The 72089-nt window shown below is 37.2% G+C and overlaps 1 protein-coding gene across 1 annotated transcript; it reads right to left on the reverse strand.

The window, feature by feature from the left end:
* Window positions 1-1251: 1251 nt before the first annotated feature.
* On the reverse strand, window positions 1252-37518 carry LOC142176002 (intermembrane lipid transfer protein VPS13-like). Its single transcript, XM_075243026.1, has 10 exons — window positions 37395-37518; window positions 20847-20924; window positions 19610-19722; window positions 18912-19025; window positions 15886-15979; window positions 9541-9584; window positions 9324-9392; window positions 2466-2524; window positions 1448-1640; window positions 1252-1296 (listed from the first exon to the last, which is right to left on the reverse strand). The coding sequence occupies exons 1-10, from the start codon at window positions 37516-37518 to the stop codon at window positions 1252-1254; spliced, it is 933 nt and encodes a 310-aa protein (XP_075099127.1).
* Window positions 37519-72089: the final 34571 nt, after the last annotated feature.

A 72089-nucleotide genomic window follows, 5' to 3' on the forward strand; every position in this document is an offset into this window, starting at 1 on the left:
GGCCAGGATGTATAGTCGCGTCCATGTCGTCAACTGTAAATTCATATTTTTTAATAACTTAATTGTGCAAATTATATATATATATATATATATATATAATAATAATACATACCTTTGGGTTCTGGGCTCGATATTTTGAGGCCTAGTGACACCAAACTATCATTAATAATTATGTGTTTGTTTTTATAATTTAAATTCATATTTTTAATAACTTAATTGTATAAATTATATATATATATATATACCTATAGGTCCGGAGGTTCCGGGCTCGATATTTTGAGGCCCAATGGCACCAAACTATCATTAATAATTATGTGTCTTTTTATAGTTTAAATTCATATTTTTAATAACTTAATTGTACAAATTACTAATTATGTGTGTTGATACAATTATTAACTTAATTGTACAAAGTTTGCATTTTCAACAACCAGTATAAGATACATAAACAAAAGGAATTCTAAGCTAAAATACTACACATTACTACGCTACAAGGCTCTAAATTTTACTACTCTAAAAGGGTCTATGTTTAACTACGCTAAAAAGGTCTAGATTTTACTACGCTAAAAAATAATCTAAACTAAACATAAACAACAAATAAATTAATTGCAAATAAAACACAAAACGGCATGAAAACACACATATATAAATCAGGATATTAACAGACAAATTTATTTTACAAATTTATTTTTTTTAGAAAACACTAATATTAAATCCGGATAAATTTAACATGCTAGTTTCGAAAAAAAAAACACAAATCGAAATAGAACACATACAAATCAAATAATATGCATTATTATAAATGTTTCAACTTAAAATAAATCGAAATACCTCGATTTAGAATTTTCGAAAAGCAAAAAAATTAAAATTTTGACCCCGGAAGTGTGAATCAACAATAACACGAAGCTTTACTCGAATGTGGGACCTACGTTCTTCAAGTTTTATGTGCCGGGGGACCCAGAATTTTTTTTTTTTAAATGGAGGGCAGCAACGGGTAGGGGGCAAGAAGAGAAGAGAAGGGTTAAATAATGGAGGAAGAAACGATGAAGAAGACGGATGGAATTTTAAAAAAGGGGTATAACGCCAGTTATTATGGCGCTATACCTGCGCCATGTCAGCTTTTACAGTATAGCACCACAATATCTGGCGCTATACATTAGTGGTGCCGTTACCGTTAATATATAGCGTCAGGTATTGTGGCACTATACATAAAAATGTAATTTTTTTTTTACCACCTATTTGTGTACTTTGAATTCAAAAGAACCACATTTTGATTCCGGACTCCCGTTTACTTTTAACCTATATAACAAAGAAAGCAATAAAGTAACTCATTTTAGAAAGTGGTGATTATTAAAGACAAGTATGACCTCTCTTTTTTTGTTTTAATTTAAAACACAAAAGCAATAGACAACTAACAACAGAACAAAGGTTGAGTATCAGGTTCACATACCGAAAGAGACAAAGATACATCTAGTGGGACCAACATATATTTGTCATCATTTGCTTCCAATTCTCTGCCCTTACTGTTAGAATCCACTGCATAGTCTCTCATCACCTCATCAGTACTTTGGTAGGTACTACAGTAGAGTTCCAATCCTTTTATTTCAACAAGTTTGTTGACACGCCCATCTCTCATTTTCCCACTAAATGGGCAAAGGACAAGTAAGGTAAACGACACAAATGGTGCAGGTGTTGATTCTTAAAAACCAAAGAATGCTTTGCAGAAGTATTTGCAGCCTATATTTGCGGAAATAACTCTTGCACAAATGAAGCACATATTGTAAAAGGGCAGCCCGGTGCACAAAGCAGCCCACGTTCACACAGGATCCGGGGAAGGATTGCACCCTTAGGGGTGTGATGTAAGCCTATTAGGGTAGACAAATGAAGCACATATTGTGATTTTTATTGATTGAGAAACACCCGTAACTGCCATTTGTTAGACAGACAAAAAATGTTTTTGGAAAAGGAAAAAAAAAATTATCTCCGCGACTTCAAAGTATACCATCATAAAAATAATTTGTTTAGCTTCTAATAAGATTGACTAGTATATTAGATAATGACAAATTCTCCTTTTAGTACATGTCAAATACAGAACCGTACAGAATTTCCCAACCCATTGCAATCTGGAAGCAAATTTATAAAACTACTCTAGCACACTGAAGCCTGACTCTAGATATGCGCAGACTGATAGAAACATTGACCAAATAATTGTTGGCATTGTATGAAGGGCCTAATACAGTAATACTCCTATAATATCATACCCGCCTTTTAAGCATTATTAAAGAATTCCAGTTCCAAGGAGGAACACAAAATTCTCCTTCCATTAAATAGACTATCTCATGCATGAGAAATATGAGTTTACACTGTTAAAGAAAGAACAATATATTTTTCAAGCATAGCAAATTCATCAATGTAAGTGACTGCATGAAGAGAACATGGAAAAGATACAACACCAATAAGAGTCATACCTAACTAGCTGCCTCATAATTGTTAAACTTGACAGCTTCATACCAAACACAGTTACTGCCTGACAAAAAAGGAAACAAGTAATTGCTTGGAACATTAAGGTTAATATACATAACAACGACAACAACTGTGTCTCAATCCCAATCCCAAACAGGTTGGAATCGGCTATATGAATCCTCACTAACTATGTTACTCCATTTAAACTCATCTCAGGCCAATATAATCCAGAAAAAAAAATCATAGAAAAAAAAAAGAAATGTACTAGAAATTCATTATATTTTCTACCGACACATAAAGGCTAATATACATTTTCTTAAGGATCTTAGGAGGTTAATTTTGCTAAAATTTGCAACTTCTGACTGATCTGGTTATTTTGATTGCCATAGTATCCTTTTTTCCCCCCTTTTCTGACCTCCCGTTTCCTTTGACTTGTATGGGTTCTTATGCAATGACGAATCGGCTTTACTCTTGTACATGTCGGTTAGACTAACCTAAAAAGCATGAAAGGTTACTTGATTTGAATCTCCATTTGTATTTTCCACACATTATTAGACATGATCTTAGATTTAGATGAAACGAGCACTTCTTGCTTCATTTAATTCTTCCATGAATCATTAAGCATTCAAATGTTCCAAGATATAGAAAAGATTTCAGTATATATAAATGGAGAAAAAAGGAATTGAAGCTAATCTTGCAATGCATATATATATATATATATATATATATATATATATATATATATATATATATATGAATGAGCCATCACTATGATGAGAATCTAGTAGTAAGAGATACAAAGAGTTCCTATAATCGTGTGTTTATACCAGAGATCGATTTTGAGCCCCTACTTGTTTATCCAACTTATAGATGAGCTAACTGAAGATCTCAAGAAGAAGAAAAGACTTGTTTTTCTGTGTGTATATTTACATCCCAAGAACATGCTACTTATACAAGGTTCTTATGACTAATTAAGGAAAGAGAATAAAGTCTAATTAAATCAAATCAAAATTGTTACGTTGATTCGGGAAACAATATTCATATTATCAAGCCTAAAATTCCTCCTACAATCAATGCTCTCCCTCAAGTTTGTGCAAAGATGTCACACATCCCCAACTTAAAAACTAGTGTGTGAAAGGATCGTTTGTTGAGACCTTTAGTAAGCACAACTAGTTGTTTCTCTTATGACACATGAAGCAAAGTCAAGAAACCGTTGTAATCTTTTCTTTGATGAAGTGTCGATCAATTTCAATATGTTTCATTTTGTCATGATCAATATTTTAAAAGGCTTTCTTGGGACTCAAGATTAGCAAAACGCCCTGAGGCTCACATGTGGAGCTTAGTTTTGTGATGCTTACGCCTCAAGCGCCCGACTGTGCTTACACACACCAAACACCCAACGCCTAAGGCTCGCCTAATAGTTCCTATGCAAATCATGTGTCGAATTATGTAATTAGTTTTGTTGACCATCAAAATTCTTCAACAAATAAGTGATAAATGTTCTATTTTCATCTATAGAAGCATGAAGATTGAGAGTAATTTAAATAACGAGTCATGGTATTGCAGATTTACTAATTGAGAGTATCGTCAAGGTGAATATCATTGAACCTATTTTAAGAATAGATAGTTGGTTTATATTTTCACTTGCTATTAATTTTCATGTCTCAGTCTTATATCTCTCAAGATTATCATTCTTTTATTGTTTTGCTATTTGAAAGCAATTTTGTATTTATTCATGAAAGAGTGATGTTTTAAATTATAATATTGATTCAGTTTATTGATTATTTACTTTTAGGGAGGTATAATGTATAGTTTGATAAAAAAATTAGGAAATTGTAGTTTTTAAAATGTTCAACAATTAAGACATTATAGTTGATTTGTATCTCATAATAACTTAAACACTATTGCATTGTTTATACTTGTAAAAACATGCTAGATATTTTATTTTTTATGAGTTTCTTTAATCTTTTTTAATTTTCTTAAAAATTTAATGATTTCTATAGTTCTCGTGTTATTAAGTTATTTTGTTGATTTATAAATTAAAAAATTTAAAGATCCATGGGGCTTATGCCCCATGTCCCGAGGCTTACGCCCCATGTCTAGGACCTTACGCGTGGCCTCGTACTAAGTAAGAAACTGTGTCTCGCGCCTCCACCTTTTAGAACACTGGTCATGCTGAGCAGGATTATGAACTATACTGATTGCAGCCTTGCTATCACAATACAAGGAAAGTTTTCCTTTTCCAGACAATCTCAATTCCTATAATAGCTTTAGAAGCCACAGAAGTTTACTAACACACCGGGACATAGCTCTATATTCTACCTCGGAACTTAGTCTAGCAAATACACTTTGTTTTTTATTTCTCCAAATAACTAATTTTGCCCTCTTATAAGTGTACAGTAACCAAACGTAAATCTTCTGTCATTTGTACATCCAGCCCAAACCGCATCTGTATAGGCTTCTACCTGGAAGTGACCATGTTTGGTGAAAAGGAGAATTTTTCCTAGCAAAGACTTCAGATATGGAAAATGTGAAAGACAACTTGCATATGAGAATTTCGGGGATCATGGACTTACCAAACTGATTGAACAAGCTATATCTGGTCTAGTGTGGGAGAGATAAATGAAAAGAAAGTGAAAAAGTCTGATCAGGAGTGGCTGGAGCTAGGGTTTTGTTTTTCTAGGCCATGGGCGGTATGTGGATATTCAATTCAATTAGATTCCCATTGAAAAAGAAAAACTGCAACAGAACTAACAGGTCAATGACTGAGTTCTCAGACTTTGTTGGGGACATGAAATTGGTGGATCATAATCTTTCAGGAGGAACATTCACTTAGAGAAAAGGTGATAGGCATGGTATTGCAACTAGATTGACAAGTTTTTGGTTTCAGTGGATTGGAATGAAGTTTCAGAAACATCAAACAATCAAAACTTCACAGATTCACAATATGATCATACTCCTCTGATGATCTAATATGGAAATAGGGAACCTGTTAAGTCTTATTTTAAATTTTAAAATTCATAGCTATATACTAGTGGTTTCGAAGATAGAATAAGAGGATGATGGTATTCTTTTATCAGTGAATGAAGACCCGACTTTATTCTAGCCTTTAAACTGAAAGCTTTGAAGGAGAAGCTTAAGGAATTGAGTAAATCTACTCAAGGAAACTTGAAATTAGAGAAAGCGAGTATCCTTAATCCACTTGTAGAATTGGAGGAAATACAAGATTAAAGCAGTCTGAATGAAGAAGAATATGTACAAGAGTTGTCTTGTCTATGGAATTTTAGGAAATTGCAAAACATGAAAAGGTGGTTTGGAAACAAAGATCTAGGGTTCTTTGGTTGAAACAAGATGACAGGAAAACAAAATTCTTTCATAAAATGGCCAATGCTCGCAGAAGAGACAACAACTTTGACTAGCTAATAGTTGAAGGACCAACTTTGGTCAACACTATAGACATCACGAGAGAAATACTCACTTTCTACCAGTAACTATATATAGAAGTAGAGGGGTGGAGGCTACATGTTAATGTTAGGACCTGTCCTATTATTACTCCAAAGGAAAATCAAATATTGCAAAGTCCATTTGAAGAACAGAGATATGGAATAGTGTTAAGGCATGTGCAAGGATGGACCTGATGGATATTCTATGGCTTTCTTTAGCCATTGTTGGGATGTGGTACGCACTGATGTAGTAGCTGTTGTGCAGAATTTCCATGCACAAGGAGTCTTTGAAAAAAAGGTTGCAATGCTACCTTTGTGGCATTGATACCTAAGAAGGTGGGAGCAGAGGAGTTTGAGAGATTTTATGCCTATCAGTCTAATTGGTAGTGTATACAAAATCTTCTCAAAACTTTTAACAAAAAGACTCGAGAAAGTGGTGAATAAACTAGTGGATTCACAGTAGATGGCCTTCATAAGAGGTAGATGCCTTTGGGGGTCAAGAATAAATCAAAGGGGATATGAAATGAGGTGCTAGAAAAATAAGATAAGAAGCTATCTAACTGGTAAAATCAGTATCTATCCATGGGGATAGATTAATTCGGTTCTAGATGCTATGCCTACTTTATGATGTCTTTATTTTCCATTCCTGTTAATGCAATGAAAAGGACGGATGCTTTAAAAGAAAACTTTTTTTGGCTAGGTAATAGTGATATAAAGAAAATTCATCTGGTTAAATGAGAATCTAACTTAGCTTGCAAGAAGGAAGGGGGTCTTGAAATCAAGAATTTGAAAGCTCAGAATCAGAGCTTGATAATGATATGCTTATTGACATTTGTAGCAAAAGGCTAGTCACTATGGAGAGATGTTATAAGGAAAAATATGGGATTGAAGGAGAATGGACAACCAAAGCAGTTAATAATCTTTATAGGGTCAGCTTATGGAAATCTATCAGGAATTTGTAGCCCAAACTAGTGCACAAGTGCAAATTTAGAGTTGGAGATGGAATGAAGATATCTTTCTGGCAAGACAATTGGCTAGGTCAAGGATCTTTGGATTAACTTTTTTTAGACATACATTCTCTAAATAAGTCGCAAGGAGCAAAGGTTGGGGAGGCTTGGGCAAATCAAAGTTGGAATACTATTTAATGACTGAGAGATTGACAGAGTAATAGAATTCTATAATGCGCTGGAATAGTTCAAAGGGACCTCAACTAGTAAAGACTGTATAATGTGGCAATGGCATAGGCAAGGAAGAGTTCTCAGTTAAATTATCCTGGTTGCCTACAAGGAGTTCAACCTTTTAAACAACTAAATTGGGTGCTGGCGATGGAAACTGACATTGCAACTGGACTACTCAGTGATGAAGGATATTCATCAACTTGAGGGGTATCAGGTGGGCTATGCTGAGGAGAACACTTGAGGTTCTAGCTTGTTGGAATAGAGGGGGTATCTCTTCTAGTTATAAAGATAGATGAAGGATTGTCCCTGCTTGCATTTGGTACAATCTGGGATGTAAGAAATCAAACATGCTTTGAATATAAGTCCACTAACATTCAGAAACTGAAAATGAAATGTTTGGTGTTTTATTTTTTGTGTAAGCAAGAATATGGAGAAGATCCTGAATCTATTTTTGATGTGCTAGAATCCTTATGAGAAGACAAAGGATAAAGAGTTCCTTTCCCTCTCTTCTTCCTTGTAAACAAGGAGGACTACACACCCTTTGTGTTGTTAGTATTAATACACAACTATGTTACCTTCTCAAAAAAACAAAAAACAAAAATCTAACCTCTTATATCTCTCCTTTTCAACATACTCTTCAACTCTTGTTTGTAACTTGTAATTGCTTTTAATATTTGATTCTACTGGTTTGCAACCTGTCATATCAATTTCTTTCAGTTGATCTACAATATACTTTCTTTAAGAAATAAAGATTCATTTTTTTATCTGACAACCTCAATTCCCAAAAAGTACTGCAATTTTCAAAGATATTTGATCTTTAACTTCTGTGCATACAACTTCTTCAAGCAAATAATCTCATCTTTGTCATCTCCCATAATTACAATGTCATCAATATAAAATATGAGAAGAGTGACTTTACCGCTTTGATTGTCTTATGAAGAGAGTACGATTACCATTGCTTTGTGGGTGTCCAAAGGATATCATTTCTTTGCAAAGTCTGTCAAGCCAAGTTTTAGGGTTTTGCTTCAATTCGTATAAGGCTTTCTTCGGTCTATATACTTTCCATAATTCTGTTCAGTATCAAATCCAGAAAGAATTTCCATACACACCTCTTCTTCTAAGTCTGTATGAAAAAATGCATTCTTCACATCAAACTATTGTAAGTCCTAATCAATATTAGCTGCACAAGACAAAAGAATTCTAATTGTGTTCATTTTAGCAATAAGGAAATGTTTCTTGATAGTCCACTTTATAATTCCGAATGGATCTTTAGCCACAATTCTTGCTTTGAATCTTTGAATCTAGCCACTAGCTTTGTGTTTCACAGTGAAGACTCATTTGCAGCAAACCAACTTCTCATCTGGTGGTGAAGTGACAAGTTCCCAAGTCTCATTTTTGGCGCGGCCTTCATTTCTTTAATTATAGCTTCCTTCCGTTTAGGATCGAGAAAAGCTTCCCTCGAATTTTGGGTCATATACTGAGAAGAAATTGACAAAGCAAAAGCTCTATAGCAAGGAGAGAAGAAACTATAGGATCTGACTCTTTTTTATTGAGCAGTAATCAACTTAACTCATCAAGAAATGACTTCTTTTAAATAACTTATTTAAAACCCACCATTTATTGATTATGACTCAGTTCCTTCAATGACTTACTTAAAAGCCTCGAAAGACCACATTTGTTCAGGGCAAGAGTTGTAGAGATAAGAGAACTAGTAGGCAGAATGACATGCAAAAAAGAGATCTATAACTCTGAACTGGAATTTTGCAATGTTAAAAACAGACAAAAGGGATCAATAAACATTATAACATGCAAAAAGAATTCCCTAAGAAAATATAAGGTTGGAATTCATATCGCACATCTGCCTACAAAATCTAGCTAGTTCTTTGACATAAGCTGTAAACCATCTCCCTTAATTAAAGTCGACCTCACATTGAAAGCATATAAAAGGCTTCTTTCCTTGAGAAACTCATAGATGTGTCTTCCCAACTCTTTTATTTCTAGTAACTCCTTTTGTGGCCAAATTTATGTTCTTCATCCCAGATATTAGGTGCATTTGACAAACAAGGGACATGAAGGACAATAAGATAAGGGAGGAGCCCGGAGAAAAAACTAGTACTAAAGGATTGCAAAATTCTGAAAGTTAAAGACCAAAAGAATAGCCCAGCTCACGACTTCGAACAGAAAGCAAAATGAGTACACAAGGAAAATAAACAATCTCAAATACAATTGGGTAGAACTATACCGAAGAGGTCAACATGTCACGATAAAGAATATGAACATTTCTGATGGACAACTGGATGTTGTCAAGGACCTGAAGAAGGAAATCAAGAAAAAGTATTAGAGGAAGAATAAAAGCCAATGGGTACACAACTAAATATCACAATGAAGCCAAAGAAATTTGGAAAAAAGAAAGATCCCAGCTGGTCCAGTCAGCGCATTCAACAAATATATAATACAACCTTTGCAGTAATGTATGACGTAAATGAGTTTCCAGCCCGACTATCTGCAAAAACCAAAAGATTCTTTAAGAAGTCCACAAAAGAAGATAGAAATTAAACGTACAGACAATCAAAGTGTTAACCTTTACTATGAGAAAACAAACTAAGGTCAGTGTAGGAAATACAAGCTTAACATGAAACATTAAACCAAAAACAATTGCACTAAATATGAACATAATAGACATTCTGCAGTGAGATAAAATTAGGAAAAAGAAAGTAGCCTAAGTTTTGTCCTCAATCATCTAACCGTAAAGTTAAAAAAAATCTAAGTGGCCCCTAGTCCTAAGAGGACTCACCAAGCTTATGGTTATTTTGCTGCAGCAAACTGAATACTACACTCAGATGCCACCATCTTTCCTTTTGATCAGTAAATTAAGCTTTTAATAATAGAAATAGCCACATACTAAGCTAGTCCTGGACATTAGGGCTGGGCATATATCGGGTAAAACCAATAACCCAAACCGTTAATTATTTATTGGGTTATCGGTATCAAGTTATTGGGTTAACGGTTCGATAACGGTTTAGAATTTTTCACTATTAGGTTATCGGTCGGACCTCGATTTGCCAATTTTGTTAATGGGTTAACCGATAACCCAATAAGAATTAATAAAATTACTACTTTACCATTAAGTATATACATATGCTAGGGCTTCACTTCATTCTTTCCAATTCTTTCTCAGCCGCATTCTCCCGTCTTCAATTGCTTCATCTTCATTCTTCATAAACATTACTAGTTACTTCTAGTGTAAATCTTTAGTCTTATATATTAGGCTTTTAATTTCTATAACAAAATTCATCTTCATATAGGGATTTTTGATTGTTAAAGATTTTTATTTTTTATTTTCGTTTCTTAATATTGTGAGCTCACGTTGTGAAACTTATACCTACTACCAGTTTCTTTTTCCAGGTTAGGCATTTGACAAACAACATCCAGTTTATCTTAGATTGTTTGAGGGCTTCAACGCTTGTGGAAGTGCAGGTATTATGTGAAATAAAAATTATAAAAACTCTTGTTTGTTATCATATCGGAGGAGGCAACTAATGCCTTAGAATATTTTGTGGGAATTGCTACAATTTGATAAGTATTTATCCATTGATTTTTTGGGTCACTGTTTTGGGTTTAATTCTTTTTATATACGAGCATTTGGGTGTTTATTGAAATCTTTTAGAATTATATGTGAATTCCTCTCTTTTTTGCTTAACTCTAGTGAATTGTCTTCTCTTTTTTGCTTAACTATAGATTGAGTTATCTTATTGGGTAAATCGATAACTGAACCGATAATGATCAATAACCGATTAGTCGATACACGATAACCTATATCTTATGGGGTAGCTGAAAGAAAGAATGGACATCTTATTGAAACTGCTCGTACCCTACTCATACAATCTCATGCTCTGTTGCATTTTTGGGGGATGCAGTTCTTACATCTTGCTATCTTATTAATCATATAACATCTTCAGCAATCCAGAACCAAGTTCCATTCTCTGTCATGTTTCCCCACTTACCTTTTGTTCTCTCTTTAGCTATCCAGAACCAAGTGTATCTTTGGAAGCACTTGTTTTGTTCACAACCATACTCCAGGAACAGATAAGTTAGCTCATCGTGCTCTTAAGTGCGTATTTCTGGGTTACTTGAGAACACAAAAGGGGTATCGATACTATTCTCCTGACCTACAGCGGTACCTTATGTCTGCTGATGTTACCTTCTTTGAAACCCAATCTTACTTCACAGGTCCAGGTAATCACTTAGATATTTTTGAAATACTACCAGTTTCATCTTTTGGAGATTCAGTCACTATCTCCCATTCATATTCCTCCACCACCTACAGCTCTTTCCTCCACAAAATCCGGTTCAACCTTCTGCAGCTTCGTCACTCTTGACTTACCATCGTCGTCCACATCCAACATCAGGCCTAGGTGATTCACGTCCTACATCAGATTCTACACCTACTGCAGACTTGTCTCCTCTTAGTCAACAAATTGCACTCCGCAAGGTGTACGATCCACACTTAATCCTAATCCCCACTATGTCGATTTAAGTTATCATCATCTGTTGTCACCTCATTATACTTTTATATCTTCTTTGTCCACTATTTCTATCCCTAAGTCTACAGGTGAGGCACTATCTAATCCAGGATGGCGATAGGCTATGATTGACGAGATGTCTGCTTTACATGCGAGTGGCACTTGGGAGCTTGTTCCTCTTCCTGCAGGTAAGTCTATTGTTGGTTGTCGTTGGGTTTATGCGGTCAAAGTCAGCCCGGATGGCCAGGTTGATTGGCTTAAGGCTCGTCTTGTTGCAAAAGGATATACTCAGATTTTTGGGCTTGATTATAGTGATACTTTCTCTTTTGTGTCTAAAATAGCATATGTTCGTCTCTTTTTGTCCATGGTTATTGTAAGTCATTGGCCTCTTTATCAATTAGACGTTAAGAATGCTTTTCTCCACGGTGATCTTGAGGAGGAAATTTATATGGAGCAACCACCTAATTTTGTTGCTTAAGGGGAGTTTAGTGGTTGTGTATGCAGATTGTGCAGGTTTTGAAACAGTCCCCTCGAGCTTGGTTTGGTAAGTTCAACATAATTATTCAGGAGTTTAGCATGACTCGTAGTGAGGCTGATCAATCTGTGTTTTATTGACATTTTGCTCCTAATCTGTGTATTTATCTAGTAGTTTATGTTGATGATATTGTTATTAATGGCAATGATCAGGATGGTATTACTAATCTGAAGCAGCATCTCTTTCAGCACTTCCAAACTAAAGATTTGGGCAGATTGAAGTATTTTCTAGGTATTGAGGTCACTCTGTCTAGCTCAGGTATTGTTATTTCACAGCGGAAGTATGCTTTAGACATTCTTGAGGAGACTGGAATGATGGGTTGCAGACCTATTGACTCTCCTATGGATTCGAATGCTAACCTTCTGCCTGGACAGGGGAAGCCTCTTAGAGATCCTACGAGATATAGGAGGTTGGTTGGCAAATTGAATTACCTCACCGTGATTAGACCGAACATTTCTTTTTCTAGTGAGTGTTGTAAGTCAATTTATGGATTCTCCCTATGATAGTCACTGTAGACGCAGTTGTTCGCATTCTTCGGTATATAAAGTCAGCTCCAGGCAAAGGATTACTATTCGAGGATCGATGCCACAAGCAGATTGTTGGGTACACAGATGCTGATTGGGCAAGATTACCTTCGAATAGACGTTCTACGTCCGGATATTATGTTCTAGTAGGAGGTAATTTGGTCTCGTGGAAGAGAAAAAAACAGAATGTAGTTGCTCGATCTAGCGCCGAAACCGAATATCGGGCCATGGCTATGGCAACGTGTGAGTTAGTTTGGGTCAAGTAGTTGCTCAAGGAGTTAAAGTTTGGAGAAATCAGCAAGATAGAACTGATGTGTGATAACCAAGTTGCTCTTCATATTGCGTCAAATCTGGTGTTCCATGAGAGGCCTAAACACATTGAGATCGACTGTCACTTTGTCAAAGAAAAAATATTTTCAGGAGATATTGTTACAAAGTTTGTAAAGTCGAATGATCAACTAGCAAATATTTTTACTAAGTCTCTTACTGGTTCTGGTATTAGTTACATGTGTAACAAGCTCTATCCATATGATGTGCATGCACCGGCTTGAGGGGGAGTGTTAGTTTTGTGTAGTCCCACATTGGAATGGGAGTAATATATACTTTGTAGACTATAGCTATAAATAGGACCTCTTGTGTTATATTGAGTAACTACAACAACAACATAACCGGTAATATCCCACACTGTAGAGTCTGGGGAGGGTAGTGTGTACGCAGACCTTACCCCTACCTTGTTAGGATAGAGAGGTTGTTTCCAATAGACCCTCGGCTCAGTAAAGCATAAGCACCATATTAATGAAAATATAGACAAGAAGGGACAGTACCAAAAAGCCATATAATATGTTATATTAAGTAACTAATATTAATAATATATTTTTTCTCCTGTGCTTTCTCATAATTATGAAAAAACCAGAAGGAGCCTTGGAGCAACGGTGAAGTTCTCTTCGTATGACCTATAGGTCATAGGTTCAAGATATGGAAGCAACCACTAAGCATTAAGACTGTCTATATCACACCCTTTGTCTTTTTTTCTTTATTATGAAAAACCAAGATCAATGTAGGGCCCAAACAACCATGAATTTCATTCATATGTTGGTCGTTGAAATATGGTGGTGGTAAACCTAGTTTTTAAATGGAAGTAATCAAAATCAAATTTGGGGTTGAAGAATAATGCAGAAAATATTTTGAGGAAAAGTTTTTTCTGCAAATTTTATATTAAATGTGACTGAATCTATGTATGATGCAAAAGCATATTTATCCTAAGTCCTCAAATTTCAAAAGTCTACTTGGGGTATGAATGCATCACTAATAAATGCAAATGTATTTTTCTTTTACCCTGCAACCGCAAGTTGATTTTGTGTGTGTTTTTGAGTTAGAATTAGTTTGGGATTGTTTCTGAATGTTATAGCTTTTTTAATCAATTCCAAACAATGGATCTTATACTTCTTGCTAGATACAATAAGTATTCGTTCATACTTATTTAAGTCTATTCCTTGTGCGCCTTTTACCTTCTCTTTTTATTGACTAATTGTATGTTACCTACCTACCCAGATTACATGCTCCATCTGAATTTATGTGGCGGTGTTTGAACGGGCAAGGGTTTAAAAAAAATGACTTTTGAAATTTGTGGCCTAAAAAAAGGCATAGACATTTGAGTGGCTATAATTCTTATCATCAAGGATAAAATGAAAAGTTTAAAGTTAATTTATTTCAAAAAAAGGAAGCATGACATCCTTTTGGGGAAAATGTAAGAAGGAAGGTTAAGGGCAATCCAGTGCACTAAGCTCCCGCTATGCGCGGGGTCCGGAAAAGGGCCTGACCACAACATCTATTTTACACAGCCTTACCCTACATTTGTGCAAGAGGCTGTTTCCATGGCTCGAACCCCTGACCTCCCGGTGACAATACAACAACTTTACCAACTGCGCCAAGGTTCCGCTTCACATGGCAGAAGGAAAGTATGCCACTAAAATTGCGACAGAGGCAATAGTTTTATTGTCCTTTTTGTTCTTTTAACCTAAACTCCATTCTGGACCCAATACTTCGAACGTGCTTTGAGCATTTGAGTTGTTGGTTCCTGGAAAAGACTAAGGACCATCCCTTGATTCGTAGAAGGCATGAGTGTGTGACATGTAAAAATCCTTGATACAAAGTATACACGAGGGTTGAGTACTACAATTTTAGTGATACAAGTAAAGAGAGTGCTTGTGAGGTCCTTTTATCCACTGATCTACTTTTTTTTGTTCCAAATTGCTTTTTGCAGGTTCAAGAAAAGTAATGAGTGGAATTGTAAAATATGTCATACATAGTAGTAGATCTTTGTGGAGGAGAAAAAAATATCAACTTATGACTTGTTTGCTCATCCTAATGAATCATACTTGAGGAGGAAAACTAGTAGAAAGTTGAGAAATGGATCACACCATGGAAAGGTGCAAGAAAGTAATACTCCACAATCTCATTCATACTGCTCTTAGTGATGCCTACGATGATTGATGAAATTGGTGATTGTGATAATCTTGATGGCTATTATGATAGTTATGAAGTTGTTGAGCCTAAGAGAGGACATGAGATTAATGATCATGGAGATAAAATGGCCAGTAGCTCCTGCTAATGCTACGGACCCGAGAAGCAAGGACTTGATCACTTGAATGTGGAGTCAATGAGAGCTCAACTCTTTTTAATTGTTCTCCTCTCATTCTTTTACGTGAAAAAAAACTTATTTCAGTTAGTTGTTCGGAGATAATGAAAAGAAAGATCAATTCTTTTAGATCCTCCATTTAAAAAAGTGAAAAGAAATTGATTCAAATGCCTTTCTCGTCAATGTAGAGAATTTCAATTCTTAAATCTAGATAATAAGTAGTCATGCTGACCATTTTCATCACTTCGTACATATCATACCATGAGCAATGTGGTCGAACGGTTTTAGTTATTGTATGATTGTGGAGTTTTTCCTTGTGAATAACTTACCAACAGTTGATCGAGACCTCTTCTCTTTTATGTTTATACATTCTAGTCGAACGGTTTTAGTTATTGCATTATTGTGGAGTTTTTCCTTGTGAACTTACCAACAGTTAATCAAGACCTCTTCTCTTTTATGTTTATACATTCCAGTAGAATGGCACTGTCAGAATATTCTAGTCTCAAAAGTCTCTTTGCTTCGATATACATTTCAACTAAAGTAATCAGTCAAAGTCTTTCAAATATAAGATGTAAAGAACTCACCACATACTCGTCTTGATAATTTTGCAAGTTCTGCAGCAGCAAGTTTGGCCTTTTTCCCAGCAAATTCTCTTCTTTCTACTTCATCCATCCTCCACTGTCATAAGCATGAGCAAAAAATTGCATCAATACTTTCAGAAAAAAAAAAGAGAAGAGAGATAGGGAACTAAAGTTGTAACTTTTCATGTACATGCATATTTATGTATATGTCAGGCTATTTTAGCAAGATGGTTAAACAAAAGAAAGTGCACCTCCAAGAAATTATCTCAACTACTTTCGTGTTGGCTGATTAAGATAGAGTGAATAATTATCAATTTATTCAAGCAATCAAAATTAATAAAATACTCCTTCCATTTTCATTTATGTGACACACTTTCCTTATTAATCCATTTAAAAAAAAGACATCTTTCTATATCTGCAAACAATTTAACTTTAAATTTTCCTCTTTGCACATTTTACCCTTAATGAGAAGTTTTTATAGACACAAATTGAAAGCCATACAAAGCTTTTACCCTTTAAGGTTTTACCTCCACAAACTTCAAATGTCTTCCTTATTTCATAAACTCCATATCGAGCCAAACTAGTTCACATAAATTGAAGTGGAAAGAGTATCAAGTTTATCGGCCTTCCATAAAGCATGTTCTCAGTCAAATGAGAAAAATAACATATCTGTAAAAGCGTGTAAATCTAACAACAATATATGAATATTAGCACACTAATACACATATCATCTCACTTATAAAGCTAGCCTTGTCAGAATTTTCTGAAATCTCTAGACAATTCCATGGAAATAGTTTAATATACGCCGGCTTAGGGATAAAGGGGCCTAAGATGAAAGCACGCCATCTTTCATTAATAGCTAACAAAAACCGTATCAAGAGGCTCCAACATCGTACAATGATATCTTCTCCTGATCTGGTCTAGATTTCTACCCCACCAGAACAAAGCATGCAAAATATGGACTGCAAATGAGAGTTAAATTCCTTTAAAAGGCTGTGAGATTCATTTTCATCAAAAGCACCAAAATAAGTAGGTGGAAATCAGATGCCATTGTTCTTCAAGCAATTTTTGCACAAATGTGAGCTGAACTATGTATGATATTAACCAATTGGTGTCGGTCAATGCAACAAATCCCCTATCTAATCACAATGCAATGAGGTGATTCCTCAACAATCAGCCTTCAAGCACAACAAAAACTCTCAAAAACATTAGCTAAAAAATATATATTTCACCAATATAGCTAATGAGTAACTAAAGATGGTCAATGTCAGAACTGCAACAAATCATGTGTTAGATCACAACGCAATAAGAGGTTATTCTCAACAATCAGCCTCCAATCACGACAAACCAATTGACATAGACTTCTTTCCTGTATGAAAGTTATTCCCAATCAGAATAACGCCAAAAGCAGCCCCCTGAACAAATAGCCTTTGATAAATGGACATTGGGCCTAACTTAACCCCTAAAGCTAGCTTATGAGGTGAGGATTGCCCAAGACCATATAAGGAGACCAAGAACCGATGTGGGACAACTCAACACCCCCCCCCCCCACGCCCAAGCATGCAAATTGGAGCGTGGATAACATAAATGGGGACCCAACATCGGTAACAATAATTGGGATAGGTCTGGCTCTGATACCATGTGAGAATCTGGCAGCACGTGGAGGCGCGCGACTTTCTATCATAGCAATTCACTAGGGTTTTGTCGTCGTACTTTTCTAAACAAGATGGTAGAGTTGGTTTTTGCACAACACTTACCACTGAGAAGATAACACAAATCAATCTTGAGTCATCAACGATAATTTTCTCACTGAAGACCTTGGACCTAACAACCCCAAAAGCTAGCTAATGAGGTGAGGATTGCCCAAGACCATATAAGGAGAGCAAGGACCGATGTGGGACAACTCAACAGCCTCCATAGGAGCTTACCAATAGAATAAGTGTTATGCACTTGGAGCTCCAAGATTTCACTTTCACAAATACTCAGCAATAATCAGCACTATCAGAACACTACAACAAGATATATGCAGAAGGTATTGTTACAGTTTCTTTCTTTACCAACTTATCTCTTCCATTAGTTATTAACTTTGAGATACAGAAGTTGGTACATTCTATTAACTAATTCAACTCACAATTTTATGGACATTCTATATAAATTGATCTGTAGATCCTAATTCAAGCAGATTTGAAGAGATCTAATTATTGTAGGTCATCTTCGATGCTATTGTTGGAGTGATGGGCACATGCTTCTCAGTATGGAATTAGCATGACCCGACGATTAAATGTTAGATGCCCCAGACAAAGTTACTATTATTTCTTTTTCGGCTTTTGCGTCAAGCTTATCAATTTATGTTAATAAATGATTGTCTATATGAATCCTATCCCTTTTAATGCATCGGAGGGAAGGATGCAGATTTAGGGGCTTTAAATTCTTTCAAGATGAGAATGAAGTACTAAGGCTTTCAAGGGTTGTGTTAAGGTTTGTAGTAAATGGGATAGGCATAGAAGCTAACTAAGGTGAAGGTTATAATAAATTGGTCAACCCCTAAGAATGTTTAAGAGGTTAGGAGCTTTCTGAGTTTAGCAAGTTTTGACAGGAGATTTGTGAAGGGATTTAACACAACGACTGATCATTTGATTGAGGTGATTAAAAAAGATAAGGGTTTTATATGGGAGAAAGAACAAGAAGGGGCCTTTAAGACTTTGAACAATCCAGTAAGCCACTCCAAGCCTACCCATTCCACGGCCTTCCAAAATTCTACCGGGATCTCGTCTGGCCCAGTCGCCTTGCCTCTACTCATCTTTCGCATTACCTTCTCAACCTTAAATGCCTACAAAACCTAAAATCTCGTTGTTTCTCTGATTTTTCCAACTCGCCAAGCACAATGTTCCTATCTTTATCCTCGTTCAAGAGTTTGTTGAAGTATGACTGCCACATAGACCTAATGCATGCCTCTTCCACCAGTACAATGCCATCCTCGTCTTTGATGCAACTCACTTGGTCTAGGTCCCGAGCCTTCTCTCTCGAACCTTGGCTAACTTGAACAATCTTTTGTCACTGCCTTTGCCCCCAAGTTCTGCATACAGGCATTCAAATGTTCTGGTCTTTGCCGTCGTAACAGCTAGCTTCGCCTTTTTCGTAGCCTTTTTATATAATTATATTAATCATTATTCTACTTTCATATTAGACCATGCCTTTAGGTTGTTTATGTAGATTCAGTCTAAGGTTGTCGCACTTCTACAACCTCATAATAAAGTATGTCGATGAGCAAGCCCCATCCTGTCAGAATGGTATGAGGCATCAGAGGTTGTTACCCCGTGGGCAATCGGAGGGGCTAATCTTTAGGGGAACTTTTTGGTTGTTATCCTGAGTAAAGATTATGAATACATCTAGACAGCTTTTTAAGAAAAAATTACATAAATTTTTAATATATATATATATATATATACACACACACACACACTATTGTCATGTTGGTTTGGTTCGTTCTATAGTTCATACTAAACCAAATCGAACCAATTACATGTCGATCTTCCGAGCCAGCTTGATTCTATCTTCTGGTTCAATTTTATTTTTTGATAATTATTGAATACTCGATGTTCCCCGCACATAGCAGAAGCTTAGTGCACCGGGCTGCCCTTTTTTTCTTTTTTACTCATCATTACTGATGTTGAATTTTCTTAAGATAAACAAAAAGATTTGGTAACAATGAATTATGGCATAATACCTCTTTCTCGTCCCACTGAGATGCACACACTAATATATCCTCTAAACTGATTATGACAGGATCCCATCCAAGCTTTTTCCACGGAATTTTAATACTCAACTTACCAACATGACCTACAAAAGCAAACAAATAGGATCTTCTCAAGAAAAGAAAACTTAGATATACAATGTCTGAGAAACAAGCTTATAGATTGTTTATAAGTACAAAATGGCCATAATGTTACAAAGTCATCAAGAAGCATCAAACTCGAAGGAAGCAAACGGGAAAAGTAGAAAGAAACCAAAGTCAAAGGAACAATAAACTTCGAATTCTGTGAACAATAAACTTCGATTTCTGTTAAAATCTAGCTGACATCCCATTAATTCAACAAAAGCTATCCGGCATGCATTTAGTGGAATCAGAATAATGACAAGAATTCCTGAATCCGACTCTTTTTGGTGTCAGGGCCTTCTCGCGTGCACCTCAATTAATTTTACCGGTTACCTGCTATCTCCCACCAGCACAAGCATCGGGTAACTCTTCCTAGATGGGAAGAAACAACCTAGTATTTTTTGTCTCTATTGGGTTTTGAACCTGAGACCTCATGGTTATTCCCCGTTTTATTGACCACTTGGTCACACCCTCGGGTGCCCTGAATCCGAAATTTAACTCAATCTAGTTTCTTTTCATTACCAGAAAAAATTAAGATTATATGTAAGCACACTAACCATATCAGCCAAAGTTAAACTTTTCTAATGTTTGCTATATTACTTCACAAGACTTAAATATAACTAAGTAATACCAACTAATATCAAAAATTGGTGAGGGCGGACAAGTGAACACCTTACAAAGAGCTACATTGAATAACTGTAAAAAGTTACTAAGAAGAAGTGGATAGTACTTGATGGGGGAATATATCAGATGAGCAGGCTACAACAGTGAATAAAGTTTAAACATTTGACATTAATAAAAAGTCAAGAATGAAGGTAATAGGATGAATATAGGACAAGGTATTCAGAAAAAGCACAAGTAACACTAATTTGTTGCCTTTGTGCGAAGAGATGGAAGGATGTCAATCACTTTATTCAACGCAAAGTGGGAATAAAAGTTTGGAATCTCATGTTGAATGTACGAACATAGACATAAAGCTACAAATAGATTAAGCCGGTTTTTTTATCATTGATTATCATAACCCCAATAGAGGGAAAATATGTTGGACCCTTTGAAGTAGCAGGACTACAAGGTTCAGAACTTTTACCTTGCTTCAAATCAAGTGGCAACTGGAGATAATTGGAAGCCTCGAGAATAAGTTCCACATCTTCTAATAATATTTCTTCTGCATTACACACATTAAAACTCACTTTCTACCACTTATAACCAAATCTACTAGAGACATGATAATGGCAAAAATAAAAGAGAAAAAAAAAAGAAATTAGTAAAAGATGCATATACTGGAAGAATGACAGTCCTTCAACTAAATTTTATCACTTGACGCATTACCACTACTATATTGGTCTTTTCACTAGATTCCATTATCATCTACATAATAATTTCTTTGAATTTTCTCAATTTTTTTCTCCAAGACAGGTTAGCACTTTGTATTAATATAAACAATATAAAAGGAAAAAAATTGCGGTGAATAACAATAAGCAGACGGTAGAGTGGAATGTTCAGTTGAGTACTTACCATTCCATAAGGTGATTTTCAGCTGCTCCTTTTGGATGTCCTTAATATATAACCCAATATCAGTTGCCTAATGAGCCCTTCAAACATCCTACAAACTCACAAATCAAAAACCGTATACTATAAAAAGAATGATGTTCTAAGCTGTGGGAGCATACCCGCGCACTGCAAACCAATTCACTATAACTGAATAGGATTTCTATGGCATGGGAAAGAAAAGCTATTATTGCACAGTAGACAGAGAAAGGAATCAAAGATACTTTTGCCGGAGAAAGAATTCTGATGTCGAGACGGTATTTTGTTTGGGACTTTGAATTGGAAACGTTTTCGTCAAATATAAAAAAAATTATGGGAGAAAGACACAAATGGAGTTTTTGACCTTTTCCATCCCTATTGTTTCACCTCAACTTTCACTACATCCTCATAATAACCCACTTAATTGAAAACATCCCTTAAGTTTTTCGAACTTAACCGAGAACATCCTTCCGTTAACTTTTCCATCACTTTCTAACGGAGCTTTCTTTTTCTCATGTGCATTGCTTCTTCTTCATTTTTTTAATTTCGATAATTTCCAGCAAGCTCTTCAAAAAATAGAAACAATTGACTAATTAGTCGTCCAACATCAAACCAGCAACACACCTTCTCCAAAAATTTCTCTTTCTTTTTTGTGTTCAAAACCTCACAGATTCAACCCATATCACTAGATTCCTCATATGCAAGGCCAGCCCATGTTAGAGAGAGAGAAAGGTTTTTTTTTCTTTTTTGAGAGGACGGGAAAAGGGGGGGAATCAGAGGGAGTGAATGAAGGAGAACAGCAAAAACCTGCAGGAAAGATGAAATTTGATATCTAGTTTCAATAATCAAGTTAGAAGGTGTTTTGGCTAACTGCTTATAAACACTTTTTGGCTTATCTACGCGTTTGGTAAAATTAAAAGTGCTTATAAGCCAAAAGCAATAAGTTGGTCTCCCCCAACTTATCAAATTTCAGCTTATAAGCACTTTAAATTTGATCATTACTATTCTATCCCTAAAATACTTTCTTTTTAAAACAAAATTCTTCGTATATCCGGTTCTTCAGCTGCTTATTATTAATTTAAGCACTTTTATCCAAACGCATAACTACTTATTTTTTAAATCAGCTTAGCACTTAAAAGTGCTTTTCAGCACCTAATGCTTATCAGCTACTCTAAATCAGCCAAGCCAAACGGGCTCTTAATATCTTTTTTGTTGTTTTATTAATGGGTTAGTTTCTTCAATTAGAATATAATGGGTCATTTGGTAGGGTGCATAAGAATAATGCTGGTAAGGGTGTATTAATAATGATGGTATTAGTTATGCTTGCATTAGTTATGCTGGTATTAGTTATGCTGACATATTTCTTATCTATTGTTTGGTTTGATGTATTAAAGCATTGCACAATTTCTAAAAGAATTATTTGTTTACAAAAATGCCCTCAAAACCACTCCATCACTCTAACTTTTTAAAAGAAACATATGTTGAGAAATATTTTTATATGAAAAAGTTTAAAAAATTATTTGATTTGTCTACCTATATTGTAATATAGAACTAAATATTTATTTATAAAAAAGAAATATGCTAAGTATTTATTTATTTACTAGGGAATAATTTTATTTTTCACAATTTGGATTATTTAAACTTGCATTAATATAATAACAAGCATATTTTAATAAATCATAAATTTTGAAGGACAATTTTATCTTTAACTAAGCTGATGCATGCATTAAAATCCATTGCATTGCTAATACCATGATTTTCTATGCATTAGTTATGCATAAGATAATACCAAATAAAATATATAACTAATGCTTGCATAACTAATGCATAGATTCAAAATATCTACCAAATAAGGTATTATTAATACGCAAAGCTAATGCATGCATTATTTTATCTAATGCATCCTACCAAACGACCCCTAAATCTCTTAGCGAAGTAAATTAGTTTTGGGTAACGGTAGAATGTAAAGCATTTCACGAACCACTAAGTTGGCAATTAAAATAAGAGTTGTTCTCTATAACGAGCGCAAATCTTGACAAATTAAATCTATGGCGCATTTGTGATGCAAGAATGCTTCAGATATGTTTACCTCTAAATTTGATTTATGGTTTTAAAGAACTGTGATTTACTTCAATACTAATTAATTAGTAGTCGTACCCGCGTGATGCACAGTCAATATGAAAATAATATTAATTAAATTAAATTATGATCAGGCTTGTTTGATTCTATTAGATCGTATTGCTTTCATAAATTTAAATTTTTATCTTATTTGTCGATACGATATACCCAATAATAAAATCTCTATTAAATTAAAGATACTTATATACCCAGTAAATAACTTTTTTGTTCTATATTTTCTTTATTACATTATCCATTGTTTATTATTATTACATTGTTAATAGAAAATTTTATTAGTGTATTACTTTGTTTACTATTTTTGTGTACTCGCTTTCTTTTTGTAATATAAGTAATTTATTACTGTTGAAATATTTTTTTTATTTTGAATTTTATTCTGTTATTCTTAATGATATTATCTAAATTTTTATGAATAAAATCTCTATTAAACTAAAGGGACTTATACAGACAACGAATAACATTTTTTGTTATGTATTTTTCTTTATTATATCATCCAATATTTAGTATTATTACATTGTTAATAGAAATTTTTATTAGCATATTACTTTATTTAATATTTTTCGCTGCTACTTTATTTTTATAATATAATAGAAGATATATATTTCATTACTCTTAAAATAATTTTATTTTAAATTTTACTTTATTGTTCTCAATAATATTGTTTGAACTTTAATGAACAAATTCCCGATTAAATTAAAGGGACTTATGTAGTCACCGAATAATTTTTTTAATGTACTTATTTTTATTATATCACTCATGTTTGAATATTTAATTTTAGATAGTTAATTTCGTTGTGTTTTTTTTTATCATTTTTTTAATAATTTTTGAATCTCCAGATTTGTTAGAGCTTTGCCCTAAAATTTGTCACTTTGTTAATTTTTTTATGTTATATTTGGAATTATCATAATAATTTGCTTCTCTTATTCTATATAAATAGAATAGTTATTGTCTGAATTTTAATGAATAAAATCTCTATTAAATTAAAGGGACTTATATAGTCATCAAATAACTTTTTTGTTATGTATTTCTGTTTATTATATTATCCAATGTTTAGTATAATTATATTGCTAATAGAAATTATTAGCATATTACTTGTTTAACATTTTTGTCTGCTAATTTTTTTTTGTAATATAGTAGAAGATATATATTTTATTACTCTAGAAAATATTTTTTTATTTTAAACTTTATTATATTATTCTCAATAATATTTATTTTTTGAATTTTAATGAATTAATACACTTTTATTGTGAAAAAGAAAAAACGAAAAAAAATTTAAAAAATAAAATAAAGAAATTAACTAACTTAAACCAACCCTCACCCTTGTTTGAGTAGTTAATTTAGATAGTTAATTTTTTTTGTTAATTTTCAATAAATAACTTTTTTATTATTAACTAATTATGCCATGTGGCTTTTTTTAGGCTACCACTTGGATTAATGTGGTGCCTTTTTCTTTGGTTTTTAATAATATACAGATAGATTATTTGCATATTACTTGTTTAATATTTTTGTCTGCTAATTTTTTTGTAATATAATAGAAGATATATATTTTATTACTCTTGAAAATATTTATTTATTTTAAATTTTATTATATTTTTCTCAATAATATTGTTTGAATTTTAATGAATAAATACACTTTTTATTTTAAAAAAACGAAAATGATTTTAAAAAGGGAAATAAAGAAATTAACTAACCTAAACCACCCCTCACCCATGTTTGAGTAGTTAATATAGGTAGTTAATTTTTTTTATTATATTTTAATAGATAAATTCTTTGTTATTAACTAATTATGCCATGTGGCTTTTTTCTAGGCCACCACTTGGATTAATGTGGTGCCTTTTTTTTAGGCTTTTACTAATATATAGATAACCAAGAAAACTAACGTATATGTGAAGGAAATAAGTAAAATCAAACCAGTGTGCAAGACAGTCTCGACCTCGAGCTAAGGTGGCCTCGAGGTTGATTAAGAACAGTAAAGCAAGAACAATTAAGTAAAGAGACTAATTCTGATGAAGTATGTGCCAAAAAGTAAGAGAGTATATTCTTTGTCAATGATTGATGATGGTTACAAATGATTGAGGTCCCCTTTATATAATAGGGCAACCCTAAATAAGGTACATTTCTATTTACAGTAAAGAATCTTATTGGGACAGCTGTCTAACCGCCTACTACGGATTCGTACAAATCTATTCCGGGATTTACGCCACGATTTTGGGGACATGACAGGAATCTTGCTCATTCTGTTACAAATCCATAACGGTATTATCTCGAGACCGGTCATGTTCGGCCTCGGCATCCGTCGGTCATTTTGATCTTCTAACTTCGAGCTCTACCATCGACCTCGAACCCAGTGTACTTCGGACTTACTCTTGAAGTAGTTCCTCCATCCTTCTTGTAGCTCTTGCGCCACTCCCATCCATCCTCATCGAGCAATTCTCGTTTATGAATGGCAGAAATCTAAAGGGAGTTTTATAGTTATATCCATAAAAACCAAACTAATTACCTTTGTCTATCCATTTATTTTTTTTACCCATTAAATTAATTACTTTTTCGACCCATTGTAGCTTTTGTGGGTAATTGGCTATTTTTTATCCTTATCTTTTTTCTTCTTTTTCTTATTTTCCATTTTTCTCTTTTTTGTTCTTTTTCTAAATCACATTATTCTTTATTTTATTATTTTCAAATAATCTGATTCCATATTCAATTTTGGTTCCTTTCTTTTATTTTATTTTTTCTCTTTTTCTTTCCTTATGTTCATTTTATTTATTTCTTCTTTCTTTTCTAAATTAATTTAGCTCTTTTTTCTTTTACTTTTTTTTCTACATAACCCAATTACATTTACTTTTTTTTGCTCCTTTTCTTTATTGTTTTTTTGATAAAATAATGAAAGATAACTGGTATAATAAATATTTATTCACCTTATTTAATATAACTGATAGTATAATATACTATTTGTCTTTCTTTTTCTTCTTTTTTTCTTCTTCTTTAAATTAATTATTAGAACAACTTATACATTATACATGTTTCCTCTTCTCTTTTTTTCATTATATTTTCTTTTCTTTCTTTATTTTTTAAAAATATGTGTATTGCTATAAATATTTCTAACGCATAGGATCCAAAATTATATATCATTATAATAAAATGACATATTAGTATAATAAAATGACATATTAGTATTTACAGTTACACATATTTTAAAAAATAAAAAAGAAAAGAAAATACAGAGAAAAAAGAGAAATATATATAGTATACCAAAACTGCATAGAAATATACCAAATAGGTATACTACTATTTTATATCTTCCGACATCTACTTCTTATACAATGAATATAATTTTCATGGAACTCCATCAATAAATTTATTTAAGAAAATATTTGCAAGGAACTAGTTGGAAAAATTTTAAAAATATAAAAAATTACTTATTTATTACGGTATACTGTTATGTTGTATACTATAACAGTATAATCTTACTATAACCATGACTTTCGCTTTGAACAATAGCACCTAGTTGATTCAACAAATAGGAGTCGAAGAATACTATTATGTTACATTGTATACTATTGTCGCATATTGCTGCAGTATATTGCATATTATTATGGTATACCATTATAATATATTGTATACTATAAGAGTATACTGTTATTGTATTGCTATATACTCTTACAATATATTGTATACCATAGCGGTATACTATTAGATAAATGTGTTCTTCTTCGATTACAGTATATTGTTGTAGTATATTGTATAATATAACAGTACACTGTTACAGTATAGCTACATAATTCACATCATATTATATATTGTAGCGGTATATTGTTGGGTGACTATGTTCTTCTTCGATCTTCAGCTGAAAAATTCAATCTCAATCACCTCAAATCAGCTCCAAATGCGATCAAATTTCCGTATGAACTTCCAGAAGGTACTATAAGCAATATTTAATAGCACCTACTATGAATCAAACAAGAAATCTTCAAAATAAAAATTTTAAATTCAAGAACTTCAAGCCTAACAATGGTGGATATTCAAATACACATAAAAATTCATATCCGGGAAGCTTACTTGAAGGTACTGCAAGTAATATTTTATAGCACCCATATCGAATCAAATAATAAATCTTCAAAATAAAAGTTCAAATTCAGGAGCTTCAAACTCAACAATGGTGGGTCTTCATACACACATAAAAAACGGATCTGGGAAACTTAATATATAACCACAGTAACACATGGGTTTAGAAATACAAATAAATACACACACAAAAAAAACTAATATAGAAAGAGGATTTTGGAGTGAAACTCATGTACAATAATATGAAAACTTATCTTTTAAAATTTATATAGAAAATTATATTTAAAAAAAATTGGGTAAATGCATGGGTTTGTACTAGATTTTTATCATCCACTATAAAGACTAAGCTATGGATATTTTTTTGAAAGGAGAAAGGAAGGTTTGGGGTGTGGGACTCTGCTTGTTTAGAGAAATTGAAAAAGGAAAGGGGATTGGGTAGGCGGGTAAATAGTTTAGACCGTATAAGTAGGAAAAGTAAATTCTTTGGGGTTGAGTATTACAGGGTAAATAGTTTGGGCTTAATGGGTATAAAATAAAATATTCCCAAATCTAAAATGAAATAAAAGCTCGATGAAGCTAAATATTGGTATAAAGTCTAATTCTCACAATAACGAGGATGTTAGCGTTGTTGGAATATTTAATTCTCGTTCTGAGTTCCAAGAATCGGATAAGGATCAAAGATAATAGAAGAGTGAGAATTTTGAAGAACTACTAAAGACTCCATTATTTTTCTAAACATATACTCAAAACGGTTTACCAAAATTTCGAATATAAGGATTGATCCTCTTGAAGCAAATTGCAGCAGTTATAACGGAAATCCATAATTAAATGCTATTGTGTTGCAAGTTTTGAATTTACTCCTACTGATTCTAAATTTATAGACCAAGCAAAAGCTAAATAAAATTTCTAGCTTTTCCATAATGAGATTTTAGGAAATGTTCGTCAAGCTTCTTTACTCGCTCCTCGAATCAATTGTTACGGTCCAAATCCCAACCTGTCATGATGGTGCATATGATATTACTAGACAAACCGACAATCACATAATAATTACACATTTGAATTAAAAACATGATTTAACAAGTTCAATATTAGAAATATCTCATAGATAACTGATAAAACAACTAAAACTCAATAACAACAAACCCCAAAATCCTGGTGTTACCGAGTACATGAGCTACTAAGTGCCAACACAGTCTAAATCTCTAATACAACTGTCTGAAAAATAGAACAGTACAAAATAAAACTGAAAGGAAGGAGAGTCGAGGTTTGCGGACGTCATAGCAGCTACCTCAATAGTCTCCAAGCAAATACTGCACCAAGTCTAGCAACCACCGTGTCCAGATTTACCCGAGTCTGCTCACGAAATGCAGAGTATAGTATGAGTACAACCGACCCAATGTACTCAATAAGTAATAAAACTAACCTTGGGCTTAAAGCAGTGATGAGCTCAGAAAGGTACAATCCAAATCTAGATAATGACAGTACAAATGAAACAGGGAAATCACAGTAATAACTCAGAGAAATTCCATAATCAATTCGTACAAAAATGTAGACATGCTTTCAAGTTTAATAATTTAAGCTCAATACTGATCAAATATGCCAAGTATAACTAGCATGAGGAATGTTACATCTCTATATCTGCATGTCAATATGCATGTCACATGTAATGCATCACAATGGTAAACTCATGTATCTCTATGTCTACATGTCAATATGCATGTCACACGTAATGTATCACCAAGCACACACAATCATTCAGCACACTCAATCGCTCAACACACTCAATCACTCAACACTGTATGGTACCATCGCTCACTGTTGGTATGTCAAAATGCGGAGGGATGGATCCTGCCCAAGTGCTATTATAAGCCAATAGGCATACTGCGGTACGAAGCCCGATCCCATAAATGTGTCAATAAAACCTGTTGCGGCGTGCAACCCAATCTCATAAATGTCACTCACAATTCGACTCTTAGTCCCCACTCAGTCATCAATCTCTCCAATCTCTCGGGCTCACAAATCTCATACCAATCAGCCCAAATAATGATAACATGATGTAACAACAAATGATAATAGAGACTGAGATATGATATGCAAATGAATGATTGTGACTGAGTACATAATTACAATTTAAGCAACTAACTCAACAACAGAAATGACTCAATGGATCCCAACAGAATAAGAATATAGCCTAAACAGAATTTCTAAGATGGATCACAGCTCAATTACTCTAACACGTAGGAATTATATGAATAACTACAAGATTGATAACTATATAGTGCCACAAAATCAACTAATTCGTAATTACCACGGTGCACGCCCACATGCCCGTGATCTAGCATGTGTTTCACCTCAATGCCAACCACATAACACGTATTTAGGAGATTTTGTCATGACCTAAAAATCTACCGCAAGTGTCGTGATGACACCTAGTCTCTAAGATTAGGTAAACCGATTACTAATCACGATCGAGTAGTTTTAACAATGACAAATTGAAACATAGTTCAAAATAAATACTCGAAATAAAAGCGGGATAAGCCTACGCGACAATAATCATAACAACCTCCCAAGATTTGGTAATACAGAGTCATGAACTCCAGCAAAGTACATGGAAGATCTCAAAGAATGAAATATAATACTGTTCAAATGACAGGCTGACGGTACAATATAAGGGAAGGACTCCAAAGGGACTACGACGACCTAGCAGCTCTACCTCTAATCCCCGTGATCAACAAGCTAACTCTATCCGAGTCTAATATCTCCAATACCTGGCTCTGCACAAAAATGTGCAGATGTGTAGTATGAGTACACCATGGTCGGTACCAGTAAGTATCAAGACTAACCTCGGTGGAGTAGTGACGAGGTACAAGTCAAGACACTCACTAGACAAATAACCTATGCAGTATAGAAATATAAAGCTAATAATGGAAAACAAAAATCATTAAATGGTAACAAAATAAACATGTGATATAAACAGTAAAGCAATAAGAACACCGTGAAGTATCATTGAAACCAATTAAGGAACACAAAGGACAACCAATTAATCAAGCTGTTCTAATACAAGAGTCATTGGTTGTCCTTTGTGTTCCTTAACCCACACCTCGAATCACAACCGCTGAAAACTCACATGCCAATATCACAATCCGCCCGGTATGATCACATGCTCATATCCACAATCCGCCCGGCATAGTCACAGGCTCACAATCACTATCTGTCCGACATGGTCACAAGCTCACAATCATAATCCGCCCAGCATGGTCACAAACTCAAAATCACAATCCGTCCAGTATGATCACATGCTCACAATCACAATCCGCCCATCAAGGTCACAGGCTCAAAGCAACATGAAGACGGATAATACAAGAGCACATGGGCATAATCTATAAATTTCAAGTTTCATACTCCTGAACTTGTATAACTGTAATGCTATGATGTATGCTTGTGCGAGTGTACTATTGTATCCCAAGTCAACAAGTAATATCAAAGACATCGAGTAGCTTATCGAAGCAACAAAACAAGTAACGTAAGGTGTATGACAAACACAAGAAAAATCGCACCATCACACAAAATTCAGCACCACAATGCCTTCAAAATGTGACACGTCATCCCTGATATTTTCCACCCTTATCTCTATAGTAGCCACATATAGCGATCCACCCTGACAATATCATTAGCAACCCTTATCTATCCTATAGCTACCCGTATCACTCCGTGTAATATCTACCCGTATCACTCCATGTAATAGCTATCCTTATCACTCCGACCTGACAATATCATTAGCCACCCTTATCTCTCTTATAGTCATCCGTATCACTCCGTATAATAGCCACTCTTATCACTCCGCCTGTACAATAACATAATAGCCACCCATATTACTCCGTGCATTCAACAACAGTGAGATGTCACCCTTATGCTCCATATAACAACAACGGTGAAATTCCATCCTTATGCTCCGCATAACAACAACGGTGAAATGCCGTGCTTATACTCCGCATAACAACAACCCAATCACACAGAAAATCACATGTACTATCATCACAACATAATCAACTTGTATCAACTCGGTCAAACTTATGAACATTTTAAACCTTCAAATTTCTAACTTTCGCCAACTAGTGCGAAAACCTTCTAGGAATACCCAAATGAAAATTTGGGCATACGCACAAGTCCAAAATAACCACCCGGACCTAACGGAACCATCAGAACTCCGTTCCAAGGTAATATGCAAAAGTCAAACTTGGTCAATTCTTCCAACTTAAAGTTTCAAGCATGAAATTCATTCTTCTAACTAATTCTGAATTATCCGAAACCAAACTCGACCACACACGCAAGTTATAATGCATGATACGAAGTTTCTTGAGACCTTAAGTCACCGAATGGGGCACTAATTCTTAAAACGACCTGTCGGGTTAGCATATACCAGATTAGCAGCCTTAAAAGGCCAAAACTCAATCCGAATCAATTCGAATCTCACCCGAGTCCCCAGAGACCCCATCCAAACATACCAACACACCCTAAAACATCATAAGAGCTTAGTCAAAGCTTCAATTCCCATCAAACAACATCAAAAAACACAAATTGCACCCCCAATTCAAGCCAAATGAACTATTGAACTTCCAACTTCTAAAACCAAATGTTGAAACACACCAAATCAACTCCGATTGACCTCAAAATTTTGCACACAAGTCATAAATGACACAACAGACCTATTCCAACTTCCGGAATAAAAGTTTGAGTCCGGTAACAACAAAGTCAACTGTAATGACCTAGCTAGTTGTTTTGAGTGAATTAGTACTAACCCTCTATTTATTGCATTCTTTGTGTTATATTGTGGCTACGTGACTTTCCGGGAGGTTTGGTTTTTGGTTTCGGAGAGAATTAAGATACATAGTCCCTAAATTAGAAGTTTAAGTCATATGAGTCGATCGTAGTTTGATTTGTGTGAAGACGACTCCGGAATGGAGTTTTGAAAGTACCAATATCTCTATAGGGTGATTTGGTCTTAGGTGCTATCCAGATGTTGATTTGGGGGTCCGTAGTTCATTTCGGCATTATTTGGCAAATGTTGGAAAATCGAGGGAAAGGCCTTTTTGTTGATTGATTGAGCGAGGTTTGAACTTGTCTAACTTGTGTTTGGGAAATTCCTCTTAAGATTTGGTACTGATACGGTAATTTGCAATATGTGAAGGCCATGCACGTGAGGTGATGAGTGCGTACTCAGGCTAAATGTTGAAAATCTGATTTTTGTTAAGTAGTTTCCTTTTATTTCCTTAATTGAGTTACTCTAGCAGCTGTAGTCATCATGTTTGGCCTAATTTCATATGCCTATGTGTCTTATCTCTTATTTGCAATTTGTACAACATGCTTAGTTGAATTACCTGTTTCCTTGAGTTCGTATTCATTCTTTAACTGTAGGATTCTTTGCTTGAAATATCATTATTTCATTTGGTATGTTTTGTTTTTCCGTGATTATTGTTGAGGTGGTTGTTTGGTTGTGGCATGAGGTTTCCGCCATGCGGATTGTTATTATGACATGAAGTTTCTACTGTGTGGATTGTTATTATAGCACGAGGTTTTTGCCGTGCAGATTGTTATTATGGCATGAGGTTTCTGCCGTATGGATTGTTATTATGGCACGAGATTTCTACCGTTCGGATTGTTATTGTGGCACGAGGTTTCTTGCATGCAGATAGTTATTGTGGTACGAGGTTTTTGCCGTACGGATAGTTATTGTGGCACGAGGCTTGAACCTTGCAGATTGTTATTGTGGCACGATGTTTCGTCCATGCAGTTGTTATTATAAGGAAGGATTGTGAGATATTTACTTTTGTGACTACAAGGCGGTACCTCGGGAGTGCCCCTGCTGAATTCCTTTATTTGTTGTATTGTTTGTTGTTGTTGTTCCTTAACTTGTAAGATTCTTGCTTCCTTAGGTATTGTAATTGTCATCTTTGATTTCGTGTTGTTACCTTCTATGGACTTCTATTGTTACACTTCTATGTCATTTTATTATATCATTATATCTCCTGCCTTGTTTTATATTATTTTCAGTAGGGCCCTGACCTGACCTTGTTACTACTCTACCGAGGTTCGGCTTGGAATTTACTAGGTACCGTTGTGGTCTACTCATACTACACTTCTGCATATCTTTTTGTGCAGATCTAGCTTTTTCTTACCGAAGTAGATATCAATGAGCTAGTCCATACATGGAGACCTCAAGGTATATCTGCCAGCGTCCACAGATCACGGAGTCCCCCTCTATCTTTATTATGTTGTTTTCTTATCCTTATTATACTCTGATGTATAGAGATATTTAGTATTCTTATTTAAAGATTGTGACTTATGGGGTTTTGGGAGTTGTTTATACTTTGAATTGCATATTTTATTTGTTACAATTTTGGATGTTTTGAGTTTTAGCTTAATATTTTAGTTATTCTACATACTTGTTAGGCTTACCTAGTCTTAGAGACTAGGTGCCGTCACGACATCCTACGGAGGGAAACTAGGGCCGTGACAAGTTGGTATCAAAGCTCTAGATTCATAGGTGTTATGAGTCACAAACATGTTTGGTAGAATCTCGCAGATCGATATGGAGACGTCTGCACTTATCTTCAAGAGGCTATGGAACTGTTAGGAAAAAGTTCACTTCTTTGATTCCTTATCGTGTGAAAATTGTTGACTTCAGGACTCTAAACTTATGTCTTTCTATTATCTCACAAATGGTGAGGACACGTACAACCAGATCAAATGAGCAGACACCCGCGCCTCCTGCTGGAGCTACAAGAGGCCGAAGCCAGGGTATAGGTTGAGGACGTCCATGTGGTGCAGCCAGAGAACCCGCACATGCTGCTACAGAGGAGCTACCAGTATTTCTAGTTAGAGGGCAAGTACCTGAGATGCCTGTTATTGCACCAACTCTTTAGGAGACCCTCGCGTAGTTTTTGAGCATGTTCAGTACTTTGGCTCATGCAGGGTTGATACCACTTGCTCCTGCCATATCTCAGGCCGGGGGATGAGCACAAACTCCCATTGCCTGTGTCCCAAAGCAGCGGGTTCAGGTCAACCAGGTTCCATAGGTCATACCAGTACAGCCTGTAGCCCCAGTTCAGCCCGAGGTTAGGGCAGAAATTTCTGAGGAGGAGCAGCTCAGGCTCGAGAGGTACAAGAAGTACCACCCTCCTAATTTCAATGGCTTGGCGTTAGATGATGCCCAAGCTTTCTTAAGGAGTGCCACTGTATCCTCCGTACTATGGGTGTTGTGGAGTTTAGTGGGGTTGCTTTCACTACGTTCTAGCTTAGGGGAGCGACCTATCAGTGTTGGCGAGCATATGAGTTGGGTAGTACGACCGGGGCAGCTTCACTCATTTGGAATCAGTTCTCAGATATGTTCTTGAGGGAGTATGTTCCCCAGAGTCTCATAGATGCATGGCGCACAGAGTTTGAGCAGTTGCGCTAGGATTCTATGATCGTGTCAGAGTATGCAATCCAATTCAGTGATTTTTCTAGGCTTGCACCAGCCTTGGTTGCTACTGTTCGAGAGTGGGTTCGTCGATTTATTGAGGGGCTCAACCCTAGTATCAGCTTTAGCATGGCCCGAGAGCTGGAGATAGACATCGTATAGCAGTAGGTAGTGGGGATTGCTAGGAGATTGGAGTGTTGATACCCAATTTTTCCCTCATATATTTTTAAATATGCATACATAGTTTCAAAATATTTTACATGCATTTACAAACACGCAAAAGTGTTTTTACAATTTTTTCTATAATTTTTAAAGGCCTTAAATTAATTTATTTCTGCATTTTTAATTATATAAATATTAAATAATTATCTCTCATATTACTTTATGATGATCTAATCATCTAAATTCATCATTTATACTCATATAAGTGTTCAAATATTTTAATTGTATTTTTTACAATTACATTTTTAAGACTATAACTGTATATTTTGCATTAATAGCCTGTGCATATGCATAATTACATTATCTATACAGAAAATAATCTTTTATATTTTTATAATACTAAGTAATTATTTTAAATCATCTTCATACATAAAAATCATTTTTATCATTTTATTAGCTATTTTTACAAATTATTTTATTAATAAATTGGGTATTTTACAAATAGCCCCTTTAATTATGTTTAAATTCGGATCCCCCGGCCCAATTCAAATTAAACCTTAGCCCAATTTCCTATCTAACCCGCCCCAACCCGGAACGAATCTTGACCGTTGATCTCAAAGATCAATGGTCCAAAACCCTCTTTCGATTTTTAATTAAGCCACCCCCCCAAAACCCTACCTCACTCTCTCATTTGCACCGCCTCTGAATCCTCTCCTCCTCTCTTATATCTCAGACATTCTCAAACCCTAACCGTCATCACCAGGAAAACTACCCATTCTATAGGGTTCCTCGGTGATTTCAAGCCCCTACCGGCCTTTTACCTCTTCTGGTTATTCGATTTTGTTGCTTTATGAAAGAATCTCGAAGAGATCCAACTCAGATTTGTTCAAAACCGTTTATGAATCTACCTACAGTCATCTCCGTTTGTGAGTTCTATTATCTTCGTATTTATAGCTCGAATCTATGGTTCCAAACTAGATTTTCTTTCATCTCTGTCATTCTCTTAAAACCCTAGCCTCTTGCTACTCGAATCCGTTCAAATCCTTGTAGATCTGAGATAGTTTTAAGTCTATTTTGTTATTTCTCTTTAAAAACTTTCTGTGTTTTCTCATTATTAACCGATTTTTGTCTTCTCTAAAGCTAGGGTTTCATCCCTTTAAGCTTATGAAAATACTAATTTTTTTAAAAGTGTTTAACCCTAATTTTCTTTGTTTGTTCGACTGATTCTCATGGCTATGTTCTTTACCCTAGGGTTTTGATCTCTAACGAATTTTCTATGAAAATGCTTAGACATTTAAATGCTTTCAACTATGGTTTTCTTCTTTACTATTTCGACCGATCCTTTCTGAGTTTCGTCTCTATGCATTTGACATATTCTAGGGTTTTGATTCTCTGACTATTTATCCTGTTGTCTTTTGCCCGTTACCTTTAACTCTATCAATTAAGTTGTTAATTGATTTACTTACCTAAATTAGTGTTTGAATTTAGTACCTATATTTCCTTATTTATGTTTTACTTGTTCTTACCCTATTTATGTATCCGTATTATTGGCTTGATTGTGTGTCTTGATTCCTAATTGATTCCGGAAACTGTTTCTTACCTTATTAACCTTGCTCTTAATTACGGATTGAATTTGAGATTTTTCCTTAAATTAAGTGGTACTAATTTGATTTTGTCCTCTTAATTGATTCCTGACTGATTGCTAATTGATTTTTCATACCTTTTGTATATGTGATTGATTCATTACCTTATGTGACCTACCCTATTGCATGCTATAAAAACCCTTCTTGTTCTGATTTTCAAATAGACTTAGACACTCACACGAACACTCAGAAAGAAACACACACACACACACACCAGCTCTTGCTCTCATTCAAACCTTTCTGTTACTTGTGTTTGCTACACTGTCTAGCCGGCTGAAAGCCAAGGCTAGACCATTGGATCCTGCATACTTTCAACTTCCTGTTTGCTATTTCTTAACTGGTATATCTCCACTTCTGCCATCATTCAATATGTTGTAATTAGACCTATGTGCTTCATGTTTATTACTCTTAATCCACATGCCTAGTTCCATGAATTTAGACCTATGTGCTTCTTGTTTTCAGCATGTCTATTAAACCTAAGGCTGTATTGTGGTCCAGGCCCAGGCCCGCGATATGTTAGTGTTCCCGATCCAAGGAGATAGAATCCACACCAGATTGGCCACTGGCTATGGTGGCCAAAACTTTGATGGAGGGGATTGAAGGACAGACATATACTATTGTCCCTATGATCATAGCAGACATATACCGGGCCTTGGAGCTCTGCCAGAAGGGGTACAAATACTTTGAAGGTTGCAATCTTTTGCTGCAAGTTTGGCTGTTAGAACATCTCCAAAAGGGTCAATACCGTCAAGAGTTTCCGCGAAGGCCATGGAATGATCACATAGCCTTCCATCATCCCAAGAAAATGACCTATATCCTAGACAGGTTTGCTCAACTAGAGGATGCTGTAGGATGGGTGCAGTGTTTCAACAATTTGACCGAGGATCAGGTTCAATGGATGTTCGATTGGTCCCTACCGACGAGTTCATCATCAGATCTAGGGATGTTCCACACTTGGTATTGGTTGGGTTAAGGGGAATATACCCTTATGCTCCCCTCAAGGTTATGAGACAGGCAGGCAGGAAGCAGATCATACTGCGAGTTGCTAAAATGAGTCACTTCATAGCTGATTTTCAAGGTGACGCCATTCCATACAAAAATGAAGCACAACACATGTTGCACTTGAAGATTATCGTGGAAAAGGATACCATCGAGACAGATCAATATCATGCTGGTCATGTATAGTTCTACCCCTCATGGTTGGATGATAATAACACATGGGGACTATTCGAGCCAAGGGTTGGTCCAGGAAACAGGGTCATAGACGAAGTTACCGAAGCACAAGTGAAATATAACAAACTGTGCAAAAGGGTCCATGAGTCCGAGGCAGAGCATATGGAGTGACACAAGACCGACATAGAACTAATCAATGAATGGAGAGAGAGGGCTGTTGTCACACCTCCTTTTTACCACCCGAGAGGGGATATAAGGGAGTTTTTCCAATTAAAGTGATATTATTCGAAATGCGATTATTTTATTTAATCAGAGTCGCCACTTGGGATATTTATGGTATCCCAAGTCACCGGTTCATTTTAAATCCCAAATCAAGGAAATTCGACTTTCATTTTAAAGTTTGCGAACCAGAAATTTTAGATAAGGAATTCTGTTAATCCGGGAGAAGGTGTTAGGCATTCCCGGGTTTCGCGATTCTAGCACGGTCGCTTAAACTATTAAAATTGGCCTATTATCTGATTTATTACATGTTTAAACCTATGGTGCATTTTTAACTTCATAATCGCTTTTAAATATTTTAAACCGCTTTTAGGAAGATTCAACGTTATTTAACATATGCTTTGAACCACGCTACATGAAATGCACCCGCGGTTCGTGACACGTTCTATTTAATATTGTTGAGAGTTGAAGTTGGGTCATATGAAATGTGCACCCGAATTTAGTAATTAAACATCAATTTAAAGAATGTGACAACTACGAAGGTTCAAATTATAAACAATGTTTGCGAGGGCCATGGAAAATTTAATTAATGGCACGCTTCGATTTTACAAAAGGTTTGAATTAATTACATGAGGGCCATGAGTTATTTAATGAATATGGCACACCTCACAATTTCTATAAAAGCTAACTAGTTTTATGAGGGCCATGGGCTTAGGGGTTTTATTTAACACGGTACACCTCAATTTTACAAGTTTTAGTTAAGTTCATGAGGGCCATATGTTATGGGTTTTAAACATGGCACACCTCAAATGGTTTTAGAAGAAACTTATTTAATTTAAGTCATCTAGGATATTCCTATTTGAGACTAACTTAAGCTTAACAAAGGTTAAATGATTATGAAAGGTTTTAAATTGTTTTGGACAAAAGGAATGGACCAGCTATAGCTCCTCACTTGGACGAATCAGCTATAAAGACTGTATTTGGGCTCGCGAATTGGCCCAGTGGAGAATAAAACCTAAAGTTTCTGCCCAAGTCTGAATTTCGAACAAATTCACCCACATTTGGCTTACCCAGGCGGGCCTCAGTTAACGTTTGGGCCTATCTAACTTTGAATTTAACAGCAACCAAAAAACTGTGTTTACTTAATTTTAAAAAAAATCAGAATATGAAAAACCAAATAGCCATCCAGTTTGCAAGTTGACCACATGATTTCAAGGCAAGAAAAAAGCATACACTTAAACATGATTTATAAAGAAAACTGGAAAATGTCTGGATTTGGGCTCAAGACCCAGGCCCAATGGCCTAGGTCCAAATTCATTTCAGTGATCAAATTCATTCGGGGGCTTTAAAATCAGCCCTACTCCAAACGAAAATAACATTACCCTTACGGGGTTGGGCTCACAAACTAGCCCATTGTGCTACTATACCTACGAGAACCTCATGGTAACCCTATCAATAACTTAAACAAAATTAAAAGCCTCATTTATTACAAATTTCTCATTAGAATACAGTTTTCTCAAGAAAAATAAAATTATTACATAGTAATTCTACTAAATACATTTAATACTAATCTAAACTAACTAAACTAGTACAAACCCCATATAACCAAGGAAACACTGATCCTCTTGGATATTGTTTATCCAAAAAAGAACTGTGCCTCTTGTGTGAATGACACTGAAGTGCAGCAGGCTCGGGCAATTGAATGCTGGATTTTTAGGCTTTTGAACCTGCTGATTTGGTCAACTAGTGACCAAATCTGTAGGTGTTTGGCTCAAAGTTTGCAAATAATCCTAAATAACTTCATTTACTGATGACATGAGGAGAGGAGAAGATGATTTGCTGTAAAATCACTCTTATACTATACAACTTTCAAAGAAAAGAAAAGAATTCAATTAATGCCAAACAAAGTGATTCATGGGTTTAAACATATTTCAATGGTTAAACTCAATGAACCAACAAAGGCATTAAACCTATGCTACAAATATGACCCAAGGGGAGGGGAAAGGAATCTAATCTATGAGTCTAACCATATGAGGGTTAGCCTCAATGAATAAACCAAGTTTGAATTAGGGGAATCTAATAAACTACATGATCAAAGTAGCCATAAGAATGTGTACAAACTGAAATGAACAAAATTCAACAAAAAGCTGACATCATGCAAAGGTATACATGCTCATGATAGGGACCAAAGAGCCTAAGGAAAACATGTACTTAAGATAGATAATTCAACATGATGACAACTTAAAGCAAGGAACCTACAAAGATCTAAACATTGGCCAAACAAAAATCACTTTGTATTCATCTTGAAAAGAAAGACTCTATTTACAAAATACTTAAACCTGAGAGAAACATATGTACCTTGAAAACAACACTAGAAAACAAGCAACTAACAGGAAAGAAAAAATGCTGGAAAAGCTTCAAAGGAACAAAAGGACAACATCAAACAACACAGCTAACAACAACCCCAGATGAGTCAAAAAACTTCAGACCCCAAAACCAAACAGCTGAAACCAGAAATCCCCAGCTAGTGGACCAAGAAGAAACTCTCCATTTTTCAGAGCATGTTATTAAAATTGTAAAGAATCAGAGAGAAATGAGAGGTTTTTTGAAGATTTTGGACTCTGAATTTTCAGAAGGAGAATGGAGTTTTTTGCAGTAAAAATGCTGATCAATTTCGTGTGTAAAAAAATCCTCATTCTCTATGAGAAAAGGCACTATATATAGGGATATATAATGCCTTATACTGAAGGAATATTTCCTTAGCCTGAACAGCATATTCCCAACAGAATTGGGACAACTGGTTTTCCCCCATTGGTTTCAGTACTTTATACTAACCAAATGAGGCCAGCTGCCCCTTTTCTAGAGTATTCTGATATTTTCATTTAAGAAAAATCCTAAATTATCCTTTTGAAACCTACTTATTACAGCCTCTATCTAAATTTTTTTTGTTCGCTTAGGTTCCTAAAGTCCTACCGATGTTCACATCAAAGTAAATAAAGGCAGAAAAAGAGGGGAAAAAAATATAAATTGAAATGACTAAAAGAGAAGTGCTGATGCAATTTTAAGACTAAAACTAAATTAACTAGTGAATGAATGAACCTGCATTGTCTAATTAAACCTAAATGAAAGCTGAATTCAAACGGAAATTAATGACATAAATGGGAACAAACAGAGAAACAAATAGGATAAAATAATTAACCTAATTAAATCTAAATTTATGCAATTGCTTAACATGCTTGACCAAGAATGAAGTAAAAAAAGAAAAATAAGAAATCTGAAACTAAACTAAAACCTAAAACATGCTGCTAAAAATAAGAAAAATCAATCATGCAGAAAAGAAACAAAAATCAAAACCAAAACAAAATAAAAAAAGGAAAGGATTTACCGGAATTTCGAAACTGGTCCATACAACGAATTCATCCCCAAATCTTCGAACTTGTAAGTGAACCTTGACCAACATTAATCGACTGTTCTTAACAAGAACAGTCGATTAATGGGGGTTTTAAGTTCACTTGACCCAAAATTAACCGAAAAATTAAAAAAGGGGAAAATTAGGGTTTAAAAGAATCTGGGATTTGAAATTCGTGGAATTTGGCTGGGTTTTTTGGGAAATTGAGGGTATGGTAGTGGTGAGGGATGACTGGGGATCAACTTGTGTGAATTCGGGGCATTTTTGGCGACTTAGTGTTTTGGCCGGATTTTTTTGATTCAAGATTCGAACAAACTGGGCACGAGTCGAAGGAAAGGGAGTGGAGATTTGGAATGGGGGAGGTGAAGAGGAGTTCATGGTGTCATTTTGGGGGAGATTGGACCACCGGAACCGCCGTGAGGTGATTTTCGGCGGTGGTTTGCGGTGGGGACGGCGTGGAGTATTGAGGCGGCTAGGGTTTCTTGTTTGAGAGCGGAGAGATGAAGTGAGGAGAGGGGTCTGATGGGGGGGGGGGGTGTAGTCCTTTAGGACAGTTATATGTTAAATGAGATATGAGTTCCGAGCCGTTGGATGATAAAAATCCAACGGCTGTGATCAATTGCCACCAAAACAGGGTCGTTTAGTGTTAGACGTGGCTGGACCGGGTTTGGCGGGAATTGGGCTTGGGTTTTGGGCAAATATTTGGGCTGATTTGGGGATTAAAATGGTCCAATTCCGGAAATTACTACCCTTATATTCCTTTTCTTTTATTTTCATTTTCTTTTCTTTTTCTTTCTTTTTTTTAATTAGAAATCCTAATAATTAAAAATCCTAAATTACCTAAAATGTGAAATTAAACTAATTAACTAATTATAAAAATTGTAAACATCACTTAATTCTAAATTAAAAAAGGAAAATCAAATAAACTAAAAATTAAAAGACAAAAAATGTAAAAATGAGCCATTTTTGTGATTTTCAAATTTCTATAAAATAAATAATTACTGATTAATTCTAAAAAAGTAAAAATAAATCCTAAATGCAATGCATGATATTTGTTTTGGTATTTTTCATGATTTAAATATAAATTAAAGATGCACAGAAATGCAAATAATTAAGAAAATTCTAGAAATATTTCTAAAAATGGCAAATAATTAACAGAAAACCTATTTTTGGGAATTTTATTGGAGTATTTCGTATAAGGAAAAAATCACATGCTTACGGCTATCCCTCTTTGCTCGGAAACACGATGGGTTTTCGGGCAAAGATAAAATGAGCAATTATAAGGGATGTTTGCCCATTTGAAAGTCCATGAGAAGCATTTTTGAAAAGGGCCTGGCCGAACCTTGCTTCAGAGGTTGCCTGCATATCCTTGGCTATAAAGGAATCAGGTCAGTGTAGTTCTGGAAGCTTTTTGGTAGCTGTGACTACCGGGAAACTGTGATTTCACTGCTGTTGTTGCTGTTTCTGCTTGTCGAGCTCCTTATTACACCAAAATGGAAGATGAAAAGCTAACCTAGCTAAGCCTATCAACTACGAGTTACAAGATTCCTATCTATAACCCTGGTTCTTCCTACAGGCTCTGATCTGAATCTTGATGCTCATTAGCTGTAACCGCTGGTTCACTCTTCTTCAGCTTTTCGGATCAAGGCGGGACATACAAAGCTTGTGACTTCAATCATATCTTGAGCAGTCCGCATCTTTTCTCCGCTTCTACACTTAGAGCTCACTTCTTTTTCTTTTATTATATTTGGGTTGAGACTTCTTCTTTTGGTCATTTCAAACCTTGCACCTCACGGTGAAAAACCTGTCCAGGCACTAAAACAAACAAATAAACAAAATTTTTCTGCCCCAGTTTTACTAGGAAAATTTCGTGAGTTATTGTAACAAAATCTAAAACTATTTATTTATTGAAAGCAGTTAAATCAGGATTGTGTATCCTTAGGAAAAGAGATTAGAGAGTGGAGCCCTATATCTATAATGACCTCAACTAGGGATTGGGGCCCTAAATTGGAAAGATCGCCAGGTTACACTAGAAAGATGACCGGGTTATGCCGGAAAAGAAAAGGTCCTCAGGTTATGCCGGAAAAGTCATCGGGTTATGCCGGAAAAGGAAAAGGTCCTCGGGTTATGCCGGGGAGGTCCACGGGTTATGCCGAGAAAGGTCATCGGGTTATGCTGGAAAAGGAAAAGGTCCTCGGGTTATGCCGGGGAGGTCCATGGGTTATGCCAGGAAAGTCATCGGGTTATTCCGGAAAAGGAAAAAGGTCCTCGGGTTATGCCGGGAATCAACTAAGGAGTGGGGCCCTATGTTGGAAAGATCAACAGGTTATGCTGGTATCGATTAGGGAATGAGATCCTATGTTGGGAAAGACGTAGCTAGAGATTGGAGACCCTAGGCTACCATGATTTTGGAATTTCTCTTCTTCTTATTTTCATTTCACTTTTAATACTTTATTCAAGATAATGCATGAAGAGTTTGGATGGGACTTCCCTTTTCAGGTAAACTTTTGCATGCGGGACCATTCTGGTCTTTGCGCTCTTTGCTTTTATTGCACCTGCTTCTTGCGAGGTTTTCTTAGATTGTACCTGTTTCAAATCAAAGAATAATTTATCAGTTTGAAACAGTGGTTGGTCTTGTGGCCTTGATTGTTTTGATCACTTGATCTCGGCCTAACTCTTTCGCTGAAATCCTTTACCGCTTGCTGGTTTTCTGGAGACTGATTTCTCTTCCAGAACTGGGTATCTTGACTTTTAACAAGATTTCACATGATGGTTAACCCGTGTGGGGCCTTGGCCTTTCTTATTTTGCCTTTATGGTAACCTGACTTTGGGTTTATTTCCTTTTCAAGAGTTTTCGACTCTGGAGCATCGACCATCAAGGCCAGTTGAGATCGACTTGAAGCACCTGCTGAGGCTGGGTGCTTTTCCTTGAATTTTATCTTTTGTTGAACAGAAACCTGTAAAATCAATCTTGCCAACTTTTCTTTCGATTAGTTTCGGAAGAGGATTAAACCAAAAGGGATTCAAAGAAAAGTAAAGAAAGGATAGGATAATGAATTTAAAGAGAAGTGTCCCTTTCGGGGAAGGAAAGAAGGACTTATCTGGAGTTCATACACACTTCAATAGACATGACATGCTTCTTGGACTGGATACCCGATCTGTGCCACTATCCAACTTCTCATAAACCCATTATGACCCGTGTTTTAAAACCAGGAAACCTTGCCAGGATTCTTTTCAGTGCCAATGGTTGTAAGGGAGTCCTTCTATTCGATCAACAACGCCCTTTGCGGGTTTTCGCCAATTGACCTCTCTTATTTCTCTTCTCACCGTCACCTTATAGTGCTCTTTGCGAGTTTTCACTAATAAGACTCTCTCATTTTTTAGTTTCTCTACTCACCATCGCCTTATGGTGCCCGTGTGGGTTTTCACCCATAAGACTCTCTCATTTTATTTGTTTCATCTTGATTGCATCGGATCCAAACAACTGCGTTCTCCGATTTTGAATATCTTTCACCGATTGATCGGAAGGACTTGAACAAGGTTTAGGTAAAAAGAATTTGGATCGAATTACAACTTTGGAATCATTCAGGCGGGATTATCGCCGAACCATTATAACATCTGCCCCAGTTTCACTTTTGGGGGAAATTGGATTTTTGTTTTGGTGTGACTGAACCCCAGAGAGAGGCTGCCTACGTATCCTTTTGGAATCAAGTCGAACGTAGTTCAGGGAAACATTTTGTTTTGTTGTTTTCCCTTTTTTTTTCAAGTTCCAAAGAGGGTAATGAAAGAAAGGTAATCGACTCAAAGGGTTATCAAAGGAGTAGAGTGTTTGGGGTAGTGAGAATGAAATCCTTCGTCATCCCAATCGGATAATGTTGTTGCTATAGAAAGATTAGACATAATACCTTTTGACTGCGTCTGCATTTACAGCTGCTTCGGGGTCATTTCCTTCGATGTCTCCCAGGTATAACGCCCCTTTTGGCAACAATTTTCTGATAATGTATGGGCCCTTCCCGTTAGGAGCGAACTTTCCTTTTGCTTCTTGGTGGTGAGGGAGAATGTATCTCAAAATGAGTTGCCCCACCTCAAAGTTCCTAGGCCACACTTTTTTGTTGTAGGCACGGGCAATTCTTTGTTGATACAACTGCCCGTGGCAGACTGCGACCATTCGCTTTTCATCAATTAAGGTTAACTGTTCTAGACGAGTCTTGACCCACTCACTAAACTCAATCTCAGCTTCCACAATGATTCGAAGAGAAAGGATTTCAACTTCTGCAGGTATCACGACTTCAGTGCCATAAACCAGAAGATATGGGGTCGCTCCGACTGATGTGCGCACAGTTTTGCGATACCCCAACAATGCAAACGACAACTTTTCATGCCATTGCCTGGAACTTTGGATCATCTTCCTCAGAATCTTCTTGATGTTCTTATTTGCTGCTTCGATAGCGCCATTAGCTTTGGGCTGATAAGGAGTAGAATTTTGATGCGTGATCTTAAATTGCTCGCATATCTCCCTCATCAAATGACTATTCAAGTTCGCAGCATTGTCCGTAATGATAGTTGCAGGAATACCAAAATGACAAATGATATTGGAGAGCACAAAGTCTACCACTGCTTTCTTAGTGACAGCTTTGAGAGTAATTGCTTCGACCCACTTTATGAAGTAGTCGATGGCGACCAATATAAATCCATGCCCATTTGACGCTTTTGGCTTGGTCGGTCCAATGGCGTCCATACCCCAAGCAACAAACGGCCACGACGCTGACATATGATGTAGTTCTGTACGTGGTGCATAAATCAGATCATCGTGCAGCTGACACTGATGACATTTCTGGACAAAACTGAAGCAATCTTTTTCCATAGTTATCCAGTAATAGCCTGCTCAGAGGATTTTCTTTGCCAAGAGGTACCCATTCATGTGGGGTCCACACACTCCTACGTGCACTTCATACATGATTCTTCAGGCCTCTTCGACATCAACACATCTTAACAAGTTGAGATCTGGAGTCCTTTTGTACAAGACCTCACCGCTCAATAAGAAACCGCTTGCAATCCGTCTAATGGTTCTCTTTTGGTCTCCGCTGGCTTGATCAGGATATTCTTTCATTTTCAGAAATCTCTTGATATCACGATACCATGGCTGAACATTTGGTTCCGCCTCAACCGTACTACAGTAACCATGCCTTTTTCGAATTTGGATTTCCAAAGGGTCAATGTGGAGATTGCCCGGATACAGCAACATCGAGGCCAAAGTAGCGAGTGCATCGGCTAACTCATTGTGAAAACGAGGAATGTACCTGAACTCAATTGACTTGAACCGCTTGCTAATATCTTCCACATGTTGTCTGTAGGGAATAAGCTTGACATCCCGAGTTTCCCATTCACCCTGAGCTTGTGGGATAATCAAGTCCGAATCTCCCATGATTAACAATTCTTCCACATCGTGGTCGATTGCCATATTCATACCCATAATGCAGGCTTCATACTCCGCAATGTTGTTTGTGCTAAAAAACCGAAGCCGGATTGTGGCTGGATAGTGTTGACCAGTGGGTGAGATCAAAATTGCCCCGATCCCGACACCTTTTGCGTTCACAGCTCAATCAAAGAACATTTTCCAAGTGTTGGTGTCTTCTGATGTTACCTCGACTGAATTTACCTCTTCATCCGGGAAGTAAGTACTCAAGGGCTGATATTCCTCATTGACATGGCTTTCAGCTAGGTGATCTGCTAAAGCCTGGGCTTTCATTGCCGTGCGGGTGACATAGACTATGTCAAATTCAGTGAGCAGGATCTGCAATTTTGCTAACCTCCCTGTAGGCATCGGCTTCTGGAATATGTACTTTAAAGGTTCCAGCCTGGTGATGAGGTAAGTGGTATAGGCCAACAGGTAATGCCTAAGCTTCTGAGCGACCCAAGTTAGGGCGCAGCAAGTCCTTTCCAACAAGGTATATTTGGCTTCATAACTTGTGAACTTTTTGCTCAAATAGTAGATTGCCTGCTCTTTCTTCCTGGTCACATCGTGTTGCCTGAGGACACAGCCGAAGGAATTTTCCAAGACTGTCAGGTACAAAAACAAAGGCCTCCCCGGTTCAGGTGGGACCACGACTGGCAGGTTCGACAAATATTCTTTGATTTTGTCAAAGGCTTTTTGACACTCATCTGTCTATTTAATTGCCGCATCTTTCTTCAACAGCTTGAATATGGTCTCACATGTGGATGTCAATTGAGCACTGAACCGGCTGATGTAGTTCAACCTTCCCAGCAGGCTTATAACCTCTTTCTTGTTTCTTGGAGGAGGCAAATCCCGAATAGACATTATCTTTGTTTGGTTTAGCTCGATGCCCCTACGACTAACAATAAATCCCAAGAGTTTTCCAGACGGAACCCCAAATGCACATTTAGCCAGATTTAGCTTCAAATCATACTTATGCAGCTGCTCAAAGAACTTTCTCAGGTCCATGGTCGTCATGTGTTCTAGATTTGATGATTACATCATCCACATACACCTCAATTTCTTGGTGCATCATGTCATGAAAGATGGCAGTCATGACCCTCATATAAGTTGCCCCGGCATTCTTCAAACCAAAAGGCATGACCCTGTAGCAATGGGCGCTTAGGGTATGGTGAAGGCTGTCTTTTCCGCATCCTCTTCATCCATCAACACCTGATGATATCCTGCATAACAATCCACGAAAGACTGTATCTCATGTTTGGCACAGTTATCAACAAGGATGTGGATGTTTGGCAAAGGGAAGTTGTTTTGGGACTTGCTTTGTTCAGATCTCGGTAGTCAACACACACTCGAGTTTTCCCATCTTTCTTTGGTAGGGAACCACATTAGCCAGCCATGTGGTGTATTGGACCACTCAGATCACTCCCGCCTTCAACTGTTTTATGACCTCTTCTTTGATCTTATCACTAATATCAGTTTTAAACTTCCTCTGATTTTGCTGAATAGGGGGGGACAATCGGAGTAAGTCGACAACTTAAGGACTACCAAATTGACACTTAATCCTACATGTCATCGTAGGACCAAGCAAACACATCTTTAAATTCAAACAAAAGTTGGATCAATGCGTCCCTGGTTCTTTCATCTGTGTGCATGCTTATCATGGTCTCTTGGACTTCTTCATAACTACCCAAATTAACCGGCTCGATTTCATTTAAGTTTGGCTTAGGTTTATTCTCGAATTGTTCCAATTCTCGGTTTATTTCCCTAAAAGACTCTTATTCATCATATTCCGTTTCTTGGTTCATTATTTCACAATTAGACAGCATGTTTGGATCTGGGCATGAAGTCTGCAAGCATGTCATATTATTTAAAGCCGCATTATTAGAACTAAAAGAAGAAATAAGAAAAAGTAACAAAAATTAGAAAGAATAAAGAGAGATGAACGATGAAATATTGATTTCATTTCATTGAATTTTTAAGATAACAGGGTTTACTTTGAAATTTAAAGACAATAAACTAAAAGAAAACATCCGAATTACACCCTGAAATAACTCGTGATGTAGAAAAGGTGGCAAGACTGGACTACCGAGATTCCCGCCTGACTGGGAATGGGGTATCCTTCCAGTTTTGCAACTTGGCATTGGGCCCCATGTATAGCACCTCAGCGGTGCTCGAGCCTTCTCCCGGCTGAACCATGTGGGTTTCATATAACATCTGCCTCATAGCCCCACATATTTCTTTAATATTTTCGGCCGTGAATGCCTCATCATCTTCTTCTTCGTTGTACTTGGGCCTGACAATGTTTTGTAGAGATGTAGAACCGACTGAGGTAAGACCCAACCATTGCTCTTTCATTCATCTGCCCATGTCATATCAGCTTTTGTGGCATGAAAACCCATACCGAAAAACTTCTCGCTGGCAGGTAAAGTGATCGGTTCTGTGATTCCTTGCAATGATGCCCCGAGTCCCTTCCTAGGCTTATAACCATGCTTGATCATTTCAGTAGCGACCATGATGGACACATTTGATAGAAAAGGTTGAGGGCATGGGCTTCCCTCCTCACATTGGTCTACAACCACAACCTCGAAAGCTTGATAGACTATATGTTCACTACCTTCCCTAGCTTCGAGACATGGGACCGACGAGTCCCGGTAAATCGACTGCTCGTCCTCTCCATGGACTACAATCTTCTGATCTTCTTATTCAAATTTCACCATCTAGTGGAGAGTGAAAGGTACAACCCCTGCTCTGTGAATCCAAGGTCTTCCCAAAAGGAAATTATAGGAAGTGTCCATGTCTAGGACCTGAAAGGTCACCTCGAAATCCACAAGACCGATAGTCAAAATCAAATCGATCTCATCTATGGTATCTCTCTTGACGCCATCAAAGGCACGCACATAGACATTGTTAGGCCTGATTCTCTCAGTCCCTATCTCCATTCTTTGCAAAGTTGAGAGAGGGCAGATATAAACTCCGAATCCGCCATCCACCATGGCTCTCTTCACATAGTACACCTCACATTTAATTTTCAGATGGAGGGATTTGTTGTGGGAGGCCCCTTTCGGGGGCAAATCATTCTTGCTAGGAAATCTGATTGACTGCGAAGAATCTTTCTGCCATCCTCTCCAGTTGTTCAACAATGGTTTCAATTGGAACATAAGCTTCGTTGAGGGTTTCTATCAACACTTTCTGATGCTCGGTTGAGCTTACCAGCAGAGACAGGAGTGAAACTTGTGAAGGAGACTTCCGAAGTTGGTCTATTACCTCATAGTTCACAATTTTCATTTTTCAGAAGAACTCTTTTGCTTCTTCGGCACTAACTGGCTTTTTGATCAGGAAGCGTTTCTGCTTGGCATTGTTCACTTCTCCCACATTAAGGTATTTCTCAGCTGGGTTAGTTTCATTTGCTTCTCCTAGGGCCTCTTTTCCTTTGTAGGTTACTACTGCCTTGTTATAATTCCACGGGACGACAGTGGGGTCTGTCATGGGCCTCTGCGGTGCACGGATAATAACAAGCTCATTCAGCCTTAGTGAAATTATTGGCCCCCAAGACTTATTTTCCTTTGTAGGTTACTACCGCCTCGTTATAATTCCATGGGATGGCAGTAGGATCTGTCATGGGCCTCTGCGGTGCGCGGCCAATAACCACGGGCTCATTTAGCCTTGGTTTCCACTATTTTTTCTGTGTTTTGAGGGGTGGGTTTACTCTTCTTCTCCCTTTTTTCTTGCTTTGCATCAGCCTTTGGCTTTTTCTCGACGTCAGCGATTGCAATGATGGCTTTCAAGGTAGGATCAAACTCTTTATCTTCACAGATCATTCCAATAACCGGTCCATTGTTGTGAGCCGGTAACGGGTTGTTGGACACATTAGGAATTTCTTCATCCTTCAACACTATTTGTTTTTGCTCTATGAGATTTTCAACAGCCCTTTTTAGAGTCCAACAGTCTTCAGTGTCATGTCCTTCCACCCCAGAATGGTAGGCACATCAGGTGCCAGGTCGGTAAGAAGGTGACTCTGGATTTTGCCTATTCGGGGGTACGAGTTGTAGCAAACCCATTTGGACCAATTTAGGGAAAATACTAGAATATGACTCACCAATAGGCGTGAAGTTTATTCTCCTAGGTGGCTCTCGAGCACGGGCATTATAGGGGAAATTATTTTGTGGAGGTCGGGGATTATACTGAGCTTGGTTGGGAGGGTTGTTTCTAGGAAGTGGAGCTCTGTTTTGGTTAAACTACTATTGTGGCCGAGCGTATGGCTGGGCGTTCATTACTACGTACCATTGAGGAGCCATAACATAGGCCACATCCTGATGGGGATAATAATGTTGTGGGGTGCTTGGAGGGAAGTAACCTCTGGGTGGATGGGGGTTTCTCTAACTTGAGGCTGCCATTGCCACCTCTTCTTTCTTCTTTCTGTTTGCTACACCTCCAGACCTGCCTTGAATTGCTTGGGATGTAGCTCTTATGGCAGATTGGCTCAATATGCACCTTGTTTTCAGACCATTCTTGACCATCTTACCAATCTTGATGGCCTCAACAAACGGTTTCCCCATTACAGACATCATATTCTGAAAGTAGTCAGCATCTTGGGATTGTAGGAAGAAACTCACCATTTCCGTTTCATCCATTGGGGGTTTGACCCTGGCCGCTTGTTCGCGCCATTTAACAACATATTCTGGGAAACTTTCCGATGACTTCTTCTTGAGATTCGACAGAGAATTCCTGTTGGGAGCTATGTCTATGTTATACTGAAACTGCCTGACAAAATCTCGGGCTAGATCATCCCAAATGTGCCAACGAGACATGTCCTGATCCATGTACCACTCAGATGTAATGCCGACTAGACTCTCTCTGAAATAAGCCATTAGGAGCTTTTCTTTTTTGCCGGCCCCTCGCAATTGATTGCAGTACCTCTTGAGATGGGCTATGGGATCCCCATTCCCGTCATACTTTTCAAACTTTGGGGTCTTGAAACCCAGGGGAAAATGCACATGTGGGAACATGCATAGATCAGCGTAGTATGCACTCTTTTGTCTGCTCAAACCTTGTATATTCTTAAGGCTCTGTGCTATGCTCCTCATTTTCTGGGTAATTTCCTCTTGCTAGGGGTTCTTTGTAGCCTTATCCTGTACCGCGGCAAACTCGTACCGGGGTTGTTGAGGGTAAGAGTTGGTGGTGAACTGGGTAGGTTCTGGTGGAAAAGATGGTACTTGGAAGGTGAAAGATGATGGATCAAAGCTTGGCCTAGGCAAAGTCGGCTGTACTGCAGCCGAGGTTGGTGGTGCGGTAAATATGTTGGAGGCCACTCCCGAAACCACCTGGGGGCGAACCTCAGAAGGTGTTTCGGTGAAGTGAGCTGAGATAGTGGGGTATCCAACTGGGGTATTCGGGTATTTTATCAGGACATTGGAATTTCCACTTGCTCTGGGAAGTAACTCAAGGAAACTGGGTATGGCACTTGTCAGCTCTCTACCATTGGACCAGGCATCCCACATTTATAGTACGCGGAGGTGCAGTGCCCTATTCTCCTAAACTGTCTCTGACTCTGAGGTCGGGATAACCGATAGTGGGCTATCGTCTGAGATGGGAATTATTGGCGGTGTCACACCTCCTTTTTCACTACACCTGCAAGGGCGTAAAGGAGTTTTTCCAATTAAAAGACAATCGAAACGGGATTTAGTTATTATTTATTCGGAGTCGCCACTTGGGAGATTAATGGTGTCCCAAGTCACCAGTTGAATCCCGAACCGAGGAAAATTATGACTCTGTTAACAGTCAGCGAACCAGAAATCCGGATAAGGAATTCTATTAACCCGGGAGAAGGTGTTAGGCATTCCAGAGCTCCGTGGTTCTGGCACGGTCGCTTAACTGTTGTATTTGATTTTATCTGATTCAATACATGCTAACTTATGTGCCTTTTATTAATTTTACACCGCTTTATCATTATTTATTTTAAAAGACTTGCGACGTCGTGAAAATGCGTTTCGAACCGCGTCGCAATCAATGCACCCATGGTTATCGACACATTTCAACTTCGTCGAGATTTGGATTTGGGTCGCATTAATGCGCACCCGAGTTTAAGAAAGTAATTTAATTAAATCGCATCTAAAGATTCTAACATAATATTATTTTGGGGAAGACCGTGAAATTCGCTAAACAGCCCTCCCAAATTCTAAGTAATTTTATGTAACCATTATTAAGGGCCCCGCATATATGATTTTGTTTGGCGAGATTCGTCTCAACATTTTATTAAAAGGCCCATTTAAGAGTGACTACAATTTTTCTATTGATCAATTGTCTCTAAAAGAAGAAAGAAAACTAATTACGTGAAAACTGAACTATCCAGTGAAATTATGCACTGCAATTCAGTTGTCCAAACTCAACAACGAGTTGGACCACTGATGGGCTTCAGAAACAGCCCAAATATTACGGTCGGGCAAGAAAGAAAGAAGCCCAGGTGACAGATGACTGCACTTGAGATCGAATCCCCTAGGAAACCTAAACTCATGAGAGCAATCCGTTTGACAGCCTGAGATCGAGACCTCACAAGGCCAAATCCCATCTCCACGTAGGCCATGGCCCACCTGACATTCCTTTTTTAGAAGATTTCAACACATCGAGCCCATAGCATGAGAAGCGAGGCCCAAACAATTACATACACCTGAAGACATGGCTCAGGATCGAGCTTAGGTAAGGACAACGGATGCAACTCCAAATACCCACCCAACTTGATTGCTTAGGCAATTAATGTTTTGCCAAGGACTCAATAGTCCTAATCTCAATTTAAGCAGAAATATGAATTCAAACTAACACAGAAACTCGGATTACCTTTTAAAATATCCTATACTAAACTAAAAGCATGCAGAACCAGACTTAAACTGGTATTTAACTATATCAAACTAATGATTTATGAGCTCAATTTTGAATACAAATAGCATATATTAAGCATTAATGCCAAAATCACATCACACTTAAACTACAACTCCACAGCAGATAGTTCACTTCAATCCTGATTCATATTTCCAGTGAAATGAAGATACATGGCGTCAAACTTCAGGATATGTACCTGGTTTTTGAATTACAACGAAAGAAGAAGGAGTTAGTAGAAGCAGGTGAAACAACAGTAGTATCCAAGAACAATATTCAGCAACTCAGGGAGAATTAAACACCAGAAACCAATCTCAAACAACAACAACCAAACAAGTGTGATTTAACACAAAACAGCTTCACCAAACACTAAGTAACACACTACTCAACTACTGCATCAACTGAAGGGCCCAAACTGATTCAAATGAACTCAAAAACCAACAGAAATGGATCCAGGAGACTGCTAAGTCATGACAACCAAAATCTAAACTAGGAAGTGATAAATCGAAAGCTGAGAATTGAAAGTCACTCAATGCCTAATGGAACATTAACATTTTTTAGTTTTTTTTTTGAACTTTTTGGTTTTGTATTTTGGTTTTTTGAATTAGAAAGCTACTTCAGATCTCAAATCTATAATGGCCAGAGTTTTTGGGAGCTAATAATGGCTGAAAAAGAAGACCCTCTCTCAAGGCAATTCAATGCCTATTTATAGGTAAATAAAATGCTAGAAGCTTCTATCACCTACCCTTCCCCAAATAAGACCTAGACTACCCTCACATGTGATTTCCCCTAGTTCTGAATTTATTCCCCTTGTTCATTCCCCAGACTACCCTTAGTATCTCCTAAAATTATTACCTGACCCAAAACCCTTCAGTTACAACCAAACAACTTACCAAGTAACACATGAACAATTTACAAGCCGGTAATACTGAAATCAACCCAAATCAAATTCTAAATCCAACGATCAAATCCCGATTAACCAATGACCAATTATCAACAAAACACATTAACACTGACTTACCATTAGCAAACTAAAGGGAAGAACAATTATCCTGATTAAACTTAAACTAATCAAAACCTAGACTAACTTCTTGAATCGAAACAGAGTAAATTCTAATAATCAAACTAAAATCAAGAACAAAATAAATTAGAATCAAGCTATAAATCAAAACATGGAATCCAGATAGAGTTGACAAAAACTTGGACATTAGCAAGTATTAGAATAGAAGCAAACAGAAGAGAGGAAAATGAAAACTCACTGATGCCAAGAGAAACGCCGGTCAGCCATCGACGTCCGAATCTTTCAGGATTTTTGACACGTAACATCCCTAACCATATGTTTTCACAAGAAAACACATGGTTAAAGATATTACGGTCCAAAATCACAAAGATTTTGGGTTAGGGTTTTTGGCCGGAAGAATTTAAATCCAAATTCGAACAATTCCGGCGAGATTTGAGGAACACGACTTAGGTATTTGGGATGAGAAGGTTAAGGCGAGTCTATAGTGTAAATTTGGTGGTGTTTGGCATACTTTGCGCTTTGGCCGGAAAATTTCAAATGGATATTCGAAGCTTTCTGGGTAGATTCGAGGTATAGGAACATGGGGAATGGAAAGAGGAGGTTGGGAGGAATCGATGGTGTTAATTTGGCGGTCATCGACGTTGGTTGCGTTTCTCGCCGGCGAGGGTTCCGGTGAGGCTCAGGTCTGTACGAGGAAGACTGGTTTTGTCTTTTTGATTTAATTAATCAGTCCGACCATTATATATTTACCCACAAGAGACTAATGGTCGTTGGATGAGAGGGAAATCAAGGGTTGTGATTGAATTGGAGCTTAAACGGTGTCGTTTTGGCTGGGAGGATTTGGACTGGGTTGGGGAGGAAGGAATCTGGGTTGGGGCTGGCCGGCGTGTGATTTGGTTTGGGCCACAGACCCTACTACGAAAAATGGCCCAAGTTAATTTCTTCTAAGACCAACCTTTTATCTCCTTCTCTTATTTCTCTTACCTTTTTTTTTTTCAATTTTTGTTATTTCCATTTATAATTTTGTATTGTGTTTTTTCTGAATTTTATAAAGCTAAAAATAAAATTTTAACTAAACTAATTAATGCCTAAAATTAATTTTAAAACTATTTTGTGGCAATTTCACAATTAAAGCAATTAAAATGCAAAAGCACTATTTTTTGAGATTTTTCCTATTTTATTATAAAACAAATGAACCCCTAATTAATCCTAAAAATATGAAACTATATCCTACATGAAAATGCATATTTTGTATTTTCTTGTGAATTAACATGCACAAAATAAAGATGCAAACAATTAACATAAAATGACACAAAAATTCACAAAAATTATAAAATAATGAAAAAGATCATTTTGTTTGAATTTTGGGAATAATCTGCTTAGGGCAAAAATCACGTGCTCACAGCTGCCCCTCTTTGCTTGGAAACATGAAATGTTTTTGGGCAAAGATAAGTGAGCAAATACGAGCGATTTTTGCCCGTTTGGAAATTCCGCGTGAAGCATTTTTGAAAAGCTTGACCGCACCCTGCTTCAGAGGTTGCCTACATATCCTGGGCTAAACAGAAATCAGGTCAGTGTAGTTCGGAAATGTCTGGTAGCTGGGACTACCAGGAGCTGTGATTTCACTGCGATTGCTGTTGCTGCTGCTTGCTGACTTCCCTTATTACACCGTGTCAAAAATAAAAGAAGTTAGACTAAGCTATGAACTATGAATTACAAGATCCTGTCTAAAATCTTCAAACTTGTTCTTGTACTTCCTTATCGTCTTGCGTTCCTCTGATGAAATCCATCGTTGCTACTCCAGATTGCTAACTAAGATGTCGTTCCTTCTCTTCAACTTGCGGAACTTGAATAAACTTGAACTTGAATGTATTCCTCTGTTATCTAGTCGGGCTCCCAACTTCTGAGCCTTGAACTGTATGTATTCCTCTGTTATCCAGGCGGGCTCCTGACTTCACAACACAAACACAACAAGAAAAACTTTCTGCCCCAGTTTGAAAACTGAGCACATGTTACTGGATGAGAATTTAAAACTAAAACTTGAATTGTAATACCTCTATTCTCCAGGCAGACTCCTGACTTCAACTACAACTTAAAATATAACAACCTCAATTTTCCAGGCGGGCTCCTGACTTCAACTACTTAAAAATTTTAATACTTCCATTCTCCAGGCGGACTCCTGACTTCAACTACAACTTAAAATATAACAACCTCAATTTTCCAGGCGGGCTCCTGACTTCAACTACTTAAAAATTTTAATACCTCCATTCTCCAGGTGGGTTCCTGATTTCGACCGCTTAAAATTTTAACTCCTCCATTCTCTAGGCGGGCTCCTGACTTCGACTACTTAAAAATTTAATAACTCCATTCTCCAGGCGGGCTCCTGATTTCGACTACTTAAAATTTAATACCTCCATTCTCCAGGCGGGCTCCTGACTTTTAAAATTTAAACTGTATGTCCCCGTTCTTCAGGCGGACTCCTGACATCAAACTTGAAAAGTATGTCTCTGTTCTCCAGGAGGACTCCTGACTTCCACAAAATAATCAACCAACGAAAATTTTTTGCCCCAGTTTGGAAGTTGGGTGTATGGGTGAGTGTTAAACTGAATCATATTATCACATATTACTAAGAATTGAAAGCTAAATCCTATTATCCAGGGAGGTCCTGACAACTCCTCATAATTACAAACCTAAGGTATTACTCTCACTACATCATGTTATCTACAAGGGTTTTAAACTACATCCTATTATCCAGGAAGATCCTGACAACTCCAAACAATTACGAACCTAAGGTGTTACTTCTCACTATATCATGTTATCTTACCCGGGTATTTGAATTATGTCCTATTATCCAGGAAGGTCCTGACAACTTGAATTTTATCCTAAACATGCAAACTTTACAACCAAATTATATTCCCCTATGCTATTCATGATTATCTTGTATTTAATCAAACTACACTTTGCGGCCAAACCTGATTACTGCTTGTTTTTCCCTCCTAGAGAATTTCTCCTCAACAACTAACTTTTCTGCCCCTGTTTCAATCAAAGAAAATTTCGTTAGTTTAAAACGGTGGTTAGTTGATAGCATTCTTGCTGAAAAATCCTTCCACTGCCTTGCTTTGTGTTGACTGACTTCCTTGAACTGACCCTGAACCGCTTGACTTTCTGACTGACTTTCAAATTCCCCAACCTCTGACAACCTGAATGTTTTGTACCCGTGCTGTTGTTTCATACCTCCGACCCCTTTGTCTGAACCTTTACATTTCCCACAACATTGCCCAATTATTCCACCGATGAAACTTCCTGCGACTTCCCATATTCCATTTTTACATCATGTTGCTGTTGACATGCTCTAACAACATTATGCTTTACCATTTTCGGAAGATGGTAGTGAGCTTTGAAGTCCTTTTGCTTGCATTGAACAAAACTGGCACTGACACATCTTAGCTAGATAAAACTCTCAAAAGAAAATGAAATGCAATAATTTTTTTGAGTCAAGGATAAGAAGAATCCAAAACCAGATGACTGTTTAAAAAGAGAAGGAAAAGAAACTTATCTGAGCGGAACAGCTGGTACCAATGGTCATGACATGCATTTGGATTAATCGGCCCAATCTGTCCAACTAACCAACTTTCAATTGCCATACTTTATTGCCCCAGAATTTCCATCACTTGATTACTTTACCCAAACCTTAACTTTGTTCATCCTGCGGTGCCTCGAAACAGTTTTCCACCCACAGACCTTTTGCCAATTAATCATTTTTCAACTTACTTTCGCCTTAAGGTGCCCGCGAGGGTTTTCACCAGTAAGACTCTCTCATTTATTTTTCTCTCAGCTCCCGTCGCCTTATGGTGCCTGTGAAGGTTTTCACCAATAAGACTCTCTCATTTTTTACTTTGTTTTTTTTTTGCTTGAACCCGAGTGTTGCCCCTATCATGAGTTACTTCTACCTGCTCAACTTGGCATTTCTCAAAAACTGATCAGAAGGTCTTTCTTTGGACCGTAATGTAGGCTTTTGGATTGGGTTAGAAAGAAAGGTATAAAAGGCTCAAAACATTTCAAATAGGTTCAAATTACAACTTTCGGAATCCAACTTCTCACAACAATCACAAATTCTGCCCCAGCTTCTTGCTTGGGGACTTTTGGATTTTTATTTTGGGTATGACTGAACCTCAGAGAGGCTGCCTACGTACCCTTTCGGGATCAAGTCAAACGTAGTTCACGTCATAGAGACTACGTTGTTATGTTTCTCTTCTTTCTTTTTTTTCCCATTTTTCCTTTCATTTCTTTATTTTCCTTTCATTTCTTTCTTTTTTTTCTTTATTTTACTTTTCCTTTTTTTTTTGATTTCCGGCACCTGCGTTTCCTGATTATGCCGTTGATTCCGAAAGAGGGGTATGAACGAAAACAATTAAGGCTCAAAGGGGATAACAATGGATAAAGTGTTTGGATAGCAGAACAAAACGCCTTCGTCATTTCAATCTTTAAAAGGTGCCAAATACAAACAAGTATATTTAGAATAAAGAATCATACATAGTATCTCTTGACCGCATCGGAGTTGATGGCCATTTCTACACATTTTCCTTCTATGTCTGTCAGATATAACGCACTATTAGACAACACTCTGGTTACAACAAATGGCCCCTGCCAGTTTGGGGCGAATTTTCCTTTTGCTTCAGCCCAATGAGGCAGAATACGTCTTAACACTAACTGTCCGACTTCAAACTTCCTCGGACGCACTTTCTTGTTGTACGCTCTTGCCATTCTCTGCTGGTACAGTTGACCATGACACACTGATGCCAATCTCTTCTCGTCGATCAAACTCAACTGCTCGAGGCGGCTTTTCACCCATTCATCATCATCGATCTCAGCCTCCGTGATGATTCGCAGCGACGGGATTTCCACCTCTGTAGGTATTACTGCCTCGGTGCCATACACCAATGAATAAGGAGTCACCCCCACCAAGAAACGAACGGTGGTGCGGTACCCTAACAATGCAAAAGGTAACTTCTCATGCCACTGTCTAGACCCTTTAACCATCTCCCGGAGTATTTTCTTTATATTCTTATTGGCTGCTTCAACTGCACCATTTGCCTTGGGACGGTATGGAGTAGAATGCCTGTGGGTAATCTTAAACTGCTCACATGTTTCCTTCATCAAATGACTATTAAGATTAGCCCCATTATCCGTGATGATTACCTTCGGAATCCCAAACCGACAGATGATATTTGAGTGCACAAAGTCGACCACAACTTTCTTAGTCACAGACTTAAACGTCTTAGCTTCCACCCATTTGGTAAAATAGTCTATAGCTACCAGAATAAACCTGTGTCCATTTGATGCTGCTGGATCAATTGGCCCAATAACATCCATGCCCCATACAACAAAAGGCCATGGTGCGGACATCGTATGTAGTTCTGATGGTGGAGAATGAATCAAATCTCCATGCACTTGGCACTGATGACATTTACGCACAAAACTGATGCAATCCCGCTCCATAGTGAGCCAATAATAACCTGCTCGGAGAATCTTTTTTGCCAGAACGTACCCACTCATATGCAGTCCACAAACTCCGAAATGTACCTCAGTCATGATAGATGTGGCCTGTCTTGCGTCCATGCATCTTAACAACCCGAGGTCTTGAGTTCTTTTGTACAACACTCCTCCATTAAAGAAAAACCCGCGTGCCAATCACCGAATCGTTCTTTTCTAATCACCGGTGGCTTGTAACGGATATACTCCCGTCCTGATGTACTCTTTGCTATCATGGAACCACGGCTTGCCATCGAGTTCCTCTTCTATCATATTACAGTAAGCATGCTGATCACGGACCTGAATCTGCAACGGATCAACATAAGCCTTATCTGGATGATGCAACATCGACGCCAAAGTAGCCAAAGCGTCGGCAACCTCATTATGAATCCTTGGAATGTGCCTGAACTCTATAGCCTGAAACTGCTAACAAAGTTCATGCATACATTGCCGGTACGGTATAAGCTTTAAATCCCGTGTTTCCCATTCTCCTTGAATTTAGTGTACCAGTAGGTCCGAGTCACCCATGACCAAGACTTCCCGTACACCCATATCTACAGCTAATCTCAATCCCAATATACACGCCTCATATTCTGCCATTGTTCGTACAGTAGAAATGAAGCTGAGCTGTAATAGGGTAATGATGACCTGTTTCAGAAATAAGTACCGCTCCTATTCCCACGCCTTTCATATTTGCAGCCCCATCAAAGAAAAATTTCCATCCCGGCTTCTCAGCTTGTTCTAATTCATAAATGTGCATCACCTCTTCATCAGGGAAATAAGTTTTCAAAGGTTCGTAATCTTCATCGGCGGGGTTCTCAGCCAAATGATCAGCTAATGCCTGTGCTTTCATTGCAGTCCGTGTCACATAGATAATGTCGAACTCTGTAAGTAGGATCTGCCACCTTGCAAACCTCCCCGTAGGCATAGGCTTCTGAAAAATATACTTCAATGGGTCCAAGCGAGATATGAGGTAAGTGCTGTAGGATGACAAATAATGTTTCAACTTCTGTGCCACCCAAGTTAGGGCGCAACATGTCCTCTCCAGATGAGTATACTTAACCTCGTAAGATGTGAACTTCTTGCTGAGATAGTAGATAGCCTGCTCCTTTCTTCCCGTAACATCGTGCTGCCCCAGTACACAGCCGAATGAATTATCCAAAACCGTCAGATATAGAATCAAAGGCCTCCCTGGTTCTGGTGGGACCAACACGGGTGGGTTCGACAAATACCCCTTTATCTTATCAAAAGCCTCTTGACATTCATCAGTCTATTTGACTGCAGCATCTTTCTTTAACAGCTTGAAAATCGGCTCACAAGTTGTCGTGAGCTGAGCAATGAACCTACTGATATAATTCAATCTTCCTAACAAACTCATCACCTCAGTTTTGTTTCTTGGAGGTGGCAATTCCTGAATAGCTTTGATCTTCGACGGGTCTAGTTCAATACCCCGCCGACTGACTATAAATCCCAACAACTTTCCAGATGATACCCCGAAAGCACATTTTGCAGGATTGAGCTTAAGATTGTACATGCGAAGCCTTTGAAAGAACTTCCTCAAATCCCTAACATGGTCAAACTGCTGTCTAGACTTCACGATCACATCATCCACGTACTTGGTTTTATGTTATTTCTCTCTTTTCTTTCTTTTTTTTCCTCGATTTTTCAACATTCCCGAGATTCAGAAACCGGTCAACATGCAGGTTCGATACAAATATATGTACAGAGCAAGTAGGATGCATCAGGATAGTCCTTTCATTTCAGGTTGCTAGCCCTAGACGGACCCAACCTCTGTGTTGAGTCCCCTAAGTCAAATGCAGCATGATGCAAATAATCGTTCCTACTAGGGATCTGGCACGAAGTCACGTTATTCTATATTCAAAACCTAGGTCGGTGTTCTAGACTGTGTACCCGAGCGGACGACTCGAGTCGAGGAGGGGGCAACTTTCCGGGAACCAAAAGGCCATCCGGCTTAGTAACTTGTCCGGCCTCTTTCTTATTTCAAGGTATGACACTAACAGAATAGGGAGTCTCAACCAGTAAGCACATCCCCAAAGGTGAAGAGAGAAGGGTGTCGGCACAGTTTATATACAGTTCACATAATATCAAAGCGGTAACATTTAGCACATTCAGCACAAAACATGTAGGAAAATCAGATACAACCAAATACAACAATTTATCTAAGCTCGAATTCTGAACCCTGAACCAGAGATTCTAGGTTCGATCGCCAGCAGATTCGCCAGAGCTATCACACCTCCATTTTCACTACACCTGCAAGGGCGTAAAGGAGTTTTTCCAATTAAAGGACAATCGGAACGGGATTTAGTTATTATTTATTCAGAGTCGCCACTTGGGAGATTAATGGTGTCCCAAGTCACCAGTTGAATCCCGAACCGAGGAAAATTATGACTCTGTTAACAGTCAGCGGACCAGAAATCCGGATAAGGAATTCTGTTAACCCGGGAGAAGGTGTTAGGCATTCCCGAGCTCCGTGGTTCTGGCATGGTCGCTTAACTGTTGTATTTGATTTTATCTGATTTCAATACATGCTAACCTATGTGCCTTTTATTAATTTTACATTGCTTTATCATTATTTATTTTAAAAGACTTGCGACGTCGTGAAAATGCGTTTCGAACCGTGTCGCAATCAATGCACCCGTGGTTATCGACACATTTTGACTTCGTCGAGATTTGGATTTGGGTCGCATCAATGCGCACCCGAGTTTAAAAAAGTAATTTAATTAAATCGCGTCTAAAGATTCTAACGTTATATTATTTTGGGGAAGACCGTGAAATTCGCTAAACGGCCCTCCCAAATTCTAAGTACTTTTATGTAACCATTATTGAGGGCCCCGCATATATAATTTTGTTTGGCGAGGTTCGTCTCAACATTTTATTAAAAGGCCCATTTAAGAGTGACTACAATTTTCTATTGATCAATTGTCTCTAAAAGAAGAAAGAAAACTAATTACGTGAAAACTGAACTACCCAGTGAAATTATGCACTGCAATTCAGTAGTCCAAACTCAACAACGAGTTGGACCACTGATGGGCTTCAGAAACGGCCCAAATATTACTGTCGGGCAAGAGAGAAAGAAGCCCAGGTGACAGATGATTGCACCTGGGATCGAATCCCCTAGGAAACCTAAACTCATGAGAGCAATCCGTTTGACAGCCTGAGATCGAGCCCTCACAAGGCCGAATCCCATCCCCACGTAGACCATGGCCCACCTGACATTCCTTTTTTAGAAGATTTCAACACATCAGGCCCATAGCGTGAGAAGCCAGGCCCAAACAATTACATACACCTGAAGACATGGCTCAGGATCGAGCTTGGGTAAGGACAACGGATGCAACTCCAAATACCCACCCAGCTTGATTGCTTAGGCAATTAATGTTTTGCCAAGGACTCAATAGTCCTAATCTCAATTTAAGTAGAAATATGAATTCAAACTAACACAGAAACTAGGATTACCTTTTAAAATATCCTATACTAAACTAAAAGCATGCAGAACCAGACCTAAACCGGCATTTAACTATATCAAACTAACGATTTATGAGCTCAATTTTGAATACAAATAGCATATATTAAGCATTAATGCCAAAATCACATCACACTTAAACTACAACTCCACAGCAGATAGTTCACTTCAATCCTGATTCATATTTCCAGTGAAATGAAGATACATGGCGTCAAACTTCAGGATATGTACCTGGTTTTTGAATTACAGCAAAAGAAGAAGGAGTTAGCAGAAGCAGGTGAAACAACAGCAGTATCCAAGAACAATATTCAGCAGCTCAGGGAGAATTAAACACCAGAAACCAATCTCAAACAACAACAACCAAACAAGTGTGATTTAACATAAAACAGCTTCACCAAACACTAAGTAACACACTACTCAACTACTGCATCAACTGAAGGGCCCAAACTGATTCAAATGAACTCAAAAACCAACAGAAATGGATCCAGGAGACTGCTAAGTCATGACAACCAAAATCTAAACTAGGAAGTGATTAATCGAAAGATGAGAATTGAAAGTCACTCAATGCCTAATGGAACATTAACATTTTTTAGTTTTTTTTTTGAACTTTTTGGTTTTGTATTTTGATTTTTTGAGTTAGAAAGCTACTTCAGATCTGAAATCTATAATGGCCAGAGTTTTTGGGAGCTAATAATGGCTGAAAAAGAAGACCCTCTCTCAAGGCAATTCAATGCCTATTTATAGGTAAATAAAATGCTAGAAGCTTCTATCACCTACCCTTCCCCAAATAAGACCTAGACTACCCTCACATGTGATTTCCCCTAGTTCTGAATTTATTCCCCTTGTTCATTCCCCAGATTACCCTTAGTATCTCCTAAAATTACTACCTGACCCAAAACCCTTCAGTTACAACCAAACAACTTACCAAGTAACACATGAACAATTTACAAGCTGGTAATACTGAAATCAACCCAAATCAAGTTCTAAATCCAACGATCAAAGCCCGATTAACCAATGACCAATTATCAACAAAACACATTAACACTGACTTACCATTAGCAAACTAAAGTGAAGAACAATTATCCTGATTAAACTTAAACTAATCAAAACCTAGACTAACTTCTTGAATCGAAACAGAGTAAATTCTAATAATCAAACTAAAATTAAGACCAAAATAAATTAGAATCAAGCCATAAATCAAAACATGGAATCCAGACAGAGTTGACAAAAACTTGGACATTAGCAAGTATTAGAATAGAAGCAAACAGAAGAGAGGAAAACGAAAATTCACTGATGCCAAGAGAAACGCCGATCAGCCATATCTTTCAGGATTTTTGACACGTAACATCCCTAAACATGTGTTTTCACAAGAAAACACATGGTTAAAGATATTACGGTCCAAAATCACAAAGATTTTGGGTTAGGGTTTGTGGCCGAAAAAATTTAAATCCAAATTTGAACAATTCCGGCAAGATTTGAGGAACACGACTTAGGTATTTGGGATGAGAAGGTTAAGGCGAGTCTATGGTGTAAATTTAGTGGTGTTTGGCATACTTTGCGCTTTGGCCCGAAAATTTCAAATGGATATTTGAAGCTTTTTGGGTAGATTCGAGGTATAGGAACATGGGGAATGGAAAGAGGAGGTTGGGAGGAATCGATGGTGTTAATTTGGCGGTCATCGACGTTGGTTGCGTTTCTCGCCGGCGAGGGTTCCGGTGAGGGTTCTGGCGAGGCTCAGGTCTGTACGAGGAAGACTGGTTTTGTCTTTTTGATTTAATTAATCAGTCCGACCATTATATATTTACCCACAAGAGACTAAGGGTCATTGGATGAGAGGGAGATCAAGGGCTGTGATTGAATTGGAGCTTAAACGGTGTCATTTTGGCTGGGAGGATTTGGACCGGGTTGGGGAGGAAGGAATCTGGGTTGGGGCTGGCCGGCGTGTGATTTGGTTTGGGCCACAGACCCTACTACGAAAAATGGCCCAAGTTAATTTCTTCTAAGACCAACCTTTTATCTCCTTCTCTTATTTCTCTTACCTTTTTTTTTTTCAATTTTTGTTATTTCCATTTATAATTTTGTATTGTGTTTTTTCTGAATTTTATAAAGATAAAAATAAAATTTTAACTAAACTAATTAATGCCTAAAATTAATTTTAAAACTATTTTGTGGCAATTTCACAATTAAAGCAATTAAAATGCAAAAACACTATTTTTTTGAGATTTTTCCTGTTTTATTCTAAAACAAATGAACCATTAATTAATCCTACAAATATGAAACTATATCCTACATGCAAATGCATATTTTATATTTTTCTGTGAATTAACATGCACAAAATAAAGATGCAAACAATTAACATAAAATGACACAAAAATTCACAAAAATTGTAAAATAATGAAAAAGATCATTTTGTTTGAATTTTGGGAATAATCTGCTTAGGGCAAAAATCACGTGCTCACAGGCGGAAGACCTTCTGATGACATTTCTATACTGCCCTTTGATCTTGTGAAATATGGGTGTGAAGCTAGATTACCACAAAACCAACCACCTTAATATAGAACCTACTCGATAGCAAACACAACAAACCGGTTAATGTGGGACAATTAACACATAGGTAATTGCACATTGGGGGTGTGATGCACCTATATAGTTAAGTGTGTTTCTACATGTTTTGCATCGATTGCATGTCTCATCCCGACTTTCGTTTATCTCCCTGATCTTCTTTCTTGCTCTTTTTGCATTCTCATTTTCTTTCTTTTTGGTTTTTCTTTTGGCTTTCTCTCTCTTTTCTTTTTGTTTTTTCTTTTGGTTCTTTCCTTTCCACATTCCTTTTTTATTTGAGTTATTTACAAAATCATGACCGGATCCGATGAGGATTGCCTACGTATCATGATGCCGCGTGAATCAGATCATCACGTAGTTCAAGAAATAAATGCGAAAAATAAGGAAATAATTTTTTTGGGATTTACCAATTTTCATTAATAAAAATTCTACCGTTCTCTATTACAAAAGACTCCATCATACTCTTTCTAGGAATTTAAAACTACAAACAGACTCGAAACATATTTTAAAACTAAAAACTGAAGTACAGACTCAACAATGAAAATTAGGAGTACATAAGTGCTTCTACTCCAGGGGCCCGTGGTACATCAGTTGGTCTTTCCATGGGCCTATGTGCAAAATCCCCTTGAAGACGCTCCAGGTCACTCATTATTTGGCGAACAAAGGTCATTACCGCAGCAAATAAAGTGGTTCTAGTCATGTCTTCACATTCATGGCACTTCATGACGATGTAATCAGCAATTGCTCTAACCCTCTCCCTGATGATACCCTTTTCTTGGAGCAAATGCCCTATTTGCTGAGACCTAGCTTCTAGCACTTGGGTGTCATGATGGTTTGACCCTGCAGCTGTTGCATATCTTCCTCTAATTGGGACATTAAGGCATATCAATGTTCTCTTTCTGCTTTAAAGTTCTTAGCTTGTTTGGCCATCTCATTTTCGAGGGTAATTAGCCTTTTCTTCAAAGTTGTGACTGTTCCCTCATATTTCCTTTTCAACTGCCGTACAAACTCCGCCTGTCCCTCTGCATTCTTTATCAGCTGTGCTCGGGCTCTTGTTAGATTAACCTCGAATTTTTCTAAGTCATCCTAATACTCAGATACCTTCCTTCTAAGACCACTTATGAGCCTTTCATCTGCTCTGCTTCTTTCCTGATTCTCAGGAGCTATCCTCATTTTTTGGATCTGGGCTCGAAGGGCTTTGTTTTCTTGAGCCAACTTCTTCTTTTCCCCTTCATCGGCAGCAACTTGTACACTATTGTCAAATTTGAGGTCCCTGATTTGTCCCTCCAATTTGCTTATCTTGGCCCTGTATTTTGCCTCTTTCGCCAACCAATCATATTGCTCTTGTGAATCATCAGTGAATTGCTGAACATGAGGTCTTTTAGCAGGTCGTTCGGGCTCCCGAGGGACTTGAAACCTGTTACCAAACCAAGTCATGTAATTATGGTCTATCTCGCCTTTAGATAAGTACCGCACCCGAGTCTTTGGCTCTAGAAATCTACACTCATTCCAAATCTGACAAACTTTTCCTTCTGGGAATACAGCTTTTGGACCCAATTCGATGACTTGTCAACTCATATCTTCGTCATGTGGGATAGTTTGAAACCTGCCTAGTTGGCGCAACACCCTGTGAGAAGCATATGGCTGAATGCTCCGGAGACCCATTAAGAGAAGATAACACACCTCGGCTGACATGTAAATGACTTCAGTGACAGGGAGCCAACCGAAAGTCCACTCAATTTTGTCCGAAGTTAAGGAACTCAAATGCGCAAACCAAGCCTCCATACCTTCTAGAAATTCACAACCTACCACTCGGTTTTCATACTCTTTAATGAAATTTAGACCAGTCACGCCGTAGTTCATGTACCCCAAGTGGTGACAAAGATGTTCTTGTATCCAAAGTTGTAGGAGCAAGTTACAACCCTCGAAGAATTTTCCCCCTTCTCGGCAGAAGGTTAAAGCTTGGTAAATCTCTGCTAAGATCATTGGAACAAGGGTGCCATTAGCTTTTTTAATCATGACGTCGGCCATTCCTACAAGACCCAATTCTATGTTTCCATCTTTTCTTGGGCATATTATGACACCTAAGAATCTTTGTTTCCTGAATGAGTCAGGCTAGTATCCGGTGCCTCAAAACCGTGGGGATTGCCATAGCGCTGGTATAAGAAGTGGAATGTGCAAAACCCTTCGGATAGATTTCCATCTTGAACCTCCCGACTGATGCTCAGCAAATCTAGAAACTTGTGAAGAGTCACTGTTCTTGGCGCCATCGGGTACCGACTTCTGAGATTCCCAATAAGACCGACATAACCCGCTATTTCCTCTAGCGTGGGGGTGAGCTCAAAATCAGAAAAGTGAAACACATTATGCGTTGGGTCCCAAAAAGGTATCATAGCCTCAACTACATCCAACCTTGGTTTGATTTTTAGAAGACCACCAAGACCGCCCAAAACTTTTACCACAGTATCTCTACTGACTTTTTCTAAGTCATTCCACCACATGTGGAGTCCTAATGGGATTTTTTCAAGGACTGTGAAGGGTTCATTTTCAATTGTACTCATCCTGCACATTTATTAGCGTAATTTGGTTAAAAGATCATAATTTATTTTGACTCAAGAGAAATTTATCAATTTTTTCAAAAATTTTCATTTCAAAATAAAAACTCGGCTTTGCAAATATGGTCCTTCAGCACTTCAAGAAAGAAGATTTTAGGGTTGTGTTTCGCTAATCGGCCAAAAATTTGAAAAAGAAACCATAGGTGGATATTCTTGCAAAAGCAGCCTTCCGACGCCTTTTTGGGGACATTTTAGCTATTTAGACAAGAACGACATCACCTAACTTATTTATGACAAAACAAATTTTTTTTGTTCTTTTTGGGGTTAATTTTTGCAAAAATGGAGTTGGACCTGGTGAGGGTTGCCTACATATCCCACATCTGGTGAGAATCAAACTGGCGTAGTTCGGGCAGTTTTGACATAATAAAAACAATACCAACTATTTTTCTTGAAGCAAAAAATTATTTTTCTTTTCTCAAAAATTCGGTAGAGTTTCGTTGTTTTTGGATACCGAGTTTTTCAAAGATGGGTAATTATCTCTCTCAGCCCTCAAATTGATTTCTCTTTCTCCAACTTTTCTCTTCTATTCAATAGCCGGGAAACATGCAATCTGAAGCAAATAAATGCACAAGTAACAAGTAGAATGCATCAGGATGGTCTTTTCATTTCAGGTACACCTGTCCTAGACAGACCCAACCCCTGTGTTGAGTTATCCAAAGTCAAATGCAGGTGATGCAAACAAGCGTTCCTACTAGGAATCCGACATGAGGCTTTGTTATACTAGGTTTAAAAACCTGGGTGTATTGTTCTAAACTTGGCTTACCCAAGCGGACAACTCGAGCTGGGGGGGAGGGGGGGGGGCAGCGTACCGGGAATACAGAAGCTTCACCAGCTTTGCAACTTGTCTGAACCTCGTTCTAAAATTGGGATATGACTCTAACTGAAAAGAAGTTACACGAAGTGCACACTTCCCAGATGATTTAGAAGACTCAGAGAGAGGAGGGTTTCATAGCAATTTATATACAGTCCAAACAATATCAAAGCGGTAAAATGCGGCAATTAGCACATTAGGCTCAACATGCAAAAATCAGTTAAAAAAAGCCAACTATAACAGTTATTCTAAGCTCGAATTATTGAACCCTGAACCAGAAGTTCTGGGTTTTGTTCCCCAGCGGAGTCGCCAGAGTTGTCACACTTCCTTTTTACCACCCGAAAGGGGATATAAGGGAGTTTTTCCAATTAAAGTGACATTATTCAAAATGGGATTATTTTATTTAATCAGAGTAGCCACTTGGGATATTTATGGTGTCCCAAGTCACCGGTTTATTTTAAATCCCAAATCTAGGAAATTCGACTTTCATTTTAAAGTCTGCGAACCAGAAATTCTAGATAAGGAATTCTGTTAACCAGGGGAAGGTGTTAGGTATTTCCGGGTTCCGTGATTCTAGCACGGTCGCTTAAACTATTAAAATTGGCCTATTATCTGATTTATTAAATGTTTAAACCTATGGTGCATTTTTAACTTCATAACTGCTTTTAAATTATTTTAAACTGCTTTTAGGAAGATTCAACGTTATTTAAAATATGCTCTGAACCACGCTATATGAAATGCACCCGCGGTTCGTGACACGTTCTATTTAATATTGTTGAGAGTTGAAGTTGGGTCACATGAAATGTGCACCTGAATTTAGTAATTAAACATCAATTTAAAGAACGTGCCTAAAGCAACTATGACGGTTCAAATTATAAACAATATTTGCGAAGGCCATGGAAAATTTAATTGATGGCACGCCCCGATTTTTAAAAGGTTTGAATTAATTACATGAGGGCCATGAGTTATTTAATGAAAATGGCACACCTCACAATTTCTATAAAAGCTAACTAGTTTTATGAGGGCATGGGCTTAGGGGGTTTATTTAACATGGTGCACCTCAATTTTACAAGTTTTAATTAAGTTCATGAGGGCCATATGTTATGAGTTTTAAACATGGCACACCACAAATGGTTTTAGAAGAAACTTATTTAATTAAGGCCATCTAGGATATTCCGATTTGAGGCTAACTTAAGCTTAACAAAGGTTAAATGATTATGAAAGGTTTTAATTATTTTGGACAAAAAGGAATGGGCCAGCTATAGCTACTCACTTGGACGAATCAGCTGTAAAGGCTGTATTTGGGCTCGTGAATTGGCCCAGTGGAGAAGAAAACCTCAAGTTTCTGCCCAAGTCTGAATTTCAAATAAATTTACCCACATTGGGCTTACCCAGGCGAGCCTCAGTTAATGCCCGGGCCTATCTACCTTTGAATTTAACAGCAACTAAATAATCAGTGTTTACTTAATTTTTTAAAAAAATCAGAACATGAAAAACCAAATTGCCATCCAATTTGCAAGTTGACCACATGATTTTCAAGGCAAGAAAAAATATATACTTAAACATGATTTATAATGAAAACTGAAAAATGTCTGGATTTGGGCTCAAGACCCAGGTCCAATGGCCTAGGTCCAAATTCCTTTCAGTGATCAAATTCATTCGGGGGCTTTAAAATCAGCCCTACTCCAAACGAAAATAACACTACCCTTACGGGGTTGGGCTCACAAACTAGCCCATTGTGCTACTATACCTACGAGAACCTCATGGTAACCTTATCAATAACTTAAACAAAATTAAATGCCTCACTTATTACAAATTTCTCATCAGAATATAGTTTTCTCAAGAAAAATAAAATTATTGCAGAGTCATTCTACTAAATACATTAAATACTAATCTAAACTAACCAAACTAGTATAAACCCCATATAACCAAAGAAACACTGATCCTCTTGGACATTGTTTATCTAAAAAAGTACTGTGCCTCTTGTGTGAATGACACTGAAGTGCAGCAGGCTTGGGCAACTGAATGCTGGATTTTTAGGCCTTTGAACCTGCTGATTTGGTCAACTAGTGACCAAATCTGTAGGTGTTTGTCTCAAAGTTTGAAAATAATCCTAAATAACTTCATATTACTGATGACAGGAGGATAAGAGAAGATGATTTGCTGTAAAATCAATCTTATACTATACAACTT

The sequence above is a fragment of the Nicotiana tabacum genome, chromosome 22 (assembly GCF_000715075.1).
Source record: "Nicotiana tabacum cultivar K326 chromosome 22, ASM71507v2, whole genome shotgun sequence".
Classification (NCBI taxonomy): Eukaryota; Viridiplantae; Streptophyta; class Magnoliopsida; order Solanales; family Solanaceae; genus Nicotiana; species Nicotiana tabacum.

What these genes read in the sequence shown, in the direction of transcription:
- LOC142176002 (XM_075243026.1), bottom strand. Translation starts at nt 37,518, where the DNA reads ATGGCCTTCGCGGAAACTCTTGACGGTATTGACCCTTTTGGAGATGTT. An exon ending in GCCACTTGATTTGAAGCAAG is followed by an intron (nt 19,723 to 20,846) that starts GTAAAAGTTCTG and finishes TTGCTTTTGTAG; the next exon opens with GTCATGTTGGTAAGTTGAGT. An exon ending in ATTATCAAGACGAGTATGTG is followed by an intron (nt 9,585 to 15,885) that starts GTGAGTTCTTTA and finishes TGGTTTTTGCAG; the next exon opens with ATAGTCGGGCTGGAAACTCA.